Below are 71,558 nucleotides of genomic sequence, written 5' to 3'. Positions count from 1 at the left end.
GAAGTCAAGAAACACCTGGAGAAACGGGCAAAGTTGGCCTTGGAATACAGAATGAAGCAGGGCACAGGCTAATAGAGTTTTGCCAAGAGAACACACTGGTCACAGCAAACACTCTCTTCCAACAACACAAGAGAAAACTCTACACGTGGACATCACTAGATGGCCAACACCGAAATCAAATAGATTATATTCTTTACAGCCAAAGATGGAGAAGTCTATACAGTCAGCAAAAACAAGACCGGGAGCTGACTGTGGCTCAGATTATGAGCCCCTTATTACCAATTTCAGACTTCAATTGAAGAAAGTGGGGAAAGCCACTAGACCATTCAGGTATGACTGAAATTAAATCGCTAATGATCATACAGTAGAAGTGATAAATAGATTCAAGGGACTATATTCAATGGAGAGAGTGCCTGATGAACTCTGGATGGAGTTTTGAGTCATTGTACATAAGAAGACCATTCCCAAGAAAAAGAAATGCAAAAATCACTCACGTAGAGCCAGACATCCTGGAATGTGAAGTCAAGTGGGCCTTAGAAAGCATCACTACGAACAAAGCTAGTGGAGGTGATGGAATTCCAGTTGAGCTATTTCAAATCCTGAAAGATGATGCTGTGAAAGTGCTGCATTCAATATGCCAGCAAATTTGGAAAACTCAGCAGTGGCCACAGGACTGGAAAAGGTCAGTTTTCATTCCAATCCCAAAGAAAGGCAATGCCAAAGGATGCTCAAACTACCACACAATTGCACTCATCTCACATGCTAGTAAAGTAATGCTCAAAATTCTCCAAGCCAGGCTTAAGCAATGCGTGAACCATGAACTTCCTGATGTTCAAGCTCGTTTTAGAAAAGGCAGAGGAACCAGAGATCAAATTGCCAACATCCCCTGGATCATGGAAAAAGCAAGAGTTCCAGAAAAACATCTATTTCTGCTTTATTGACTATGCCAAAGCCTTTGACTGTGTGGATCACAATAAACTGTGGAAAATTCCGAAAGAGGTGGGAATACCAGACCACCTGACCTGCCTCTTGAGAAAGCTGTATGCAGGTCAGGAAGCAACAGTTAGAACTGGGCACGGAACAACAGACTGGTGCCAAATAGGAAAAGGAGTATGTCAAGGCTGTATATTGTCACCTTGCTTATTTAACTTATATGCAGAGTACATCATGAGAAACGCTGGGCTGGAAGAAGCACAAGCTGGAATCAAGATTGCCGGGAGAAATATCAATCACCTCAGATATGCAGATGACACCACCCTTATGGCAGAAAGGGAAGAGGAACTAAAAAGCCTCTTGATGAAAGTGAAAGTGAAAAAGTTGGCTTAAAGCTCAACATTCAGAAAACGAAGATCATGGCATCTGGTCCCATCACTTCATGGGAAATAGATGGGGAAACAGTGGAAACAGTGTCAGACTTTATTTTTGGGGGCCCCAAAATCACTGCAGATGGTGGTTGCAGCTATGAAATTAAAAGACGCTTACTCCTTGGAAGGAAAGTAATGACCAACCTAGATAGCATCTTCAAAAGCAGAGACATTACTTTGCCAACAAAGGTCCGTCTAGTCAAGGCTATGGTTTTTCCAGTGGCCATGTATGGATGTGAGAGTTGGACTGTGAAGAAGGCTGAGCACTGAAGAATTGATGCTTTTGAACTGTGGTGTTGGAGAAGACTCTTGAGAGTCCCTTGGACTGCAAGGATATCCAACCAGTCCATTCTAAAGGAGATCAGTCCTGGGTGTTCTTTGGAGGGAATGGTGCTAAAGCTGAAACTCCAGTACTTTGGCCACCTCATGTGAAGAGTTGACTCATTGGAAAAGACTCTGATGCTGGGAGGGATTGGGGGGAGGAGGAGAAGGGGACGACAGAGGATGAGATGGCTGGATGGCATCACTGACTCGATGGACATGAGTCTGATCGAACTCCGGGAGTTGGTGATGGACAGGGAGGCCTGGTGAGCTGCAGTTCATGGGGTCGCAAAGAGTTGGACATGACTGAGCGACTGAACTGAACTAATTTGCCTTGATTCATGGATCTAATATTCCAAGTTCCTATGCAATATTGTTCTTTACAGCATCAGGCCTTGCTTCCATCCCCAGTCACATCCACAACTGGGTGTTTTTTTTTTTTTTTTGCCCTGGCTCCTTCTCTTCATTCCTTCTGGAGTTATTTCTCCATTGAACTCCAGTAACATATTGGGCACCTACCCACCTGGGGATTTCATCTTTCAGTGTCCTATCTTTTTGTCTTTTCATACTGTTCTTTACAACCCCATGGACTATACAATCCATGTAATTCTCCAGGCCAGAATACTGGAGTAGATAGCCTTTCCCCCTTCTCCAGGGGAGAACCTGATCATATATGTAGAAAATACAATGTAGCTCACAGAACTACTAAAACTATAAGAAAATTTGGTGAGGTAGCAGGATACACTAAACACTGATGGGAGTTAAATCCTCCCCCAAAGACTTAACTAATTGTCCCCAAGCTTTTCTACATTGATCTGAACAAAGATCAGTAGGCCATAAAGTTACAGTTCTAGTGTTTCTGAGTTGTTTGATCTTCTGCAAGCTAAGTTTTTTACTTTGGGAGGAATCAGACCTACTGGTAAATGGTGGTGGGCAAACTAGAATTTTGCTGGGAGGGCACACTTTTGAGTACCAACCACCTACTCTAGACCAATAGACTTTAAAAAAAATCAATAGAAAAGTGAATTTTAACTCAGTTATTCTACCCTTTGCAATCTATCTTGAGGACATAACCAGTCAGGCAGAGGCTTATACAGAAGAATTGCACTTAATCATTAATACGGAAAAATGGAAACATTAAATGTTTAACACTTACATTATAGAACTTCTTTTATGCATCCAAGTACTTGATTTTGAAGAAATTTTAGAAAAAGCTTATATGTTAAATAAAAATAGTTCATGAAAAGTTAATCCTGACCTTGCAAAAATTAATTATATATATATATATACACACACACACACACACATATATGCCACTATAAAACTGAGAAAATGTTCCAAAATACTGACAGCAGTTAATGATGAATGACAAGATATAATACATTTTAATTATCTTCCATTTTGTCAATTGTTTTCAATTACACTGTACTACTAGACTATCTGAAGCCCAGAACATTCCCTTGAAACCAAGGACAAAGGCAGCAAACTGTGGAAGTGCAGTATTTGAAAATATATTCAGACACAGAATGAAAAGGCAGAGGAAACAGAGATCAAATTGCCAACATCCCCTGGATCATGGAAAAAGCAAGAGTTCCAGAAAAACATCTATTTCTGCTTTATTGACTATGCCAAAGCCTTTGACTGTGTGGATCACAATAAACTGTGGAAAATTCTGAAAGAGATGGGAATACCAGACCACCTGATCTGCCTCTTGAGAAATTTGTATGCAGGTCAGGAAGCAACAGTTAGAACTGGACATGGAACAACAGACTGGTTCCAAATAGGAAAAGGAGCACGTCAAGGCTGTATATTGTCACCCTGTTTATTTAACTTATATGCAGAGTACATCATGAGAAACGCTGGACTGGAAGAAACACAAGCTGGAATCAAGATTGCTGGGAGAAATATCAATCACCTCAGATATGCAGATGACACCACCCTTATGGCAGAAAGTGAAGAGGAACTCAAAAGCCTCCTGACGAAAGTGAAAGAGGAGAGTGAAAAAGTTGGCTTAAAGCTCAACATTCAGAAAACGAAGATCATGGCAACCGGTCCCATCACTTCATGGGAAATAGATGGGGAAACAGTGGAAACAGTGTCAGACTTTATTTTTTGGGGCTCCAAAATCACTGCAGATGGTGACTGCAACCATGAAATTAAAAGACGCTTACTCCTTGGAAAGAAAGTTATGACCAACCTAGATAGCATATTGAAAAGCAGAGACATTACTTTGCCAATAAAGGTTTGTCTAGTTAAGGCTATGGTTTTTCCTGTGGTCATGTGTGGATGTGAGAGTTGGACTGTGAAGAAAGCTGAGCACCCAAGAATTGATGCTTTTGAACTGTGGTGTTAGAGAAGACTCTTGAGAGTCCCTTGGACTGCAAGGAGATCCAACCAGTCCATTCTGAAGATCAGCCCTGGAATTTCTTTGGAAGTAATGATGCTAAAGCTGAAACTCCAGTACTTTGGCCACCTCATGTGAAGAGTTGACTCATTGGAAAAGACTCTGATCCTGGGAGGGATTGGGGGCAAGAGGAGAAGGGGACGACATAGGATGAGATGGCTGGATGGCATCACCAACTCGATGGATATGAGTTTGGGTGAATTCCGGGAGTTGGTGATGGACAGGGAGGCCTGGCGTGCTGCGATTCATGGGGTCACAAAGAATCGGACACAACTGAGCGACCGATCTGATCTGATCTGATAAGAAATATTGAAACACCTTCCTCCTCCAGCCAGAGGAAAACAGCAGGGCCAAGAGTGCCCAAAGGCCAGTATAAGCAAACAGTTAGGCCCCCATAATAAATCAGCAATCAGTGTAGGAATCAGTGCCCTGGGGAAGGATTCATTGCCTAGGTTAATCTTAGGTGCTCTTTCTTAGCCTAGGCTTAGGGATAAACAGGGGCACACAGTACCCTGTAATTGGTTGGTCCCAAGCAACAGGAAAAGCTGCTTGAGACAGGAGATGATGGAAACTTGGAGCTGGCCAGCATCTTCATCAGTCAAGCCGGCAGAAAGGTACATGCACATGGGTGTGCACTGGGACTCGGCCCTGGAGTCCTGAGACTAGGGATGCAGAGTGGGCTGTGCCTGCCTGCCTGCGGAGGGAAGCAGGGACTGCTGTTGGGCCCACTGGGGATGGCATGAGGCAGGGCCCCCTGGGGGTCCGGGCACACAGACTGCAGGGACTCCAGGCTGTGGGCATGCCCCGGGATCCTCAAAAACACCGGAGGAACTGGCTAGACTCAAGGGCTGAGGGAAGGGCCATGTGCCTCTAGACACTGCCCAATCTCTTGCCCTCTGCTTGCACAATGCTCATGGGCTTTACCTCTCCAGGAACAGACTTGTGGCTCTCCAGAGGGCTGGAGGTGCCAGGAGCCCTCAACTGGGAGGTGACCCTGTTTCTGCTGGCCTGCTGGGTGCTGGTCTGCTTCTTGGTCTAGACAGTCAACAGGCAAGGTATAGCCAGGAGTGACGACGGGGCTGGGGCAGCACTGTCTGGGCGTGGGGGACATCTGCCAGGGACCACTGGTGCCACAGGAGGTGACTGCATCAGGGGTGTACTTCAGTCTGGCCTCGGAGTCCTTCTGCCTGGCTGGAGAGTCCTCTTGGCCCTTCAAATCCAAGGCCAGCAGCCTTCCCCAACCCCTAGTGGAAGGGGAGAGGCTCCAGCAGTGGCTGACCCTTCCCTGTGGGTGGGGCATCCCTGTCCCACCGTCCCACCCTCCAAGTTTCTGTCGATTCTGGCTCCCAGTCAGTTTTAGGATGTGCGAAGACATGGTCTATTGCCTGTGTCTGTCCCCTGCTCTGCAGCCAAGAGGACCCCAGCAGGGAGCCTGGACACATCTCTCCCTCAGGGGCCCACTGTCAGGTTGTGGGGGACATTTGTAAGGATAGTAGTGCTGTAGAAGGGGGCTCACTAGACTACGATGGAGTAGAGGGCAAGAGGCCAAGACACATGACCCACTAGCGTCCTCCCTCTGCCTACTCCACATCTGTACCTGTGCCCTTCATCCATAGTGATAGCTAACACTTGCTACAGTCCATGTATGTGCTTTCCATGTGTTCATCCATCAAGTCAGTTTTCAGACAGTGTTGCCATGTTGGTATGCAACTCTCTTCCACACAAATCACACACACCCACTCATTCACCAACACCAGCGGCTCAAAGTCTTGTGCATTTTGGCTTCTCCATTTCTCAAAACTGTTGACTACAGTGCTCCATCAAGCGTGGGACTTAAGTTGTGTCTGAATTCTGAGATCTGCAAAGGAAAATGATAATGCCAATGACAAATAATATGTGTGAAAAGACAGTGACAGAAGCATGAAGGAAAGACAGTGTATGATAGAATGAGTTTCTCAGAGAGTTTACCACTGTGACAGGTGAATGGTTTTGAGTGAGTGTGACAGAGGGAATGTGTGTTTGGGACAGGAATTTCAAAGGACAGAGTATGACGGGAAGAGATTAAGATGCAGATGATAGTATAGAGGTAGGGATCCCCCAAGATAATAGGTGATAACTTAATGTGTACAGTGAATGGTGAATGGCCAGTAAATGGCCAGATTTGTGGTCTCCAAAGGAGAATATTTAATTCTGGAACCAAGAGACACAATTTAATTCCCAGACAAAGAAACACAGTTTCAGTCACTCAGAGCTTTGTGTAGTAGAAATTTTATTAAAGTGATAATGATAGAAAAAGATTCTAACATAGATATTAGAATGGGACAGAAATAGTATCTGTGGTTCAGGTGGTCCAATTTGAAAAGCCACACACTTCGTTTCAGGCTTTCAAAGGACAGGTGGCACTAGTGGTAAAGAATCTGCCTGCCAGTGCAAGAGACGCAACAGACACAGGTTCAATCCCTGGGTGGGGAAGATCCCTGGGAGAAGGAAATGGGAACACACACCAGTATTCTCTAGTTTAAGCAGAGCATTATATACTTTTCTGCTAGCTTCTGAGAACAGATGAAAGAATGTCTTAAGGCTATGAAAATTTTGCCCAGACCATTTCCCATAATATACATCATGGGATGACATTTGCAGGATATTAACCAGAAGAAATGGGTTAACCCAGAGCTCAAGGCCATGGAAGTTTTACCCAGACCTTCTCCCATAACATAGGTTCTGAGCTCAAAAAAGTATATCCTTCCTTGAGCAAGGGATTCTGCTGCCTACCACGCCTCTGTATCTAAGGAAAAAGAATGTGAAAACCAAAGAATGTTCTTATTCACCTCCTCCTTAAAGAACCTTGGTCTCCCTAGCAACCTAAGTTAACTCTCTCACAGATACCATGACAGCATGAGTGCGTGGCACACAGAGTGTCAGAATCTAGAAGAGATCGGGTGTGAGAAAGAATAAATGTGATGGAAAAAGCATTATATAGTGACACAGGAATATTACAGAAAGGGTGCATGTGACACATAGTCTGACTCAGTATGAGAAAGCAAATCTGAGAGATAATATGTATGGAAGAAAATGAGTCTGTCACACATGTCAGAGTGTGACAGAGAATGAAGCTGATCATGGGAGGCAGCAGCCTGGGAAGGTGTATCAATCCTCAATCCTCAGGGCTCATATTTCCCTGAGGGCAGCCATCCCCAGGTCTCAGGCAGCCTGGAGGAAGTCAGCAACTTGACTTGGCTCAAAAGCCAAACCCATATTCTTCCCAATCAGTTTTATCACTAATAAAGCTGATATTTAGGTTGAAACACATGTCAAGTGGGATGTGTCAAAGGCTGCAGATGCTAAGCTGTACCGCTTTGAAAGGAGTGGAAAAGGACTTGCAGCAGGCATGAATGGATTGTGTCAGTGAACTCCTTGTAGAGGAAATGATTCAGGCTGCCCAGTTTATAAAGCCACAGACTTTCTTTCAGGCTTTTGAAAGACAGGTGGTGCTAGGGGTAAAGAATCTGCCTACCAACACAAGAGACACAACAGACACAAGTTCAATCCCTGGGTGGGCAAGATCCCCTGGAGAAGGAAATGGGAAGCCACTCCAGTATTCTTGTCTGGAAAACCCCATGGACGGAGGAGCCAGGTGGGCTCCAGTCCATGGGCCGCAAAGGGTCAGACATGATTGAGCCCATACACGCATATACACATATACTTTTAATCCAGGAGAAAGCAGAGGTTAGAGAAGTGGTTACAGTTCAGGACAGAGCAAGATAAAACATGAGGAGGACTTCCCTGGGGGTTCAGTGGATGGGAATCCATCTGCCAATGCAAGGGACATGGTTCGATGCCTGGTCTGGGAAGATCCAACATGCCACAGAGCAACTGAGCCCATGCCCCATAAATACTGAGCCTGTGCTCTAGAGCCCATGTTCTGCAGTAAGAGAAGACACCATGATGAGAAGCCTGTGCTCAGTAACTAAAGTGTAGATGCCACTGGCCACAACTAGAGAAAGCCCGTGTGCATCAACAAACACTAAGCACAGACAAAAATACATAAATAAACTCAACATGATGAGAGGAGAGCAGGCCAGCTTCTCCATGTTAAGGGCAGTGCAGCACTGGGTTAGGGATCCTATACAAAAGCTAAGTGGGAAGTAAAGCCTCACAGTTGCTTAGAGATGACTAAATGAGCTCACTGTCCCAGGATCCCCTGTGGGTGCTACAAAAGGGGAGCCATGAGCACACATTGTTAATGGTTTTAGTTGTAGATTTAGCAGATATTAATAGGTTTTTGCCATCGTCCCTGGAGAATACCATGTCAGGGCAGGACCAGAGTCACATGGGTACGTACAGTAGGTGTGGACACTCTGGTCAGACGTATGAAAGGAAAGCCCAACGAATATACTGAGCAAAGGTCTAGCTTGTTGACTTCTGCTGTCGTCCATACACAAGTGGAAACTCATAAACTGAGCAGACTTACCTGAGGGTCAGACATTAGGGCAGAAGGACAGTCAGTGGGATGTCTAGGTGGCTCTGACTCCCGCCTCCACAGGCGATATGATGAGGATACCCTCATACACCCCCACTGAGGGGACTGGTCACAGTTTCCCAGGAGCAGAAATGCTGGAGTTCACGGATACGCAGGCTTTACTGAATTCAGTTGTACCAGGCTGCTTCCTGGCATGCTGCACCCATCTGAACTCCTACCATATCCTGCCACCTTTGGGGATTTTATCTCCTATAACTAGGCTATTTGTATCCTTTCCACATTTCCACAGCTAAGAATTGTAGTTATCTTGTTGATGATCAGCAGATTATTAAAAATATTGGTATATTCTTGACATTAATCTGTTATGGGCTTGAAACAATATTTAGGAAGTACTTCCCCACTCCTATCTTACAAAGATATTTTACTACATTTTGTATAGTAGTTCTGTTTATTTGGTAACTCAAGGAACATTTTTTGCTGGACACAGTTCCAGTCCTCCATGGAGGTTCCAGTCCAACCGGGAGAGACTGTCAAGAAACGAAAAAACAAGTACACTAGGTAGCCTATGGAAAGGTGGTGAGATCCCTGGCTGGAAGTTTAGCAGAAGAGGGAGCGCTTGGAGGAGTGGTTTTCCATTTTCAACTGCATGGTCGGGGTCGGCTTCATTGTGAAGCAGAGACGGAGTGAAGACTTGAGGGAGGTTTGGGAGTGTGAGGAGACCAGTGTGGCCAGAGCAGAGTGGGTGAAGAGGAGAGCAGCAGGACAGGGCCCAAGAGCTGACAGGGACTGGATGTGGAGGCCTCAGGGGACATGCTGAGGGCTTGTGCTCAGAGTGAAGTGGGAGGTGGTGGAGGGTGGCTGTGGGTTGGATTGTGTCCCCCAGAAAAAGATGTTGACATCCCAACCCCTGGAACCTGTGGATGTGACTTGATTTGGAATTAGGGTTTTGCAGATGTGATTAGTTAAGATGAGGTCGCACTGTTTACGGTAGCTGTAATCCAATGACTGGTACGTTTATAAGAAAGCCATGTGAACACACACAGAGGCCATATGAAGACAGTGGAAATGGAGCAGTCTGGCCTCGTCCACCTTTGTGCCCTGTGTCCCTGAGGTCCGGCTGCTGATACTCTGGACCCAGAACGTAAAGGTGGTCCAGATCATGGCCTGCCAACCAGGGTCTTTTTCTCTAATTGAAAATGGCCCAAAGCAGTCTGGCCTCGTCCACCTTTGTGCCCTGTGTCCCTGAGGTCTGGTTGCTGATACTCTGGACCCAGAAAGTAAAGGTGGTCCAGATCATGGCCTGCCAACCAGGGTCCTTTTCTCTAATTGAAAATGGCCCAAAGCTTCCTCCAGTTCCTTCAGACAAGATGTAGAGAATGAACAGATAATTCAGCCAGGTGATTGATCAGTAACAACCAAAAATTATAAACATTTCCTAACAGTCTGTGTAGGGATCATTGCGATTCATGGTATAGTGTGACTTGTAGAATCAGACACTGCTGTGTGATTTCTAGCCAGGCTGTTTATTAGCCTTGTAGAAGCTGGGAAACCATTGACTTCTGGCCATCAGTGTCCTCCTGTGAAGTACAAATAACCCTTGGCTCCAGGGGTGTCTACAGGAAATGGATGAGAGGACATGGTCATGTGCTTGGCATGGGGCCTGGCACAGGGGCCTGGTGGATGGCAGATGTTAGTGTTACTGTCATCATTCCTGTCAGTCACAGACACTGCAGCCTCTAATGAAACTGATGCTACATGTTTCCGTGTAAGCAGTGAGATGCCTCTGCCACTGCTAGTTCTTGAGAGAGGACAAAACCTTGCTCCCTCCTTTTATCCAGTCTTAACGCACTGTGGCATAGCATCAGGCAACTTGAACGAAGCCAGTGTGCTGAAGCTTGTTTGCCAGCAAGAGGTGAAGAGCGTTGGTGGTGGTAGCAGATGCCAGCACTGCGTCTCTGCTTTCCCCTCCCTGGTGGTCAGGGAGGTGGCTGAGTCCTCACCTGCTGGGACTCCGTGTTTGGAGAACCCAGAAGTGATGTCACATGGAAGCATCTATTTCAGGTAGAAGGTGATGTGAGAGGAGCGTCCCTGGCCTTCATGCGTGGTGAGGACTGGGTTGAGTAACCTTGAATTTGCATAGAATTTGGCTTCGGCTTACATATGAGCCACCAGCACTGGGTGGAGTTTTGGCCCGGGGCTCACTGCCCTCCTTGAAGCTTGTCGGGTAGAAGGTTTAAAAGAAAGAGTGACTGGGTGGCCTCAAGTCAGCAGAAACCTTCCTTCAGAACTCTTTTGTGTTCATCACTCAAAAAATAAGGCACCTTTGCTGGAGGGCAGCCCCACAGAATCTTAAACTTTAAAAGTCTTTCAATCCAGCTGTCTGGCTTCTGAAAACTTAGATTGTGGGACTGCTTATACACAGTGTGCACAGAGAAATACACAGAAAAGTTCGTTGTGGTTTTATCTGTCATGGAAGAGAATCTGGAGATTGACACATTCTAGGCCATCCACCTGTGTCATTAGAAGAAAGTGGTGGATCCACATGTGTTGTCATAGAAAGATGTCAGGGATTGAGTAAAACACAAGTTACTGAGGTGTATGTGTGGTGTTACCCCATATGTGTTAAAAAATACTACGCTGATGTGTAGAAAAAAATCTGCTTGAGTTTCTCTCCGGAGGATGAGATGGTGACACATTCTGTGTTGTATGTGTTTATTTTTACCTTGAGCATGTATTTTTTTTTTTCATAAACCAAAAGAAGGTTAAAAGAAAGTCTCCTGTTTCAAAGTGGTCAGCCCAAGGAGCTGTGAACCCTTGGTCAGGAGTGAGAATTGGGGCCCCTTCTACCTACTGTTGTAGCTGCCCTCATGGCAGATCCTCCATCACTTTGTTGTCCACCTGTTTGCTGTTCACAGTGAGCTTTCAGTCTTTGCAAGCAGAAGGCTGTGAAGGAAGGCAGAGGACTGGCCGTCCTGTTAGGGGTCAGTGAGCAGACCTCACATGTTGTCCAGTTTCTCGTTCTCTTGGCCAGCCTAGGAGTCTGCTGAGGGGAGGTATTTTTATCCGCCAGAGGAGGTCGGAATGTGGAGGGACCCTGAGGCCATGGCCTGTCTGATCCTCACGTCTGTCCTGCCTTTGTCCAGTTCCAGTGTTATGGCCTCTCAGCCACCGGAGTTGCTGCCACAGCCAGGTTTGCAGAAATCTGCCTCCAGTTTGCAGAAGCCGAGACAGTCGATCAGTCAGAAGGTAGGTGCTGGGGACACCATCACTGAGAAGGGTAGCTCTGCGTGACCTGGCCATTCCAGAGGCCAACCTGAAGAGTGACTTTCAAGAAAGACCCCAGATTCAGGATAGAATGTAGATGTCTAGTTCGACTCCTGTTGGCTTAGCTCAAGGTGAGTAACCTGGGCAGCTGCATGCTAGATCAGGGCCCTCAGTGTCTCCCTGGAAACAACAGCCATAAGGAGACAGCCAGTGCTAGGCCACAGGAGGTTCAACAGTCTGGTGAGTTTGGAAAACAAAACAAAGCAGGCGTTTTCACTGGGTTTTCTTACTGTCAGACTTTCTCTCTGTGTCTTCAGTATGCTGATGTGTCCTGTGTCTCCAGGGGAAAGACATTGTGGACTGCAGTCCCCAACTTTACTTGTCCTTGGAAATGTCTTTTAGTAGACTATCTCTGGGGACTAGTGTTTCTCAGAACAAGCTTTGTGGACTAATGAGCTCTAATCCTTCATTTGTCGATGCATTTCAGACACCTCTCTAAACAGAAAGGCATGATTTAATCAATAGCTCGTAGTGTACTTGGTCTGTCAGCATCTGTGGGTTACAGAGGCCAGCAGGTGATAGCTAGAAGTCTGGACAGATACTGGGCACTCGCTGGCTCTCTAGAAAAGAACCACTCTGTGGGGAACATTCATGACTTTGCCAGAGGGACACCCTCCTCCAGCCAACACTGAACTGTGTTTTTAAATCAAAGGAAAAGAAGAAGAAAAAAATCCACATGTGTGTGAGACTCCATGTTCACCAGCTTAAGTCCACTGGGGCCTGTGGATTAGTGGGTAGCGTGGAGTTTGTGTCTCTTGCCCAGGTTTGAAACTGAGTGCGGTTAAGGGGCCTTGGTTGTTTATGCAGCCCTGGCTCTACGCCAGAGCTGGCTCTGCGAGTGTGTTAGAGATGAGCTCGCTGTGTCCCCATCACGCATGGCCTGGCCTTCTGGGGAGAACGGGTGCTGTGGGACTGTCAGGTGTCGGGTCAGGCCTTGTCCTGGAGTCAACCTATGGCCCCTGTGTCTGTCGCTTCCTGGTTTTCCTGTCCTGCAGAGATGGTGAGGGGAAGAGACCACCAGTGTTTTCCGGGTTTGAAACCTCATCTCAGAGGCAGTACAACTCTGGGCATAGTAATCAAGCCTTCGTCAGCTGGTCCCGTAGGCCTTCTCTTCCAGTTTAGTGCCCTTGGTGGGTGAGGGCCAGGAGTCCTGTGATTGAAGACCCCAAGGGGTGGGTGTGGGATAACAGTGACCCAGGGCCTCTGCCTCCTGGTTTGGGGGCCCAACCCCCACCCCCAGCTGTTCAGCCCAACCAGGGCCTGTGGGCATTCCAGGCTACTCAGGGAAAGTCTGTGATAAATGGGTTGTTGCTCCTGGTCAGCTCTGACTTGGAGGCTGGAGAGACTGCCGCCTGCCCTGAGTGTGTGTGGAGGTGGCAACTGGGGGAGGATGGGAGGAGGGAATTATTTGATCTGGGATCCTGTCCAGTGAGTGATGAGACATCTCGCTGCATCAACTCGGTTTTGTGTATCTTTACCTTCAGTTGTTAAGTCATGTTGCTGGAAGAGGCAGTGTCGAGACCAGCTCGACAAGCAGGGTTTCCGAAAGCATGATATGGCGAGAGAATGAGAAATGGGACACAAGAATTTAGAGAAAAGTGAAGATCAGGGACCAACATCGCTCCAAGGTGAAGGTGCCAAAACTGAATCCAAGCCAGCTTTATTATACTTTCAGCTGTGAAAGAAATAATAAGTGGGGAGTTAAACTATAACTAATGTGGCCTTCAAGGCCCAAGAACAAAATGATCATTAACCATTGAGTAATTAGGAAACAGTAATCAGTATCCATGCATGATACTGGATGCTTGGGGCTGGTGCACTGGGATGACCCAGAGGGATGGTATGGGGAGGGAGGAGGGAGGGGGATTCAGGATGGGGAACACGTGTACACCTGTGGTGGATTCATGTTGATGTATAGCAAAACCAATACAATATTGTAAAGTAATTAACCTCCAATTAAAATAAATAAATTTATATTAAAAAATAACAAATCAGTAACTAAGACTAATATTCTTATATATAGATTTTCCACCACATAACGTAAAACATGTGACTCTGAGATGCCAGTTGAGAAACAGTCTGGGGTCAGTTTTCTGACCCCAGGATCATATCTTGTTTTCAAGATTATGAACTGTTCCCTCTGGACTTGTTCCAAGAGTCTCATGCCTTATAGCATCCAGTTTGTCAATAATTAGAAATTTCTTTCCCGGCCCTTGCTGGGGCTTGCTTTTCTTTTATTCTTCCTGTCTCCTACATCTCCCCCTTTTTGATTTTGCACGTGATGAGAAATGGTGAGAAATGCCAGTTGCTGTTGTTGGCTTCTTTGTCACTTGATTGTTCTCCAGACTACACAGAAACACAAATACATAATTAATGGCACTCCCATAACCAGAGCAATTCGGTATCCAAATGTCTTGATCTGTTTTAAGGGATTAAAAGAAGAAAGATTATCAGCAACACTATCAAGAAAATATGATCCAGAAATTACATCAAGATATTTATTAAAAGCTTTTAATACATCTTGTTGTAGATCTTGAATATCTACAGAAATATTACCTTGGTTCAATAGGTGTTGTTTAACTTTATCCCAATTGAATTGTGTCTTATTGTATTTGAAAGGCGTTACACAAAAGGAAGTATAGTTCCAATCACATCTTAGTCTCACCTGTTTTTGTAAACTGACTAATTGATCTCCTAAAAAAATAACTGATTGTTGAAGGTCGGCCACTTGGGAGGCCAACTTTCCATCAATTTTTTGTTGAGTGGTCCAAAGGACATCAGCATCTTTATGTCATTTTTGTACAAAATGAACTGTTTGTACAGATTTATGAAGAGCCATTCCAGCTATGGCTGCCGTAGTGGTAATAGCAATAATGTCTAAGATGGCAGCAATTAGTAATCCCAGAAAATGTTTAACATGTTTAAGATTTTTCAATATTTCTTCAGTAACATATAACGTAGGGCTTTCTTGCCAAGGTTGTTGTAAATCAACCAGAACCCATATGCCAGTTCTGGTTTTAAGAATGTAAATACTCTGCCAACTTTCATCAAAAGGAATGGTATTATTTAAACATGTATGAAATGAACAGTTAATACATGTTACTAATCCCAAATCAGAATCATATTTTGCTGGTCTGATCATAAAAACAAAAGGAATTCTTACACAAGTCTGAATAGTGTGGGTAGAGTTTTTTGTAAAATTAAAGGTAGCTTTTGGGTTATTTAAAATATATGCAGTATATTGTCCCTTCCAAGCAATTAGTTCTTTTAATGCCATGGGTATTTTCCATAATTCATCATGAATAGGATAATGATCTAGACGAGGCACAGGGGGAGCTAATCCTACCCTGTGCCATATGAGGGGTTGACTACCATAAGTACTAATTGTCTTTTCATTATATACCCATGGGGAAGACTTTTTAGATTCTATACATTTAGGGGTTCCTCAGGAAATGGCAACCCACTCCAGTGTTCTTGCCTGGAGAATCCCAGGGACAGGGAAGCCTGGTGGGCTGCCATCTCTGGGGTCGCACAGAGTCAGACACTACTGAAGCGACTTAGCAGCAGCAGCAGCAGCAGCAGGGTCCCAAATTGATAATGGAGCCTTCTGCAACATTTAATAATAAGTGACCTTTTGATCCTTTACATAATTTCCATCTTAACCAATTTTCAATACCATGGCTAATTTCAGGAACACAATCAGGAAGGTCAAGTGGATTCATCATGCTGGAAGTTTCTTCTTTTTCTAAAAAAGTAAGGGCAGTTAACAGAAAGAGGGACATCTTATCCTCATTTGATTCTTTGACAACTGACAGCCACTTTTGATATCCTGTTTTAAGACATATACTTCCAAAACCAATACAAATAGGAGTGGCATCAGAGCCAATAGTATAATTTATTAACTGACTATCTTCTTCTTCCTTTACAATCTATTTTAATGTGTCCTAATTTTCCACATTGGTGACATTTCATATCTGTCTTTTTATTAGCCTTAGACAATGCTTGAGCCAGAAGTTGCATTTTATATGGTTCTGACTCAATATCCCGGCAAACTTTTACGATATTCTTCTAGAGGGGCACCATGTCCTTTGAGAGGCTGAATCGCCTTTTTACATTCTGAGTTAGCATTGTCATAAGCAAGAACTTGTATCAGCATATCTCTCAAACCAGGTTGTGAGACTGTTTTATTTAAATTTTGATGTATCCTGGCAATAAAATCTACATAAGGTCCCCCATTTGATTATTTAATTTGGGTAAATGAAATTGAGGCTTGTCTGGGTGGATTTAGTCTCTCCCAGGCTTTTAAACATATCATTCTCACTTGAGTGAGTAATTGATCATCAAATTGTAACTGAGCTTGAATGCCAAAATGTGCCCCACTACCCATTAATTGATCCAGTGTTATATCAACTGGTGGGTTGGCTGTCGCATTTCGGTGAGCTTGTTGATTTGCCTCATCTTGCCACCAGGTCCTAAATTGTAAAAATTATGAGGTGGATAGGCAAGTTCTGGCTATCATTTCCCAATCATAAGAAATTAATTGTTCAGCTTGTGAAAGTCCCTGAATTAGTCCCATGGTATAAGGAGAATCAGTTCCATATTGGGTACATGCCTGTTTTATCTCCTTTATGGTTTTAAATGCTATGGCATTATAATCATAATGTATTCTTCCTTGTGGAAATTGAGGATCTGGTGGGATTTGAGTTACAGCCACAGGGAGAACTAAAGCATCTTCATCCCCCTGCAACTGTGCCATACGAACTCCCTTTTGTAAAGGTGTCATTTTAATAGGCACAGTTATCTGTGGTTTAAAAGCAAATCCACCATCCCAAGGGGTTTCAGGATTGAAAGGAAGGGGCTTGACCAAAGGTGCAGTTGGTCGAGAGAGAAAGATCTGTTCTTGACTTCTATCATTCTTTTAGCTCTTATTTTTCAATTTTATTGATAGTTTCTCTTCCTCATCACCTATGTTATTATATAAATTCATTTCCTCCATTTGTTCTTGTATTTGTTCTACAGAATCCCCTGAATCCGAGGTTTTGGATTGCAGTGGTCCTAAAGCTGTGCTAATAAGATTCCCTACTGACCATACAGACAAAGGAATCTTTTCGCTGCATTGGGCGCAGGCAATGCATAACTTCTTGCCATTCCTCATGCCTCAAAGTCCCTTTATCTGGATCTAGCCAGTAGCAATATTTTTCAATGGCAGAAAACAATTCTTTAAAAGGAGAGTGAGAAATCTCAACCTCCGAACTTTTTTTTTTTTAATTTTATTTTATTTTTAAACTTTACAATATTGTATTGGTTCTGCCATATATTGAACTGAATCTGCCACAGGCATACATGTGTTCCCCATCCTGAACCCTCCTCCCTCTTCCCTCCCCATACCATCACTCTGGGTCGTCCCAGTGCACCAGCCCCAAGCATCCAGTATCGTGCATTGAACCTGGACTGGCGACTCATTTCATATATGATATTATAACACCATACACAAAAATAAACTCAAAATGGATTAAAGATCTAAACGTAAGACCAGAAACTATAAAACTCAACCTCCGAACTTTTTAACAAAGTTTTTAACACTTGCATATAGTCACTATGCTTAGAAGGATTTTGCCCCGTTGTTAGCCTGATTGACAAATCCTCAGGGGTGTACTTACCAAGTACTTTCCTTGTCCACCGAGCTGGCCTGATTTCCCTGCATTCTCTGCCGCTAGGAGCTAGCCTCAGAGGCTGGATTCACTTTCGGATCCCCGTTGGGGTTGACAAGCAGGATTTCCAAAAGCACGATATGGCGAGAGAATGAGAAACGAGACACAAGAATTCAGAGAAAGGCGAAGGATTAGGGGACCAACACAGCTCCAAGGTGAAGGTGCCAAAACTGAATCCAAGCCAGCTTTATTATACTTTTAGCCATGAATGAAAGAATAAGTGGGGAGTTAAACTATAACAAAATAATCATTAACCATTGAGTAATTAGGAAACAGTAATCAATAACAAATCAGTAACTAAGACTAATATTCTTATCTATAGCTTTTCCACCAGATGCGTAAAACATGTGACTCTGAGACGCCAGTTGAGAAACAGTTTGGGGTCAGTTTTTCAACCCCAGGATCATATCTTGTTTTCAAGATTATGAACTGTTCCCTCTGGACTTGTTCCAAGACTCGTGCCTTATAGCATCCGGTTTGTCAATAATTAGAAATTTCTTTTGTGGTCCTTGCCGGGGCCTGCTTTTCTTTTATTCTTCCTGTCTCCTACAAGGCAGCTGAGCTCAGTGGTTGGGGACCTGAAGGGGCTTTGGATCCAGATAGAGTGGGGACAATTCCTGGTGCTCCCTCCCTAGCTAGGTGTCTAACCCAGGTGACCCCCGTGTGCCTGCCACCTAGCCTGCATGTAGGGAGCTTTCAGCAAAGGTGTGCTGAGCTGGCGAGCCCAGATGAGGCGGCAGCGGAAGGCTGGGCTTGCAGAGTAGGGCCTTGGGGGATGACAGTAGCTGTGGGAAGTGATGCCAGGCTGGCCAGTGACACAGCAGGTATGTCAGCTTTCCCACACATGTGTTCTCTTAGCAGTGGCACAGTTTTTAAAGCATGCACTAGAGTTGGGGTTTGGTCTTGTCCCTGGATCAAGATAGAGGAGTTCTGTGGGGGTGCTTGTTCCAGGGTGTGACCCTGGCTTGGCTGCTTGCCCTCTGGCCTGCTCCACATCTGTCACATGGTCAGTGCTTCCTGAGCCTGGGCTGCTTCCTGAGTGGAAGGATATGTGGCAAGCATGTGTGGTTGGGTCCTGCCTGGCTGGTGGTAGTGGGTACAGCAATGTAGCCTCAGAGCACCTTGCTCCAACATGGTCAGGGCGTGGACAGCAGCTCTGTTCTCATTCCCTTCCTTCTTTTAGGATACAAATTCAGCTCCAGGTGGACCAAAGTCATGGGCACAGCCAGATGGAAAGCCAGCAGGCCATGAAGGTGGGAAGTGTGCCTGTGGCATTGAGGTAGGTCGTAGGAGGGATGGGTACTTTTTCTGGACTGTCTCGGTTCAGTCCAGGCAGTCTTCAGCCTGAAGTTCTGCTCGCTGAGTGAGTCATTGCCTTTGCCCGGCATGAAGGCACTGATTTTGTGGACCACGTCAGCTCTCTGGTCTCGTTGAACATTATCACTAAAGACAGTCCCCAGGTGTGTGGAGGAGACCCCAGCACTGGCCCTGCACACCCTGGTTGACTGAGCTTCTAATGGAACAAGTTCTCGCTCAATGAACATCCACCTCCTCCCTTGTGGGGCAAGGTGTCATGTGCAGGGCACTGGCTTGTGGCCTGGATTTGTAAATCAACAGCCCTGGTAGCTGAGCTGCTTGCTTTTGGATGGTGGCACCAGAACAGGCAGAGGTTATGTGGGGTTTGTTGCCATGGTACCCTGCTTGCCACAGGGAGACACTCAGATAACTGCTGTGGTTCAGCCCAGGGATGACTGAGGGCATGTGGGAGGAGGAAGTGTCCAGAGCTGTAGGTCAATGCTGAGCAGCAAGCTGAGGTGGCTCCAAGGCAGGCCGGGGTACAGTGGCTGTGTGGTGTGGCCAGGGTGGGGTGGGGCCAGGGCACCCGGCTGCCTTGGGTCTGTGGGCCCAAGGTCAGCAGGTGTTTTTGTGAGGAACCAAACATCCAGATTTCTCTCTGAATTCTCCTGGTTTTCCAGTGTTTGGGGCATATTTCTAGCACAATGCGTAGACGGCACCAGGCAGTGCCCCGAGCTGGAAGGAGAGAGATGGAGGTGTGAGTGGCTAGACCACAGTTGCCCTTTCTTCCATGACCAGCATGGGCCACCATCTTTACCCTCAGCCCTGTCCTGGCATTGCTTCTGTCTTCTGCATCTCCCTGCTGGCCAAGGCCTTGCCAGACCTCACATGTCATGGTTGAGAGTAGACACCAGCTCCACATGCCAGCTGCCCTGCACACCTGGCTGCTCTGATGCCCTGACCATGGGCCCTTCTGAGTCGGGTTGCCTTGCAGATGAAGGCTCGCCTCTTCCTCCATCTCCAGTGGGGATGTCAGTCAGTCGGTGTGGTGGGGGACATGCAGCTCCAGCCTGGAGGGTGAGGTGGAGGGAACCAGACAAGCAGAGACGGGTGGGTGGGGAGACTGTGACAAGGCCTTTCAGACCTAAACAAGGTCCTTCCAGAAGCTTTATGGAGACTGTTCACTGGGCTGTTCACAGTGGTTCTTTGCCCTCTGTAACCTCTGTTTCTGTGAGGTGAAATTTTCTTAAGGAAATTCAATGTATTTGTTTTTAATTAACAGGAAAGACAGAGGTTATTTAAATTAAAGTTGGCACAGCCCTTATGGAGGGCATCCTGGCACTGCCTGTCAATACCAGCCTGATACCCTCTGACCTGGCAGTTCCACTGTGGGCCAGTTACCCTGAAAGTGAAAACTGTTACAGCTGTGTGACACAAGATGACTCACTGCCATGTTGTAATGGCAAAAGATTGGAAGCAGCCACTTGAAATGTCCAGCAAACAATGGTACTGTAATGAAATGTTTGGCTAGAAGGAGAAAATGCAGTTTTTTACTGATCTGGCAAGCTCTGCAGGACATATTCTTAAGCGAAAAAAGTGTAGAATAGTACATAGAGTATTTTACCATTTGTTCAATAAATTGGGACTAATGAAAATACATTTCTAGAAAATGTATGTGCGTTCAAAAAAAAAATCTCTGGGGAGGCACATAAGAGGAAGGAAGTGAGGGACGAAATAGAAAGGTACATATTTTGTGAGGACATTTGATGCAGATTTGGGCTTTCCTGGTAACTCAGACAGTAAAAAATTCTGCCTGGAATGCAGGAGACCCCAGGCTGAATCCCTGGGTTGAGAAGATCCCCTAGAGAAGGAAATGGCAACCCACTCCAGTATTCTTCCCTGGAAAATCCCATGGACGGAGGAGCCTGGTGGGCTGTAGCCCATGGGGTACACAGAGTCCCACATGACTGAACAACCAACACTTTCACTTTTCCTTGATTTGGAAAGATGGGGCACCTGGGTGGGAGGAGTGCTTCTGTTGATTCTTCTTTCTACCTTTGAGACTTTTGATTTACTTATGGAAATAAAACTTGGTTTAGAAAATAATTCTAAACACAGTAAAATATCCTGTCAACATGTGGTAGCTTGTCTGGGAGGCAGAAGAACCCAGTAGCCCAAGAGGAAATAACAGATGTGTGCTGAATACGACCCCTCCTGATGGGGGTTACAGCCTGCCCCCCCTATATTGTCCTCAAATTTGCATAGTATCCATCCTACATTTAGATCTTTATCTTCTTTGAAGTTTACTTTTGTGTATGGTTTGAGGGATATTCTAATTTCACTCTCATTTTCATTGTTGATGCACGTCCATGCTCTCCTCCATGGTGGCTCTCACCTATTTTAATTTCCAGCAACGGAGGTGGAGGGTTTCCTTTTCTTCATGGCATGTGGTGGATTTAACATTCGTAGAGTGCTTGACAGTCACCATTCTGATTGGCGGTGTGAGGTGAGACTGAACGTGCTTCCCTAATATTTAGCAGTGTTGACATCTTTTCATGTGATTTTTTTTTAATGTGTGAGTTAAAGGTACCTGTTAAAATTGGCTTTGTGGTGGTCTACTCAGTTATGAATTCTTTTTTGATGACCCCTCAGGAGACTCCAGGAGATCAATTGTTGTTTATTAGAAACCCTTGAACCTTGTGAATATTGAATGCCCATCAACATGGCTTTCTGTTGATGGGCGGGCCTATGGCTCTCCCTGTTGTTTGACCTGAGACCAAATTATGGTGGAGGTAATGAAGACAATGGCGACCTCCTTCAAAAGATCCCATACACGCACTGCTGCACTCAGTGCCCCTGACCCTTCAGCAGGCCACCCCCAACCCACACCTCTGTCAGAGGCTCCTGGACACTCACAGGCAAGCCTGGGTCAGTCTCTTTTGGGGACACTGCTCCTTTCTCCTATCTCCTGGTGCACACAAGGTTCTGTTTGTGCCCTCCAAGAGTCTGTTTCCCCAGTCCTGTGGCAGTTCTGTAATCAAATCCCACTGGCCTCCAAAGTCAAATTCCCTGGGGTTCTCACTCCTTTGCCAGATCCCCAGGTTGGGAAATCTGCTGTGGGTCCTAGAACTTTCTTAACAGCGCAAGAATTTTTTTTGGTGTAATGGTTCTGCAGTTTGTGGGTCATCTGCTCGGCATCTCTATGTTGGGTTAATGGTGACCTCCTCCAAGGGTCTTATGCCACACCCAGGACTGCTGCACCTAGAGCCCCTGCCACTGCAGCAGGCCACTGCTGACCTGCACCTCCACAGGAGATGCTCAAACACTCAGAGGCAAGTCTGGTCAGTCTCTGTAGGGTCTTGTGATTACACAAGGTTTTGTTTGAGCACCCTTGAGTTTCTCTGGCAGGTATAGGATTTGATTCTAAACACTATTTCGCCTTTCCTACCATCTTGCTGGAGCTTCTCCTTTGCACTTGGAAATGGGGTAGCTTTTTTTGGTGGGATCCAATATTCTCCTGTCAATGATTGTTCAGTAGTGAGTTATATTTTGGAGTTCTCATAGGAGAAGTTGAGCACATGTCCTTCTATTCTGGCATTTTGTCACTTTGGATTAAAGATTTACTAAGCATGCCCCCCCCCCTATCAGAACAAGACCCTGTTTTCCCCACAGTCAGTCTCTCCCATGAGGAAGCTTCCATAAGCCTCTTATCGTTATCAGTCAGAGGGATAGTGGTACTGTGGTCTGTGAGCTGACCTTGTTGGATGGACGTGGGGTGGTCTGTGTGCTGACTTGGCATGGATGGAGTTGGAGTGGTCTGTGTGCTGACCTGGCATGGTTTGAGTTGGGGTGTTCTTAGTGGTGACCTGGCATGGATGGAGTTTCAGTGGTCTGTGTACTGACCTGGCATGGATGGACGTTGAGTGGTCTGTGTGAAGATCTGGTATGAATGGAGGTCAGGTGTTGGTGTGCTGACCTGGCATGGATGGAGCTGGTGTGGTCTTAGTGGTGACCTGAGTGGAGTTGGACCAATGCCTTGTGAAGGTTTCCTGGTTGGGAGGATTTTTATTTATGTTCTGGTGGGTGGAGCTAGATCTTGTCTTTCTGAAGGGCAGTGGCTGGGTCCAGTAGTGTGGTTTGGGGTGTCTATGGGTTCAGTATGACTTTGGGCAGCCTGTTTACTGATGTGCAAGTTTGTGCCCCTATTTGGCTGAAGGATAGGTGAAGGGTTTTTGGCACTACAGCTTGCTGGCTTTCAGGTGTGGCTTAGTCTTAGCGTTGAGATGGAGGCCTTTGGGAGGGCACTTGCCTATTAATGTTCTGTGGGACCGGCAGTTTTCTAGTGATTGGAAGACCTAGAGTCATTAGCCTTCAGCCATTTCCTTCTCCAGGGGATCTTCCCCACCAAGTGATTGAAGTCAGGTCCCTTGCATTGCAGGCAGATTCTTTACTGTCTGAGCCCCCAGGGAAGCCCCTAGAGAATGCCTAACACCGATTAAATATTCAACAAATACATGTTAAGAATGAAGAGTATAGTCATGAATAGCAGGGATTGATTATCATGACGATTATTGTTCTTATTTCACAAGTCTTTGCTGTCAGATTATAGCAGGAATGCGCATGGTAGGATGTAAGAACACAGTACACTTTCCAACTGTGTGTTCATCTGAAAGTTTCTACGGTTGATGACAGGTCCTCAATTACCTACTAAAGACAGTGACAGGATTTTGCATTGGTTTTTATTCTCTCTCTTTCTTTAACCTTCCTTCACTTTCTCATCTACTCGTTGTTGTTGAGTAGTGGCTAGGTCATGTCAGCCTCTTTGTGAACCTATGGACTGTGGCCCACCAGTCTCCTCTATCCATGAGATTTCCAAACCTCTCCTCCAAAAAAAAGCCAGGTTTGGGGAAAGAGCACATGGGCAGAGACCTCTGAGGACAGAGGGATGGAAAGGCCCACCAGGATGGGATGAGGGTCAGAAAGCTTCAGGTTTATGCGAGATCTGGGCAGGAACCACAGCTCCCAGGCCTGGCCATGGACACTGCCCAGCACCCCTTCTTCCTGCCATCTGTCTGCCCTGCCCCACATTTTCCAGGAGTGCTGGGGTCTAGACTGTGGTACTTGCTGAGCTCTAGACACAGCTATCTGCTAGCTGGTGTGTGGGAGGGGTGGAGTGCTCTTTAAGGCTGCTTGAAAGTGAAAGTGAAGTTTCTCAGTCATGTCTGACTCTTTGCGACCCCATGGACTGTAGCCCACCAGGCTCCTCCATCCATGGGATTCTCCAGGCAAGAATACTGGAGTGGGTTGCCAAGACTGGTTACAACTCTGGAAAGCGGGACTGAAAGGTGGGGGTTAATCTGGCTCCAAGAAGCTGAGGGACCTATATTGGTCCCAGGGCCAGAGGCCAGACCAGAACTGCTAAAGAAGGAGCCCAGAGGATTTCTTGAAAAACCTCTGAAACTGATTACTAGGAAGCAACACTGAAAAGACTACAAACAGAAACCTGATATAAACTGAAGTGTGAAACAAATGTAAGGAATTGTCACTGGTGTTTCATAGAAAGCTGGATTAAATGTGTTCCATAATCAGCACATTTATCATAGAACTTTCAGTTATATTTCCAACACACAGCATCACAACTTCATGGAAGGTATTTTTCATTTTCACAAAAATGAGGGGTGACAATTTGCTGGGAAGGAGGCTTGAGCTGGAATGCTCAGCACCAAGGCACATGGTGGCTTAGTAGTATTTGTTCCCAAGTCCCTGGACGCCTGGATACCACTGGGGAGGCTGGTCCAAGCTGGAACAAAGCAGAAAGTAAACATTTAAAAAGGGTTCGATGCTGGGCACCATGCCAGGCTCTCTCGAACCCACCCCAGTCAAGCAGTGGGACCTAAGCCTGGTTAGGCTCCAGGGATTGGGTAGCAGCCCCAGTCAGGGAGTCTGGGGGGAATAAAACAAGCACTGGTTTTCTTTCCTTCTCTTTAATACCATGCCTCTGCTATGTTGCAGTATAGTCAATTTGCAGTGCTGTGACTATTGTCAGCATACAGCCGCCTGATTCAGGTATGATGAATCTATGGGAGATCTATACCCTTTGTTAGATTTTTTTCCCCTAGAAGTAAAGCAGATGGCTGAGTATCAGGTCCTCTGGATTATGTATATGAGATTCAGATTTTGTGTATACAGTGAAAGATTATTTGTGTGGATGCTCTCCTAGAGTTACACATGTAGGTTACAGATACAGATTTCTGTGTTTATGTAGAAGGAAGGAAGAAAGGGTCCCTGGAAGTTCACCGTGGGCATCCTGGAGGTTCAACAGAATGGAGGCCTCAGGACCTTGTCCTGGAGCTCAAGATGTAGGCGTGGGCCACCGCCCTTTCGAAGGAGGAGGTACAGTTCAGCGAGGTGCTGGCGGCCTCCAACCTGGACCTCTCAGTCCTGACACTCATGTCCTGCAAGCTGAAGGTAGGCCTTGAGGGCTGCAGGTAGGGCTCCGTCCCTGCAGTGCAGACCCTCATTCAGCCTCCGGGAGGGGCCGTCGTGGTTTCCTGGCCAGAGCACCCAGGCCAGTGTGCTCCGTGGTCTCCTGGCTCCAGTGTCTTCAAGGTCTCTCCAGCCCCTTCCTGGCCTTCCAGCCATCCTAGCCCAAGTCCACTCCCTGTTGCAGCTTGGCCTCTTAGCCAAGGCCACAGCTGCCATCTGCCTGGACACTAAGATGAGCTGGAAGAAGCCACAACAGGAGAGGAAGGTCTGTGGTGGCCTGTGTGGTGGGTGCTGGGAAGGCTTCCCTGGGAGGCACTTCTGGGTGCAGGCTGAGTGTCTGTTCCCTGGTGTTTCCGTGGTGGTGTGTGGCATTCCCCTGGGCTGGGCTGTCCCTGTCATTGGGCGCTGCCGGGACGGGACAGACGAGGCCTTGGTGCCCAGGGGCCAGAAGGCCAGACAACACCTGGCAGACACCCTGCCTGGAGCCGAGCCTCGTCTCTCTGCCCTCTGACCTGGGAGATGTCACAGAAAGAGTGGGCGATGTGGACAGGGGACTCTGTGTGGTCAGGCCTGGCTCTGGGGTCCTGGCCAATGGGGTGACCTGAGGCAGCCAGCCCCAAGGCTAGGTCCCCCTGGGGTCTGGGGATGGATACACACCGGGACCTCGCTCAGAAGCCTTCCCACGGCAGTGCCTCCTATGTGGATGTCCCTGCGGTGGAGTCAGGCCACACTTCCCCGACACCTTCCTCTCCTCAGTCATTCTGGAATCGAAGACCAGCACCATAAAGAATCTGCAGTACAAGCTGGCCCACGTCTTCAAGGTGCTGGGAGACCCCACCTCTCCCTCACCCAGGAGCTCCCTGGTCTTGAAGTCAGGGTGCTGACACAGTCTGAGGCCGTCTGTGTCTGCCCAGGGTCACTGGGCCTGCATGTGGCCTGGAGTGTTTGCTGCTACTGCCCAGTGCACATCCTGCCTGGTGTCCTGGGTGACCCTTGTTCTGGCAGCATGCTGCTAGCCTGTCCTCTGGGGCCGTTGTCAGAGGCATGGGGATCTCTCTGGTCTCTTAGGTGAACATCCACGTCCTCCAAGCAGGGGCAGGTGGGACTCTGGCCCTTCTCAACCACTCACAGAGACTTCCTGTGCAGTGCTCTGACCTTGGTATTGTCTGTCCTTTACCAAGCATCCCCAGCACTCCAGCCAAGCCCATAGCTCTGTCAGAGCTTGGTCTGTGGGGACACAGATGCAGTGTGGCCTGCATACAGCAGACACCACCACACAAGTGTGACTCAAACAAGAGCCCTGGGTCTTGGAGCCCCAGGTTAAGGCAGTGCTGTCATGGGCCCTCTCTGGTGACCAAATCCCTCGGGCTTCCCTGCCCATCAGGCCCTCCCTGGTGCTCTGAGAACCCCCATATGTCCTGGCACAAAATTAGGGCCGTGAACTGGGCGCATGTGCCTCTCGGGAGAACTTCCATAACTCACATCTGATTGTTGGGAGGGCTGAACCCCAGAGAAGGAGTGGGGCTGGGGCCCAGCCCCTGAGTTCTCCTGGAGCCCGGCCCTCACTCCTCCTTTCCTCTCAGCTCCAAGCACTTGACTGTGTTGGGGACAAGGGGTCCCTCTGAGCTTTCTTCCTGAGTCAGACCAGGCTTTCAGCATGTAACGTGCTCTGCTCTTGAAAGGCTTACCACCACATTGTGAAACGTGCCCTTTCAAAAACAGTGGGGGGACAGAGATCCTGCCTGCATGGGTCCTGCCAGCACTGTTACCCAGATCTCAGCTTTTCTCGGAAGGGGGAATGGAATAGATGATGACAGACATGGCAGAGATGGTGGTCCCCAGGAAGGCAGGGATGGTGAACCTGAGTAACAAATGCCCAAGGGGACCAGGAACTCTGAGTGCACCCCCTCTTCAACCTCCCCAGCCATAAATCAGGGACATTACCTGAGGTCCCACACATGAAGTGGTTGGGTAGCCCCCTGTGAAGTCCTTAGACTTGAACCAAGCTTCTTCTGGACAGTAGGGACGCCACTGGCTACCATCCAGCTAAGCTGGGTAGTGTCTGTCACCTACTCACCTGGACCCACACTCCTGAGGGTGGAGACTCACTGACTTCGATCCATTTGGCTTCAAAGGGTGGCTCTTTCCATGGGGTCTTTCTTTGATGGGTATTGTCTTGAGGACGCCAATCACCAAGGTGTGTCCTGCTTACTTTAATTATCCCCTGGTGAGTCATGTGCTCTAAAAAGCTTTATATGCCTGTTTATACCACTAACCGCTGGGCAAACACTCTCCTTAAGACAGGGACATTAAGAAGATGGGTGACTGCAGCCTTGTGGTCACTCTTACCTGTCACAGACCTCTCAGAGGCTGTCCATTGGGTGAATGCAGAATAATGGTTGCTTTGGTGTGTCATAGACCTCTCAGAGGCCATGTTCAGGGTGAATGCAGGCTCATTTATTTCATTGACTCTTAGTCCATTTAACATGCACTAGGAAGCCCTGGTTAAAAATACATCTCCAGCCAGACTCCTCACACCCTCACTTCCATGCATCTTCAGCCAGCCCACTCTCCCCTCATGTCTGGCAATGAACTGACCTCTGAGGGGACTCCCCACTGCTGTCTCTTCCCAAAAATGAACCGAATCATCATCTTGGCACAAAGAATATACTGCTTGCAGCTGAAAGCCACATGGTTGTTCTGTGTCATCCAGGAAGACCCCTGGGGCCTGCACATGGACACAGGTGCTGAGGCTTTGGTGTTCTGTCCAGCCTCCTTCCTCTCCCTCTGTGTTTCCTCCCAGGACCACTGGCATCGCCTCTCTTCCCGGCCCAGGGGCTGCAATACTGGCTGCTCCCCTGCGTGAAATCCTTTCCCAGAGGTGTTATCTCTGCAGAGATTCTGCTACACCATCCTGCTCCACACCCCACCCCCTGCTCACTCTAATCTGAGGCACTTTTCCTGCACCAGTTTTGCTTAGAGCACCAGCCCCTGTCTAGTATGAATCCAGTGCTGCCCCAAGGCAGTGGTTCTGTCTGTTTCAGTGCATGGGGCCCTAACTGGCACAGAATATGAACTCACATGACAACAACCTGAAACAGTAACTGAATGCAAATCACTGTACACATGTCACTTAGAAATGTGGAGTAAATGAGGGAGAAACAGGTAAAGGTGAGAGTGCTGGTAGGTGCTAGAAAACTTGCTTTTAGCTTCTAAGACTTTCAGCAGAAGGTGATGGTACAGGTTTTTTGCATGAAGTATTGAAAATTAGAACTAACATTTTAATATAAATATTTTTCATAACAGTCATGAAATGAATCAAATTTTGAGGAATTTTAATTGTGACTTGACTGACTTTACACCAGATTGTACTATGGTTCAGAATCGGACCTGGGAAGCTCCCCAGAATGGGGTGGGGTGCTGGAAGAGGGGTGACCCTCTACTCCCCCGGCTGCAAACATGCTCTTCCCCCTGCTTTCACACTTGATGCCAAGTTTCTCGCCATACTCGTCCCCATACCAGACCAGCAGCTCACAGCCAGGCCTGACCACCTGGCAGGTTCTGTAGAAGATCTGCCCATGATACTGGAAGGCCACCAGGTTCTGCTCCTCATAGTGTCGGGCACAGTTCACATACCTGGGGTTGAGGCCAAGAAAGGGAAAGAAACCACAGGTGATGAGTCCCCTCTACTGTCAGACCATGCCCAGCTCCTTGCCTTCAGGCTGAGGCCACCATGGCTCCCACTGCCCCTCATGGGGACTGTCTGTTCACACCTTTGACCATGGCATGTGAATTCCTATTTCCAGATCCTATTTCTCATCCTCTTCCTAGCTGGAATGCTTTCCTCTCCTTACCTAATTAGCCATTGTACAGAGCCCAGTTCCAGACTTGTTTCCACCTGGACTGTCCGTAAGACTGGTAACCTCCAGCTCCTCTAAACTCTGAATTAAGTTCTCTTTCATTTCACAGGACTTGGTGCTCTTAGGCTAGCATGCATCCCTCAGCACTCACCCCAACCTGCCTTTTCTCCCGAGGCTTTTCTCCAATCTCCCCATGTGTATCCAGGGTCCTATTCACTTGCCCACCCCCTCCCATGGAAACTTGTAGAGTGCTCTGACATAGCTTGAGACACACCACAGTAATAGTTTATTCACTTTCTCTCTGCATTGATGAAAGGAGAGGCCCTCAGAGAGGGGGCATGCTCATGGCCATTCTGCCCCACATTCCTCCCCAGGCCTCAGGGCCCACTTCTCACTGGAACCGAGCCTAGGGAGGTTGTTGCCCACGTGGACTCAAGGTTTCCCATTTTAGGTTATCCTGGCACTGTGCAGTTATTCAAAAATAGAAAAATTAAGGTTACTATTTGTAAAATCAACTGGCTCATGTCTGTCTTCAGCATCTTCTCCAAAAGGACATGGGTTGTGTGATCTGCTTCAGTAATGAAGTTCACTGTCTAAACTGGGGCATAAGGTGCTTGGTAAGTGTCAATTAAGTGAATTAAAGTGTCCTTGGTGAATCTAGACTCCTCAAGTTGTTTTCAAGTACCTCAGTTTTGTTGAGCATATAGACTTATATTTTGAGGGCACATGCTATATTTTTCTTCTTTTCTTTCTAACATATTTTGAAATGAAAGAGCATGATATGGAGGGAAAAGAGGAAAGAAGATGTAAAAGCTATTGAGGGAGACGGGTTGAGAAGGAAAGGGGTGTGGGCTTCAGGGAGGAGTGGAGTCTACAAACTGCAGACTCATTGCACTCACCTCATCCAGTTGGCCAAAGACGTGTCCTTTCCATCCACATACTCGTAGCTGTTTCTCCCTTTGGTGATCTGAATGTCAGAAAAGAGATACAAGCTTTCATCTTTATTTATTTTTTTGGTGGAAGTAATAGAATAAATTATTCCCTCTGCTGTCATTCTGCTCTTCAGCCTGCATGGATTCAGCTTCCAGTCAGACCACATGGTAAGCTCCTTAATCATAATTTTAAGTCTGAGTCTATTGGCACATTGAAGGCAAGGGCTCCACAAGGAAGGAGTCACTTCTGTATGCCTGTACTGCTGTCTCTCACCTCTCCTCTGATCTTTAGCTAGAAGTCCTGTGTGCCTGTACCACTGTCTCCCACATTCCTCTGATCTTTATATAGAAGTCCTGTGTTCATGTAGTCCAGTAGTCATGTATGGATGTGAGTTGGACTATACAGAAAGATGAGTACTGAAGAATCCATGCTTTTGAACTGTGGTGTTGGAGAAGACTCTTGAGAATCCCTTGGACTGCAAGGAGATCCAACCAGTCCATCCTAAAGGTGATCAGTCCTGGGTGTTCATTGGAAAGACTGATGTTGAAGCTGAAACTCCAATACTTTGGCCACCTAATGCGAAGAGCTGACTCATTTGAAAAGACCCTGATGCTGGGAAAGATTGAGGGCAGGAGGAGAAGGGGACTACAGAGGATGAGATTGTTGGATTACATCACTGACTCAACAGACATGGGTTTGGGTAGATTTTGGCAGTTGGTGATGGACAGGGAGGGCTGGTGTGCTGCGGATCATGGGGTCGCAGAGTCAGACACGACTAGCGGTTGAACTGAACTGAATCTGTGTTCATGCCCAGTGCACACAGTACACAGGGCTGACTGTGTCATTGCCGACCATGTCATCACCATCTGCATCCTTTAATGTAGATATGAAGTACCCCTCCCAACACACACAAGGGATTAGTGGCCAGAGGACATAGAAAGAGGGTTATTTCTCACCAGCCAGGAGTATCCACTGTTGATGGCCTCTTTATCATCTGTGATTTGGCCCTCGTAGGGGCCAAAGTGCAGGCCCAGAGGCAGATGAGACGCCTCGTTCCACACTCCAAGCCCAGCCTCAGGGATGCCTGACAGTTTGATACTTAACCCAGGGGGCAAAGTGAGGACTGAGCGGTTGGCATGCCCCTTTTCCACTGCAGAGTCCTTTACAAAGGTTGGGGGCCCGTGGGCATCACAGCTGTCAATGAAGAAGTTCTGACACTCCTGACAATCTGGAGGTGAGAGCAACAGGGATGAGGGGAGGTATAGTGATGTTGGTGGTCGTAAAGACCTTCGGAAAGAACTGGGGAACTCATGGCATTTGGCCTTGATCCTGTACCCCAAGACATAGAGGAAGGAGATGATAGGAGAACCAAATGGTGAAGTGAAGTTATTGGATCAAGGCCTCATAACCCCTTCATGAATGGGCCAGCGGGGTCACTCACAGAGGTAGTCATCATCCTGGGGCTCGCTGACCTCTTGGTACACATGGCCCTTTCTTTCTCGCAGACTGTACCTCTTCATGTCAGTCTCCTTTCTTCTGAGTTCTAAGATGGAGAACAGAAGCTAAGCAAGGATGGTGGGGTCTGGAGAGTTAGTCACTGTTTTATCAGAAAAAACAGTGATCTGTGAGATCTCATACTTGTCAGCTATACACTTTGTCAAAACTTTTTCTTTCCATTTATTTTTCAAACTTTTACTTTTGTATTTTATTGTTTTCATGTTACATTATTTATTTATTGGCCACGCTGCATGGCCTGTGGGATCTTAGTTCCATGACTAGGAATGGAACCCACACTTCCTGAAGTGGAAGCATGGAGTCTTAACCACTTAACCACTAGAAAGTCCCTTCTCTATACTTTGTTTGTTCTGCCTTTATCTAGTAGTTCAGGATACTGAGATTCCACAGATGCCCAGTTCAGTGTTATCTTCCTGCACTTCCTGTTAGTAGGTTTTACTTCCCAACCTTCTTACTTAGGAAATGGTTCACTGACACATCTATTCAGAAAATAAATGTTAAGGGCACATGACACATAAGGCATTGAGCAGAGGTCTGGGCATAAACACTAATAAAGCATGGTCCCTATTATCACAGCTGGATTTATTGAACCACTTGTATGTGTCAGCAGTATTGCATTTAATGTAATGCTTTCAAACACTGTATGAGTTATGTATCCTTATCTTCACTTTACAGATGAACAATCAGGACCTCAGAAAATGTATAAGATTTTCCTCAGGTCCCAGTGCTAACTTCATGTCTCAGATCAGTCCACCTTAAACCCATGTCTACCCAAAGTCCACACCACACACCTACGCCATACTTTTTACCTTTTCTACAGGAATTAGAGGAACCAATTAGAGCAACTCTCCAAGTTTTCTCTTACCGACTTTTTGTCTGGAGTGCTGTTCAAGGGTCCTTGTTTCTCGGGGAGGGTTCGCTGGTTTCTGAGCCCACTTGGAGCCACTTGTATTCAGCAATTTTGCTGCTCCTTGCAATTTCTTCAAACTGGACACCTTACTTAATGGTCCCCTGGACTTTCCCTTAGATGTGAGTAAAAGAGAATATGTATTTCTTTAGTTCTTTAGGACTGTATGAAGTGTTTTCACATGCATGACTTTAGTTAATACTTTTAAAATTATTGGAAATACCTGATGGAGGGGAAGTCTGAACACTGGAATGTAAAACAAGGACCTAAGTGGGCAATGAATCAAAACTATAATTCATATCTTAAGGTTATTCCCCTTCAATATTCTGCATAAAGGTAAGAGCAAGGCAGGGAGAATAGTTGGAGGTCAGGGAAAGAAGAGGGTAAGGGCTCATAAGGAAATCCGTGGTTTTTCTATTAATTAGTGGATGTTTGATGGTTGAGGAAGGATGAAAAATTACAGAGGGGACAAAACACATCTGGAAAGTATGGTGACAAAGCAGTGAGATTGAGAAGAGAAAAACGACTGGCAGAAGGACATTTAGACAATAAAGAAAATGAGCTGAACGTTGCAGGTTGCTATGTCCTACAATGTTCGAATTAAAGTAGCTGGACTCATCAATTCTGCTTGAAGAAGGCTGTACGACTAGCTGGTTCTCCTCAATTTCCTGATGCATAAATAGGTATACATTCTAATTCTCAATGTTACAGTGGACATGAAATTTAATAATATTCAACAAATCGTTGTGTGAGCTATTTAATACAGTATGAATGTCAGCATACACCCTTGCCATCAATATATTCCCTCAACTGCCTTTATAATTGAAGTCTAGCTCACAAATACTATCTTCAGCATTCCTTGAATTCTTATTCCTAGATGAAAACTTAAATGTGGAGTCACTCATTCACAAAACATTCAGGAGGCCCTCAGGGGCTTTGAGCTGAGCCTGGACTTCTGAGAATTAAGGGGTATGGGCTAGGCTCTCAAAGCTGACAACACAGGGGCAGGCTAAACAAATGATTCCATACAGGATAGTTGCCTAATCAGAGCTCAGAGGAAGGGCTTGTTACTTCCTCCTACAAGAATAAGCATTTGAAATCATGTGCAGATGATGAGTTTCTACTCAAAAGCAAGTAACCTATGTGAAGTCCTTCAGTTACCTTTTTTTTTTTTTTTTTTTGGCCACTGACTTAGCAGTTCATTTATCACTGTTATTTTTTTTTCTTTACAATATTGTATTGGTTTTGACATACATTGACATGAATCTGCCACGGGTGTAGATATGGTCCCAAACCTGAACACCCCCCTCCCACCTCCCTCCCCATCACATCTCTCTGGGTCATACCAGTGCACCAGTCCCGGCACCCTGTCTCATGCATCAAACCTGGATTGATGATTCGTTTCACATATGATAATATACATGTTTCAATGCCATTCTCCCACCCTCGCCCTCTCCCACAGAGTCCAAAAGACTGTTCTATACATCTGTGTCTCTTTTGCTGTCTTGCATACAGGGTTATTGTTAACATCTTTCTAAATTCCATATATATGTGTTATTATACTGTATTGGTGTTTTTCGTTCTGGCTTACTTCACTCTGTATAATAGGCTCCACTTTCATCCACCTCATTAGAACTTATTCAAATGTATTCTTTTTAATGGCTGAGTAATACTCCATTGTGTATATGTACCGCGGCTTTCTTGTCCATTCATCTGGTGATGGACATCTAGGTTGCTTCCATGTCCTGGCTATAATAAACAGTGCTGCAATGAACATTGGGGTACATGTGTCTCTTTCAATTCTGGTTTCCTCGGTGTGTATGCCCAGCGGTGGGATAGCTGGGTCATATGGCAGTTCTGTTTCTAGTTTTTTAAGGAATCTCCACACTGTTCTCCATAGGGGCTGTACTAGTTTGCATTCCCACCAACAGTGTAAGAGGGTTCCCTTTTCTCCACACCCTATCCAGCATTTATTGCTTGTAGACTTTTGGATAGCAGCCAATCTGACTGGCAATAATGGTACCACAAGGTGGTCTTAATTTGCATTTCTCTGATAATGAGTGATGTTGAGCATCTTTTCATGTGTTTGTTAGCCATCTGTATGTCTTCTTTGGAGAAATTTTTATTTTGTTCTTTGCCCATTTTTTGATTGGGTCATTTATTTTTCTGGAATTGAGCTGCAGGAGTTGCTTGCATATTTGGGAGATTAATTCTTTGTCAGTTGCTTCATTTGCTATTATTTTCTCCCATCCTGAAGGTTGTCTTTTCACTTTGCTTATAGTTTCCTTTGTTGAGCAGAGTTTTCAATTTTAACTAGGTCCCATTTGTTTATTTTTGCTTTTATTTCCAATATTCTGGGAGGTGGGTCACAGAGGATCCTGCTGTGATGTATGTCGGAGAGTATTTTGCCTATGTTCTCCTCTAGGAGTTTTATAGTTTCTGGTCTTACATTTAGATCTTTAATCCATTTTGAGTTTATTTTTGTGTATGGTGTTAGAAAGTGTTCTAGTTTCATTCTTTTACAAGTGGTTGACCAGTTTTCCCAGCACCACTTGTTAAAGAGATTGTCTTTAATCCATTGTATATTCTTGCCTCCTTTGTCAAAGATAAGGTGTCCATAGGTGCGTGTATTTATCTCTGGGCTTTCTATTTTGTTCCATTGATCAATATTTCTGTCTTTGTGCCAGTACTTCCTCAAGACTCAAGACTTCCTCCAGGGAGCATCTGTACAGCCCTCTGTCCGTCAGAAACTCAGCCATATACCAGAACCCCAAGGACGGCCCTTCTAGCTCCTTCTCCCATCTGATGGCTCCTCCTCTGGCCTCCAGTTCCCGGCAAAAAAAAAAAAAAAAAAAGATGACTGTGGTTTTGTAGTAGAGCCTGAAGTCAGGCAGGTTGATTCCTCCAGTTCCCTTTCTCAATTTTGCTTTGGCTGTTCGAGGTTCTTTGTATTTCCATACAAATTGTGAAATTATTTGTTCTAGCTCTGTGAAAAATACCGTTGGTAGCTTGATAGGGATTGCATTGAACCTATAGATTGCTTTGGGTAGTATACTCATTTTCACTATACTGATCCGTCCAATCCATTAACAAGGTATATTTCTCCATCTACTTGTGTACTCTTTGACTCATTTCACTAGTGTTTTATAGTTTTCTATATATAGGTCTTTAGTTTCTTTAGGTAGATATATTCCTAAGTATTTTATTCTTTTCGTTGCAATGGTGAATGGAATTGTTTCCTTACTTTCTGTTTCTATTTTCTCATTGCTAGTGTAAACAAAGGTAAGGGACTTCTGTGTGTTGATTTTATATCCTGCAACTTTACTATAGTCATTGATTAGCTCTATTAATTTTCTGGTGGAGTCTTTAGGGTTTCCTATGTAGAGGATCATGTCATCTGCAAACAGTCAGAGTTTTACTTCTTCTTTTCCAATCTGGATTCCTTTTATTTCCTTTTCTGCTTTGATTGTTGTGGCCAAAACTTCCAAAACTCTTTTGAGTAGTAGTGGTGAAAGTGGGCACCCTTGTCTTGTTCCTGACTTTAGGGGAAATGCTTTCAATTTTTCACCATTGAGGATAATGTTTGCTGTGGGTTTGTCATATAAAGCTTTTATTATGTTGAGGTATGTTCCTTCTCTTCCTGATTTCTGGAGGGTTTTTTTTTTTTAATCATAAATGGATGTTGAATTTTGTCAAAGGCTTTCTCTGCATCTATTGAGATAAACATATGGTTTTTATTTGTCAGTTTGTTAATGTGATATATTACCTTGATTGATTTGTGGGTATTGAAGAATCCTTGCATCCCTGGGATAAAGCCCACTTGGTCATGATGTATGATATTTTTAATGTGTTGTTGGATTCTGTTTGGTAGAATTTTGTTAAGGACTTTTCCATCTATGTTCATCAGTGATATTGGCTTGTAGTTTTCTTTTTTTGTGGCATCTCTGTCTAGTTTGGGTATTAGGGTGGTGGTGAGCTCATAGAGTGAGTTTGAAAGTTTACCATTCTCTGCAATTTTCTGGAAGAGTTTGAGTAGGATAGGTGTTAGCTCTTCTCTAAATATTTTGGTAGAATTCAGCTGTGAAGCCATCTGGTCCTGGGCTTTTGTTTGCTGGAAGATTTCTGATTACTGTTTCAATTTCCATGCTTGTGATGGGTATGTTAAGATTTTCTATTTCTTCCTGGTTCAGTTTTGGGAAGTTCTACTTTTCTAAGCATTTGTCCATTTCTTCCAAGTTGTCCATTTTATTGGCATATAGTTGCCAATAAATATTAGTCTCCTATGATCCTTTGTATTTCTGTGTTGTCTGTTGTGATCTCTCCATTTTCATTTCTAATTTTATGGATTTGATTTTTCTCCCTTTGTTTCTTGATGAGTCTGGCTAACGGTTTGTCAATTTTATTTATCTTCTCAAAGAACCAGCTTTTGGCTTTGTTGATTTTTGCTATGGTCTCTTTTGTTTCTTTTGCATTTATTTCTGCCCTAATTTTTAAGATTTCTTTCCTTCTACTAACCCTGGGGTTCTTCATTTCTTCCTTTTCTAGTTGCTTTAGGTGCAGAGTTAGGTTGTTTATTTGACTTTTTTCTTGTTTCTTGAGGTATGCCCATATTGCTATGAACCTTCCCCTTAGCACTGCTTTTACAGTGTCCCACAGGTTTTGGGTTGTTATGTTTTCACTTTAATTCATTTCTATGCATGTTTTGATTTCTTCTGTGATTTGCTGGTTATTCAGCAGCGTGTTGTTTAGCCTCCATATGTTGGAATTTTTTAATCGTTTTTCTCCTGTAATTGAGATCTAATCTTACTGCGCTGTGGTAAGAAAAGATGGTTGGAATGATTTCAGGCTTTTTAAATTTACTAAGGCTAGATTTATGGCCCAGGATGTGATCCATCTTCGAGAAGATTCCATGTACACTTAAGAAAAAGGTGAAATTCATTGTTTGGGAGTGAAATGTCCTATAGATATCAATTAGGTCTAACTGGTCCATTGTCTCATTTAAAGTTTGTGTTTCCTTGCTAATTTCCTGTTTAGTTGATCTATCCATAGGTGTGAGTGGGGTATTAAAAGTCTCCCACTATTATTGTGTTATTGTTAATTCCCCCTTTTATACTTGTTAGCATTTGTCTTACATATTGCAGTGCTCCTATGTTGGGTGCATATATATTTATAATTGTTATATCTTCTTCTTGGATTGATCCTTTGATCATTATGTAGTGTCCTTCTTTGTGTCTCTTCACAGCCTTTGTTTTAAAGTCTGTTTTATCTGATATGAGTATTGCTACTCCTGTTTCTTTTGATCTCTATTTGCCTGGGATATATTATTCCAGCCCTTCACTTTCAGCCTATATGTGTCCCTTGTTTCGAGGTGGGTCTCTCGCTGACAACATATATAGGGGTATTGTTTCTGTATCCATTCAGCCAGTCTTTGTCTTTTGGTTGGGGCATTCAACCCATTTACATTGAAGGTAATTATTGATAAGTATGATCCCATTGCCATTTACTTTATTGTTTTGGGTTTGAGTTTATACACCCTTTTTGTGTTTCCTGTTTGGAGAAGATCCTTTAGCATTTGTTGAAGAGCTGGTTTGGTGGTGCTGAATTCTCTCAGCTTTTGCTTGTCTGTAAAGCTTTTGATTTGTCCTTCATATTTGAATGACATCCTTGCTGGGTACAGTAATCTGGGCAGTAGGTTATTTTCTTTCATCACTTTAAGTATGTCCTGCCATTCCCTCCTGGCCTGAAGAGTTTCTGTTGAAAGATCAGCTGTTATCCTTATGGGAATCCCCTTGTGTGTTATTTGTTGTTTTTCCGTTGCTGCTTTTAATATTTGTTCTTTGTGTTTGATCTTTGTTAATTTGATTAATATGTGTCTTGGAGTGTTTTGCCTTGGGTTTATCCTGTTTGGGACTCTCTGGGTTTCTTGGACTCGGGTGACTATTTCCTTCCCCATTTTAGGGAAGTTTTCAACTATTATCTCCTCAAATATTTTCTCATAGTCTTTCTTTTTATCTTCTTCTTCTGGAACTTCTGTGATTCGAATGTTGGGGTGTTTAACATTATCCCAGAGGTCTCTGAGGTTGTCCTCATTTCTTTTAATTGGTTTTTCTTTTTTCCTCTCTGATTAACTTATTTCTACCATTCTATCTTCTACCTCACTTATCCTATCTTCTGCCTCCGTTATTCTACTGTTGGTTCTCTCCAGAGTGTTTTTGGTCTCACTTATTGCATTATACATTATATACTGACTCTTTTTTATTTCTCCTAGGTCCTTGTTAAACCTTTCTTGCATCTTCTCAAATCTTTCCTCCAGGCTATTTATCTGCAACTCCATTTTATTTTCAAGATTTTGGATCATTTTCACTATCATTATTTGGAATTCTTTATCAGGTAGATTCCCTATATCTTCCTCTTTTGCTTGGTTTGGTGGGCATTTATCCTGTTCCTTTACCTGCTTGGCATTTCTATGCCTTTTCATCCTGTTTGTATTGTTGTGTTTGGGCTGGCCTTTCCCTATTCTGGCAGTTTGTGGTTCCTCTTTATTGTGGTGGTTCCTTGCTGTTGGTGGGGTTGAATGGTAGGCTTGTCAATGTTTCCTGGCTAGGGAAGCTTTTGTCGGTATTCTGGTGGGTGGAGCTGGATTTCTTCTCTCTGGAGTGCAATGAAGTGTCCAGTAATGAGTTTTGAGCTGTCAGTGGGTTTGTTGTGACTTTGGACAGCCTGTATATTGAAGTTGAGGGCTATGCTCCTGTGTTGCTGGAGAATTTGCATGGTATGTCTTGCTCTGGAACTTCTTAGCCCTTGGGTGGTGCTTGGTTTCAGTGTTGGTATGGAGGCATTTGAGGAGCTCCTATCAATTAATGTTCCCCGAAGTCAGGAGTTCTCTGGTGTTCTTAGGATTTGGACTTAAGCCTCCTGTCTCTGGTTTTCAGTCTTATTCTTACAGTAGCCTCAATTCTCCATCTATACTACACTGATGATAAAACATCTAGGTTAAAGACGAAAAGTTTCTCCACAGTGCAAAACACTGAGAGAGGTACACAGGGTTACATGGAGAAGAGAAGAGGGAAGAGGGAGATACAGGTGAACAGGAGGAGAAGGGGGGGAATCAAAAGGGGAGAGAGTGAGCTAGCCAGTAATCTCCTTATGTGCTCTCCACAGTCTGGATCCCTCAGAGATGTTCACAGTGTTACAAAGAGAAGAGAAGATGGAGGAAGTATACAGAGGTAGCCAGCAGGATAAAAGGGGGAATCAAAAGGAGAGAGACAGATCTAGCCAGTAATCAGTTTCCAAAGTGTTCTTCACAGCTCAGAATACACAAAGAGATTCACAGAGTTGGGTAGAGAAGAGAAAGGGGAGGGAGGAATTAGAGGCAACCTGGTGGAGAAAAAGGAGAGTCCAAAGAGGGAGAGAGCATTCAAGCCAGTAATCTTGCTCCCAAGTAAAAACAGGTACTGAAGATTGTGTTCTTTAGTTACAAAATTGATAACAAGTACCAAAAAGCAAAGATTAAAAATCTAGTGTAGAGGTTAGATTCTCAAAAAAAAAAAAAAAATATATATATATATATACACCTGAAGTTTGCTTTTAAAATAGTTTTTTTTTTTTTTGCAAAGTAATAGTAGGTTATAAAAATGAAAATTAAAGGAGTAATAGAGGTCTTAAATATTAAAAAAAATTTAAAAATGGATAGTAGTAAAAATATATCTAGGACTTTCTCCACTGTTGTTGTGGACAGTGTGTGGTCAGTTCATTTTCAGATAGTTCCTTGATCTGGCTTGTACTTCACAAGATCTATAGGACCCTTCCTATGTTCAGTTCAGTTCAGTCGCTCAGTCGTGTCTGACTCTTTGCGACCCCATGAATTGCAGCATGCCAGACCTCCCTGTCCATCACCAACTCCCGGAGTTCACTCAGACTTATGTCCATTGAGTCGGTGATGCCATCCAGCCATCTCGACCTCTGTCGTCCCCATTCTCCTCCTGCCCCCAATCCCTCCCAGCATCAGAGGGATTTTTCAATAAGTCAACTTTTCCAATAAGTCAACTCTTCTCACGAGGTGGCCAAAGTACTGGAGTTTCAACTTTAGCATCATTCCTTCCAAAGAACACCCAGGACTGATCTCCTTTAGAATGGACTTGTTGGATCTCCTTGCAGTCTAAGGGACTCTCAAGAGTCTTCTCCAACACCACAGTTCAAAAGCATCAGTTCTTTGGTGCTCAGCTTTCTTCACAGTCCAACTCTCACATCCATACATGACTACTGGAAAAACCATAGCCTTGACTAGATGGACCTTTGTTCGCAAAGCAATGTCTCTGCTTTTGAAGATGTTATCTAGGTTGGTCATAACTTTCCTTCCAAGGAGTAAGTGTCTTTTAATTTCATGGCTGCAATCACCATCTGCAGTGATTTTGGAGCCCCCAAAAATAAAGTCTGACACTGTTTCCACTGTTTCCCCATCTATTTGCCATGAAGTGATGGGACCAGATGCCATGATTTTAGTTTTCTGAATGCTGAGCTTTAAGCCAACTTTTTCACTCTCCTCTTTCACTTTCATCAAGAGGCTTTTAGTTCCTCTTCACTTTCTGCCATAAGGGTGGTGCTATCTGCATATCTGAGGTTATTGACATTTCTCCTGGCAATCTTGATTCCAGCTTGTGCTTCTTCCAGCCCAGCGTTTTTCATGATATACTCTGCATATAAGTTAAACAAGCAGGGTGACAATATACAGCCTTGATGTACTTCTTTTCCTATTTGGAACGAGTCTGTTGTTTCATGTCCAGTTCTAACTGTTGCTTCCTGACCTGTATATAGGTTTCTCAAGAGGCAGGTCAGGTGGTCTGGTATTCCCATCTCTTGTAGTTGGTGCTAACTACAGGGTTTTAATCTATTGCACCTGTTACTTCCAAGGAGGTTCCCTATGTTTCAGCTTCTTCTGTTTGCTGGTCTCTTCAGTGTCTAATTTCCGCCCTGACACAAGGGGGTGGTGGTGATCACTTTTTTAGGCTCATTTGTTCAGTCATGCTGTGGGGATGGAGGAACACTGCCAACAAATATCACTGGAGTGTGCTTGCAGTGGCTCGGCCACACTGGGTTTGCCCATGCTCATGGCGTGTGTGCTTTCCCTGTATACACTGCTTAGGCTCTGGGTTGCTTTGCTGGGAACTGTCTGAGGCAGGCCCTAAGTTGTATGCACTTCTCAGGTCTAAACCACTCAGGTTCAGGTTCTTGGGTACTCCACAGAGGCACAGACTTGATTGGGCCTGTGTTTTGTGCTCTTCCCAGGTCTGGGCAGCTCAGGTGAGCAGGTGCTTGGTAGGCACGGTTGCCCCCAGGTGGGGGCTGCAACTTATTGCCTCCCCCATCCCAGCTGCTTGGTTTTCTGGGTGTACAACGGGCATGCCTTCCAGGTGTGCTGTGCATCTCTTCTGGGGCGCTGATCTCTGCCTGCAACCCTCCCGGCAGATGTTGACCGACCAGAATCCCAAGAAGTCTTGGTTAGCAACAAAGCCTGCTTGCAGTTTGGTAGAGGATGCCTCTCTGGGGCCGCTATTGACCTTTTCTGGCTCTGGCTGCCCTCGCCTGCCTGTCTCCAAGGGGGGATGGGCTGGTCCGCAGCTGGCTACCTCTGCTCAGTCCTTTGTTCTGTGAGCGGGCCTGGTTGTGTCTTAGGTTAGGGCTTTTCGTGGGATAGCTATCCCACAGTCTGGGTTGCTATCTCAGGTTAGTTCCCTCAGATTGCCTTTGGGGCATTCAGGCCTGGTCCTTACCCTAAGCAATGCAGCCTATACCTCCCTGTCCGGCCCCCGTTTGGTAGTGGCGGGTGCAAGTGTCTGCACTGCTTCTCGGCTGAGAGTTGTCGTTAGGCACATAATCTGTGGGTTTTAATTATTTATTTATTTTTCCTCCTTATGTTGCCCTCTGAGGTTCCAAGGCTTGCCACTGACTCGCCAGTGAGAGTGTTTCCTGGTGTTTGGAAACTTCTCTCTTTTTTAAGACTCCCTTCCCAGGATGGATCTCTGTCCCTACCTCTTTTGTCTTTTTATCTTTTATATTTTTTCCTACCTCCTTTTGAAGACAATGGGCTGCCTTTCTGGGTGCCTGCATTCAGAAGTTGTTTTGTGGAATTTACTCAGCATTCAAATGTTCTTTCGATGTATTTGTGGGGGAGAAAGTGGTCTCCCTGTCCTATTCCTCCACCATCTTAGGATTGCATCCTACAGTTATTTTCTTACTTATTGTTTTTGAGTCTTAAACCTGAGGTTTGTCATGGCTGCGAGTTGCTTCCTCTTATTAGAGTGGGAGGCTCTGAGGTAGGGATCATGTCGCTTTCTTCATCTTGGACTGTCCATTCTACAAACTGCTCAACATATCCTTAAGCTTCTTCATCTTGGACCATACACTCTACAAACTGTCCAACATGTCCTTAAGCGTCTTCATTTTGGACCATCCACTCTACAAACTGCCCAACATGTCCTAAGGCTTCCCTTAGTCAGATGTCTTAGCATATCCCTCACTCAGTTCGGTTCAGTCGCTCAGTTGTGTCCGACTCTTTGCGACCCCATGAACCGCAGCACGCCAGGTCTCCCTGTCCATCACCAACTCCCAGAGTCCACCCTCACTAGCACAGCACAAAAGAACTGAGTTTTAAAACATCTCTCAGGTGAATGATATAAAGATGTATGAATTAGATGTATGAATAAACTTTATTGACCTATGAATGTTTTAACCAGTTTGTAAGGGGTTTAGAGAAGGTGCTTTGGATTAGATTGCGTTACCATTGATACGTAATCAAACATTTTTTTAAACCTCAGTTCCTTGATCTATAATGATGATAGCTATATACCTACTTATAGGTACTGTAGGATTATTTTAAGGTTTAAGTAAGTTTATTCACATAAAAGGCTTAAAGTCTATAATATTGTGAAAATAATGTAACAAATAGAACAGCCTACTATTGTTGCTGTTCTTACTAACTATAAAGATGGTGATGATATCAGGCATTGTGCTAAAGTTTCAGGACAGGAAGGCAGCAGTCTCCAGGATCTCTGTTTTTTCCTATTCTCACCTGTGACTGGATCCATGAAGAGGATTTTTTTGTCAATAGGATTTAGGAAATACTCACCTTTTGGTGTTTTCTGTGCTCCATTCTGAAGGCCTTCCTAGAAGGTTTACCTAGAAAATGATGAGAAACAGTGTTTTGGTCGGTAAATATTTCCAATCTCTGGGCATTCTAATTAAGGACAAAGAATTCTGAGCCAGAGAGTGACAAGAACAAGGAATAGCAAAGGAGGAATGGAAACTGATTTCTGTATCATCAACTCCTATGCTTCCACTGGGATCATTACATAATTTTCTTAAAATTAAAAAAAGAAACTTCATTTGTGCTTCATCTGAGGTCCATAAAGTATATAATAAATTTACTAGCCTTTCATGACAAAAATATTCAACAAAGTAGAAATAGACAGAAGTGACTGCAATATAATAAAGGTCAATGTGAAAAGTCTGTCTCTAACATCATAGTCACCAGTGAAAAGCTGAAAACTTCTAAGATCAAGGGAAAAAGGCAAGGATGCCCATTCTCAACATTTCTATTCAATATAATATTAGAAGTCCTCGACAGGGCATTAGATTAGAAAAGGAAACCAAAAACTTCCATTTGGAAAGAAAGAAGTAAAATTATGTCTGTTCACAGACGACATGATTTTAAAAAATCTTTAAAATTCTACACACACAAAAAAACCTGCACAGAAAGTTGCACAGTACAGAATCAACATTCAAATACCTTTCCATGCATGAACAATCAACATTCCAGAAAGGGAAATTAAAAAAAATCCTATTTATATTTTTAAAGCTGTAGTCAAGAGCTAATTTGAATTAAAAAAAATTTTTATTTATTTATTTGTGCCAGGTCTTTGTTGTGGCATGTAGGATCTTGTTCCCTGCTATGGGACTGACCCCAAGTTCTCTGCATTGGGAGTGTAGAGTCTTAGCAAGTGGACCCCCAGAGAAGTCCCGATAATCTTATTTATAATAGTATCAAAAAGAATGAAATAATTGGGAGTAAACTTAAGGAGATGAAAGAATTATACATTGAAAATTACAAAGTATTGCTGAAAGGAATCTGACACAACTAAATAGAAAGGCATCTCACATTTATGGATTTGGAGACTTAATATTATTAAACTGTTCATACTACCCAAAGCAATTTAAAGATTCAGTGTCCTATTAAAATCCCAATGGAATTTTTTTCAGATATAGAAAGTCCATCCTACAGTTAATACGGAATCTCAGAGGACCCCAAATAGACAAAATAATCTTAGAAAGAACAGAAAAACTGGAGGTCTCTGATTTCAGAACATATTACAAAGGTACAGGAACCAAAAAGCGTAGTTTCAGCATAAAGTGCGTGCTTAGTCACTCAATTGTGTTGACTCTTTCCGACCTTTTGGACTGTAGCCCACAAGGCTCCTCTGTCTAGGGGATTTCTCAGGCAAGAATACTGGAGGGGATTGCCATTTCCTTCTCCAGGGGATCTTCTTAACTCATGGATTGAACCTGCATCTCCTGTGTCTCCTGCATTGAAGCAGATTCTTCACCTGCTGAGCCACTGAGGAAGCCCACTGGCATAAAGACAGAGGTACCAATCAATGGAACAGAATAGACAGCCACAAGTAAACGCTTGGATACATGGTCTAATGATCTTTATCAAGGGTGTCAAGACAACAGGGAAAGTTTAATCCCTGTAACAAATGGCCCTGGAGAAACAAAATATCCATATGCAAAATAATGAAGATCTTACATCACAAAGAAAAATCAACTCAGAATGGATTAAAGATCTAAATATAAGACTTGATAAGACTCTTAGAAGAAAACAAGGGTGAAGCTTCATGACATGAATCAGGAATGATTTCTTAGATATGATACCAAGTGCGCAAGTATTAGTAAAAGGTAAAAATAGACAAATGAGATTATGTTAATCTTAAAACCTCTGTGCAACAAAGGACACAAAGTGAAATGGATGAATAGAGTGAAACAAAGGAACAGAGTGAAAGACAAACTACAGGATGGTAGAAAATATTGTAAAATACGTATCTAATAAGGGGTTCATAAGTATACACCAATATGAAGGCTACTTATAAGCCAGGAAGAGAACCTGATTGACCATGATGGCACCCTGATATCACACTTCCATGCTCCAGCATTGGAAGAAAACAAACTTCTGTGGTTTAAGCCATGCAGTCTGTTTCATTATGGCAGCCTGAGCTGATGAACATGGTGGGAGAAGGCATTGAATAGACATTTCTCCAAAGAACATCCACAAATGCCAATAAACATATGAAAAGATGCTCAATATTACTAATCAATAGGGAAATACAAATTAAACCACAATGGAAATTATCTCATACCTTCTGTGATGGCCAATATGAATAAGAGGACAATAGCAAGTTTGGTAAGTATATGGAGAAATTAGAACACTTATACACTATTGTTGGAAATGTAAAATGTTGCAACCTTTACAGAAAACAGCATGGAGTTTCCTCAGAAAATTAGAACTGCTGTATGATCTAGTAATCCAACTACAGAGTATATTTCCATAAAAAATTGAAAGCGAGATCTTGAATAAATCTTGTGCACATCTATGGTCATTGCAGCATTATTCCCAGTTGGCAAGATGTGGAAGCAATCTAAATGTTCATTGGTGGATAAACAGATAAAGATTATATATATCATATATATTATATACCCATGCACACAATGGGATGTTTTGAAGCCTTAAAAAAGTATTTTATCATATGTGACCTCAGGGATAAGCCTTGATGATATTATGCTAAGTGAAATGAACCAATTAAAAAAAAGGCAAATATTGCATGATTCCACTTCTGTGAGGTACGTAAATTAATCAAATCCATGGAAACAGAAAATACAATTGTGGTTGCCAAGGACTATGAGGAGAAAGAATTGGAGAATTGTTGCTCAGTATGTGTAAAGCTTCAGTCATGCAAGATGAAAAAGTTCTACAGATTTGCTGTAGAGCAATGTGTACATAGTCAGCAATAGTGTACCATACACTCAGAAATTAAGAAGGTAAATAAAGATGTGTAGAGGTATGGTGAGAGAAGGCAATGGCACCCCACTCCAGTACTTTTGCCTGAAAAATCCCAAGGATGGAGGAGCGTGGTAGGCTGCAGTTCATATGGTTGCTAAGATTCGGACGTGACTGAGCGACTTCACTTTCACTTTTCATTTTCATGCATTGGAGAAGGAAATGGCAACCCACTCCAGTGTTTTTGCCTGGAGAATCCTAGGGACCTGGGAGCCTGGGGGGCTGCCGTCTATGGGGTTGCACAGAGTCAGACATGACTGAAGCAACTTAGCGGCAGCAGCAGAGGTATGGTGAACCATGGGGTATGTATTCCCTATGAAGAATCTCTCTTCATGTCAAAACCTTTGGTTTTCATTTCTCTTACACTAGTTTTCATAACCTAAGGGAACAGATGGTCTTCCCTGGTGGCAGAGTGGATGAGAATCTGCCTGCCGATGCAGAGGACACAGGTTTAGTCACTGGTCCAGGAAGATTTCATTTTCTGCAGGGCAACTAAGCCTGTGTGTCACAAACGACTGAGCCTGCATGTGCTCTGCCACGAGAAGTCAGTCACTGCAACCAGAGAAAGCCCCTGCACAGCAGCAAAGACCCAGTGCACCCAAAATTAAATAAATAATTTTTAAAAATCTGGGAGAACAGAAATCCATTGATGGAGAATCCTAGAATTATCAAAATTGTTTTCTCCAGTCTAGGCAGATTACCTCTTGTAAACTCTCTGAGCAGCAGAAGAGGAAGTGAGCTGCTCACTTTTATTTTATAGTGAGTGTACTTAATTTTTTATTTACCTGAGGCTGTTTCTGGTCAGTGAAATGTGGGAAAGATAAGGGAGAATATACAGTTATCTCAAACCCTTTCCCAGATTCAAAACAAAGAATTTGTTTCACCTTAGGGTAAGAAGAAGAAGGAAATGGCAACCCACTCCAGTGTTCTTGCCTGGAGAATCCCAGGGACAGAGGAGCCTGGTGGGCTTCAGTCTATGGGGTCGCACAGAGTCGGACACGACTGACGCGACTTAGCAGTAGCAGCAGGGTAAGAAGATCATGTGGTGTTAGTTTTTTACACACAAATAATGTATCTTGACATAATATGTTAATCATTTGCTCTTCTAAGAGATTTACTCCAATAACCGAATTATTATGAGATTACTATTAGAAATCTCTTTGATGAATTTATAGCCTAAGGTATCTTTAATTGCCTTTCATTAAGAATGTTTAGCAAAAATAATTCTTTTTAAAAAGAATCATAAATTTTAAAGAAAAAGCTTTTGAGAATTACACTGGAAAACCTATACATTCATCTTCATTCAGGCTTATGTCAATATTCAGCCACAACCACTTCAGAATGCTGAAAATTATGTTTTCTTTGCTAATGGCTGAGATGCAGTTGAGACCTTAGCCCAGGCTGGTTTTGGGAAGACTCCTCTACATTCTCCTGGCCCCTCACCTTGATGCTGTGGTGTCCATTCTTCATCAGAATCCTCAGTATCATCTCCCTGGGGTTTGATGACCTGCCTGCGGTGATGCATGAAAGCTGGTTGAGTGGCTCTTAAACCTGGAAAGAAGCAAAATATATGTTCTAAGAAGGAAGCACAAAGCACAAAAGCAATGGAAAGTATCACAAAGTCAGGGAAATCAGTAGGATGGGCTGGGAGAATGTAGAACAAGGCAAGAGGTGAGCTCTGCACTGCCAGGGTCAATCCCACTTTGGTAAAACAATAAAAATTTCCTCCAGGTTAGTCTCCACACAAAAGGGAACTGTGAGCAGATGAAGCCACCTGAGAGACAGCCAAGGAAACACTGAGGCTGAAGACCTGTTTCATGTTTCCCAGGCTCACAGGCACCCAGCAGTTCCTGTTACCTATAGCGATCAGCACTTCATAGTTCCTTTTCACATTCCTATATCCAGTTTTTTCCCATTCTCCCATCTCTGCCCATTCTTCCTTGGAGAAGTATATGGAAATGTCTTTGAAAGCATCTTTGGCCTAAGGAAAATAATAGATTTCATCAGGGTCTTACTAATATAAGTCAGACCTTAGAGCTGACGTCTCCTCCACCTTTTGTGCAGGGACTAGCCTGAAGCTACTGGATGGTCTCTGTGAGACAGGAACAAAGACTTTCCTTCCCGCCTGTGTGCTACTTAACTGAAAAAACATTGAGCATTTTCCTAACTCTCGCTGGACACAGAGCAGTTGATGATGCTAGTGTCCTGTTTTGTTCTGCTTCACACCACTGTCTCAGACAGGACAAGGCATTCCCATCCTGTGTACACTCACAGAGAAGTTCACTCAGCTGCCCAGTCAAGCAGTCTGTTGTCCTTTAGGGACCGGGGCTGTGTCCTTCCTATAGAGCTGGCTTAGAGCCCAGCTTTGCCAACTCTGCCTCTCACCGTGAGCTTCCACTCTGTTCTCCCAGCGTCTCCCTTGGTTCTCTCCTCTGGAGACCTGTTTTGGCTCATGGCCATGGGAATGCCTCAATGCCAAGGTGCCTATGGAAGGAGAAGATGCTGAGATAGCCCAGACCACTGTCCAGAGCCTGGTCTGTCTTTCTTGGGTGGAGTGTCTAGGGCAGGAAGGTGTAGGGAAAGTCAGAGTGAGGGTGTTGGTGGGGTGGACAGATCCTGTCCAGCTATGACAGGCCACCCTAATGTGAACTAGATATGGTTTCTTTGGTTCCCCTACAATTCAGCCCCTCTGAGGAAAGGCACTGGGAGGGATGTGTCTGTGGGTGACATAGGGAATCTTGAGGAGACCTGGAAGCCCCTAACTGCTGGCCTGGGGTCAGGCTGAAATCAGGGCTCTGTTCCAGTGCAGGAGAGAGAATATTTCTCCAAGAAGGGTTTTGAGGATCTCCCCCTGGGGACTGAAAAATCTGGGCCAACATGGGTTCTATGTATAAGGGAAAAGTTGTTCAGCTTGAGGAGGAGATCTGGGACACAGGGGCTGAAGGAACTGGGATCCTCAGACAGAGGGGACTGGGGATCTTTTAGCTGATGTCAAATGCACAGGGTGAGAGAACTTGGGATCTTTGAGGCTGAGAAAATTGGAGGTTTCTTATTAAGGGGCTTTAAGTCTTTGACAGGCAGGACAGTGGGGGTCTTGAGGACGAAGAGTTTTAAGAGCTCCCAGGCTGAGGTATTCAGGCTCTCTGAGATTAAGGAAATTTGGTCTCTCTGTGGGTGCTATTTTCAGGGTGCCTCAAGCTGACAGGTGGAGAAGGCAATAGCACCCCATTCCAGTACTCTTGCCTGGAAAATCCCATGGACGGAGGAGCTTGGTAGGCTCCAGTCCATGGGGTCGCTAAAGTTGGACACGACTGAGCGACTGCACTTTCACTTTTCACTTGCATGCATTGGAGAAGGAAATGGCAACCCACTCCAGTATTCTTGCCTGGAGAATCCCAGGGACAGAGGAGCCTGGTGGGCTGCCGTCTATGGGGTTGCACAGAGTCAGATACGACTGAAGCAACTTAGCAGCAGCAGCAGCAGGCTGAAGGGAACTGGGGTTACTCTAGGTATTTGAGAGTTGCAGCACTAGGGTATTCAGTGTTTCTGCCAGTGAAGGGACTTGGAGTCCCTGAAGCTGATGAATTGCAAGCTCTCAGGTTAGGACCCAGGTTCCTCAAAGCTGATGGGATTTGGGGCCTCTCACCCTGGAATTAGAAGCCGTCACTCTGAGGGTTTACGAAGGTTGCACAGCGTGCGTTCCGTTCAGTCTCCTCGCTGTTCTGCGGCACTTCCGACCCCGGCCCGTATCGCGATAACAGCTTAGCGGTTAATCCTCCCGCGCTGAGGCAAAATGAAGGGGGCGCAGCCGTCTTGTACGGTTCCAGGCACAAGCGACCAATCAGTGCCGCAAGTGAGGCAGTCCAGCCAATAGGCACTGGGAGGGTGCAGAGAGCGAAGGAGGCCCCACCCAAACACTGGGGAAATGGCTTCTCGGGGGCGTGTCAGTCAAGAAGCCTCCAGTGCGCAGGCACATCTTGGCCGATTTCTTTCCTTGTTTTCAGGCATGACCTCTTAGGCCTGGATCTTCCAGTGGGCGTGTTGTCTTCAGGCTGGATGTTTCCTTCCAGTGCCCTCAACTGTAATCACGACTCCACCAGACTGTAGTCATGCTCCCGAATTTTCTCCTAGGCCTATGTAATACCTGGTCAAATCTAGTTTGGGGAAGCACTCTATGTGGTGCTGCAGCTGCTAAGTCGCTTCAGTCGTGTCCAACTCTGTGCGACCCCGTAGACGGCAGCCCACCAGGCTCCTCCATCCCTGGGATTTTCCAGGCAGGAACACTGTAGCGGGTTGCCATTTCCTTCTCCAATGCATGAAAGTGAAAAGTGAAAGTGAAGTCGCTCAGTCGTGTCCGACTCTTAGCGACCCCATGGACCACAGCCCACCAGGCTCCCCCGTCCATGGGATTTTCCAGGCAAGAGTACTGGAGTGGGTCGCCATTGCCTTCTCCCTCTATGTGGTGCTGCTGCTGCTGCTAAGTCGCTTCAGTCGTGTCCGACTCTGTGCGACCCCATAGACGGCAGCCCACCAGGCTCCTCTGTCCCTGGGATTCTCCAGGCAAGAATACTGGAGGGGGTTGCCATTTCCTTCTCCAATGCATGAAAGTGAAAAGTGAAAATGAAGTCGCTCAGTCGTGTCCAATTCTTAGCGACTCCATGGACTGCAGCCTACCAGGCTCCTCCGTCCATGGAATTTTCCAGGCAAGAGTACTGGAGTGGTGCCATTGCTTCTATGTGGTGAGTACTGCATTATTCAGGGGAAAACTGTGTAATTAACTAAATTCTGATGAGACACAAGATAAACAACATATGGTCAAACATTTAAATGCAACACATGGAATAAGAAAGTTAGAAAAACTTGGAGGATTTTTAATCTCAAAGTAGAAGTAGCATTTATGAGTAGTCTGTATATTTAATGTAGGTATCAAAAGCCTTCAAAAATCAGGTATAAATAAAAACTCAAAGCCTTGCAAGTGTTTTCTGTAAAACGAGGCATTGAAGTGGAGGACAATGGATCCACAGAGATGAGTTTGCTTGACCCCTACTGGCATCTCAAGATAAAATAAGGACACTGTTTCTGGCCCTTACCTAGATTGCTCACAGAACAAAAAGGTGATTTCCATGTATTGGAAGCAAGAGGACTGACTGTAGAATTAGTATCAAGTGGTGGTTGGGAGTCTGGATGGAGAAATGTTACCAGAAAAGTGAATTCATCTCATGGTGGTGTTGAGCCAGAAGATACAACCCAGCCAAAGCTCATGGGAAGGAAAAGTGTATTACTTGCAGGACTATGGAGAACACCATGCAGCTTTCTGGAGCACTGTCTGTCTAAAGCGCAAAGGTGGGGAAGCTTTAATCTATGGGAACAGGCATGTTGAGGCTTCCATGGTGGCTCAGACCGTAAACAATCTGCCCACAGCAGAAGACCCAGGTTCAATCCCTAGGTGGGGAAGATCCCCACAGGAGGGCATGGCAAAGCACTCCAGTATTCTTGCCTGGAGAGTCCCATGGACAGAGGAGCCTGGTGGTCCATGGTGTTGCAAAGAGTCAGACACGAGTGAGTGACTAACAGTTTACCTTTACAGGCATGTTTATTAAGGGTCTTGGGCTGTGCGAGACTCCAAGCTTCAGTTGATTGAAGTCCTGAGAGTCAGAACCAGTCACCATCAGCATCCCTTATGTTCCAGCTGGTCTGGTGTAGATATAGATATCTATTCTTCTTAATATTCTTTTCCCTTATCAGTTCAGTTCTGTCGCTCAGTCGTGTGTGACTTTTTGTGATCCCAAGGACCGCAGTACGCCAGGCTCCCGATCCATCACTAACTACCAGAGCTTGCTCAACTTGTGTCCATAGAGATGGTAATCCAATCCAATCCATCATCTTATGTCATCCCCTTCTCCTCCCACCTTCAATCTCTCCCAGCATCGGGGTCTTTGCCAATGAGTCAGTTCTTTGCATCAGGTGGCCAAAGTATTGGAGCTTCAGCTTCAGTATCAGTCCTTCTAATGAATCTTCAGGACTGATTTCCTTTAGGATGGACTGGTTGGATCTCCTTGCAGTCCAAGGGACTCTCAAGAGTCTTCTCCAACACCAAAGTTCAAAGGGATCAATTCTTGGGCACTCAGCTTTCTTTGTAGTCCAACTCTCACTTCCATACATGACTACTGGAAAAACCATAGCTTTGACTAGATGGAACTTTGTCGGCAAGGTAATGTCTCTGCTTTTGAATATGCTCTCTAGGTTGCTTAGAGCTTTTCTTCCAAGGAGCAAGCGTCTTTGAATGTTATGGCTGCAGTCACATTTCCAGGGATTTTGGAGCCCAAGAAAATAAAGTCTCTCACTGTTTCCATTGTTTCCCTATTTGCCATGAAGTGATGGAAACAAATGCCGTAATCTTTGTTTTCTGAATGTTGAGTTTTAAGTCAGCCTTTTGACTCTCCTCTTTCACTTTAGTCAAGAGGCTCTTTCATTCTGCTTCACTTTCTGTCATAAGGATGGTGTCATCTGCATATCTGAGTTTATTGATATTTCTCTTGGCAATCTTGATTCCAGCTTGTGCTTCATGCAGTCCAGCATTTTGCATGATGTACTCCACACCTAATTAAACATGGTGACAATATACAACCTTGACATATGCTTTTCCTAATTTAGAACCAGTCCGTTGTTCCATGTCTGGTTCTAACTGTTGCTTCTTGACCTTCATACAGATTTTGCAGGAGGCAGGTAAGGTGGTCTGGTATTCCCATCTTTTGGGAATTTTCCAACAGTTTGTTGTGATCCACACAGTCAAAGGCTTTGGCCTAGTCAATAAATCAGAAGTAGATGTTTTTCTGGACTCTCTTACTTTTTCTATGATCCAGTGGATGTTGGAAATGTGATCTAAGGTCCTTTCCCTTTGCTAAATCCAGCTTGAACATCTAGAAGTTCTTGGTTCACGTATGTTGAAACCTCACTTGGAGAATTTTGAGCATTAGTTTGCTAACATGTTAGATGAGGACAATTGTGCAATAGTTTGAACATTCTTTGGCAGTTCCTTTCTTTGGGAATGAAATGAAAACTGACCTTTTCCAGTCCTGTGGCCACTGCTGAGGTTTCAAAATTTGCTGGCATATTAAGGGCAGCACTTAACAGCATTATTTTTTAGGACTTGAAATAGCTCAGTTGGACTTCCATCACCTCCACTAGCTTTGTTCATAGTGATGCTTCCTAAGGACCATTTGATATCGCTTTCCTGAATGTCTGGCTCTAGATGACTAATAACACCATCGTGGTTCTCTGGGTCATTAAGATCTCTTTTGTATAGTTCTTCTGTGTAATCCTGCCACCTCTTCTTAATATCTACTGCTTCAGAAATGGCCCATAGCATTTATTTCCTTTTCTGTGCCCATCTTTGCATGAAATGTTCCCTTGGTATCTCTAATTTTCTTAAATAGATCTCTATTCTTTCCCGTTCTGTTGTTTTCCTCTTTCTTTTTACATTGTTCACCTAAGACGTTTTCTTATATCTCCTTGCTATTGTATGAAACTCTACATTCAGATGGGTGTGTCTTTTTCCTTTTCTCCTTTGCCTTTAGCTTCTCTTCTTTTCTCAACTATTTGTGAGGCCTCCTCAGACAACACCTTTGCCTTTCTGCATTTCATTTTGGTGGATGATTTTGACCATGGCCTCCTGTACAATGTTAGGAACCTCCGTCCATAGTTCTTCAGACACTCTGTTGACCAGATCTAATCCCTTGAATATATTTGTCCCTTCCACTGTATAATCATAAGGGATTTGATTTAGGTCATACCTGAATGGCCTAGGGGGTTTTCCCTACTTTCATCAATTGAAGTCTGAATTTTGCAATAAGGATGTCATGATATGAGCCACAGTCAGCTCCCGGTCTTGTTTTTGCTGACTCTACAGAGCTTCTCCATCTTTGACTGCAAAGAACATAATCAGTCTGATTTTGATATTGACCATCTTGTGATGTCCACGTGTAGGGTCTTCTCTTGGGTTGTTGGAAGATGGAGTTTGCTATGACCAGTGCGTTTTCTTTGCACAACTCTTTTAACCTTTGCTCTGCTTAATCTTCAGAGAAGGCAGTGACACCCCACTCCAGTACTCTTGCCTGGAAAATCCCATGGACGGAGGAGCCTGGTAGGCTGAAGTCCATGGGGTCGCTAAGAGTCAGGCACGACTGAGTGACTTCACTTTCACTTTTCACTTTCATGCATTGGAGAAGGAAATGGCAACCCACTCCAGTGTTCTTGCCTGGAGAATCCCAGGGACAGAGGAGCCTGGTGGGCTGCCATCTATGGGGTCGCACAGAGTCAGACATGACTGAAGTGACTTAGCAGCAGCAGCAGCTTAATTTTGTACTCCAAGGTGAAATGTGCCTGTTACTCCAGGTATCTCTTGGCTTCCTACTTAAAAAAATAATTTATTTATTTTAATTACAGGATGATGACTTTACAATATTGTGGTGGTTTTTCCCATACATTGACATGAGTCAGCCACTGGTGTACATGTGTCCCCCTGTCCCAAACCACCCTCCCACTTCCCTCCCCATCCCATCCCTCTGGGTTGTCCCAGTACACCAGCTTTGAGTGCCCTGTTTCATGCATCGAACTTGGACTGGTTGTCTATTTCATATATGATAATATACATGTTTCAATGCTATTCTGTCCTATCATCCCACCCTCCCCTGCTCCCACAGAGTCCAAAAGTCTGTTCTTTATATCTGTGTCTCTTTTGCTCTTGTGTTTAGGGTCGGTGTTACCATCTTTCTAAATTCCATATATATGCGTTAATATTCTGTATTGGTGTTTTTCTTTCTGACTTACTTCACTCTGAATAACAGGCTCCAGTTTCTTCCACCTCATTTGAACTGGCTCAAATGTGTTCTTTTAAATAGCTGAGTGATATTCCATTGTGTATATATACTACAACTTTTGTAACCATTCATCTGTCTATAGACATCTAGGTTGATTTCATACCCTAGCTACTGTAAGGATTGCTGCAATGAACACTGTGGTGTGGGCGTCTCTTTCAATTCTGGTTTCCTTGGTGTGTTTGCCCAGCAGTTGGATTGCTTGGTTCTATGGCAGTTCTATTTCGAGTTTTTTAAGAAGTGTCCATGCTATTCTCCATAATGGCTGTACTAATTTGCATTCCCAGCAACAGTGTAAGAAGGTTCCCTTTTCTCCATACCATCTCCAGCATTTATTGTTTGTAGACTTTCAGATGAGAGCCATTCTGACTGGGGTGAGATGGTCCCTCAAAGTAGTTTTGATTTGCATGTCTCTGATAGTGAGTGATGTTGAGCATCTTTTCATGTGTTTATTAGCCATCTGTATGTCTTCTTTGGAGAAATGTCTGTTTAGTTCTTTGGCCCATTTTTTGATTGGGTCATTTATTTTTCGGGTATTGAGCTGCATGTGCTGTTTGTATGTTTTGGAGATTGATTCTTTGTCAGTTGTTTCGGTTGCTATTATTTTCTCCCATTCTGAAGGCTGTCTTTTCACCTTGCTCATAGTTTCCTTCGTTGTGCAAAAACATTTACATTTAATTAGGTCCTGTGTGTTTATTTTTGCTTTTATTTCCATTACTCTGAGAAGTGGGCAATAGAGGATCTTGCTGTGATTTATGTCAGAGAGTATTCTGCCTATGTTTTCTTCTGGGAGTTTTACAGTTTCTGGTCTTACATGTAGATCTTTAATCCATTTTGAGTTTACTTTTGTGTGTGGTCTTAGAAAGTGTTCTGATTTCATTCTTTTACAGGCAGTTGACCAGTTTTCTCAGCACCACTTGTTAAAGAGATTGTCTTTTCTCCATTGTATATTTTTGCCTACTTTGTCACAGGTAAGGTGTCCATAGGTGCAGGGATTCTTCTCTGAGCTCTCTATTTTGTTTTGTTGATCTATATTTCTATCCTTGTGCCAGTGCCATACTGTCTTGATGACTGTAGCTTTGTAGTATAGTCTGGTTGACTTCCTACTTTTGCATTGCAGTCCCCTATAATGAAAAGCACATCTTTTTTTGGTATTAGTTTTAGAAGGTCTTGTAGGTCCTCATAGAACCATTCAACTTCAGCTTCTTTGGAATTAGTGGTTGGGGCATAGACTTGGATTACTGTGGTGTCAAATGGTTTGCCTTGGAGACGAACAGAAATCATTCTGTCCTTCTTGAGATTGCACGCAAGTACTGCATTTTTTACTCTTGTTGACTATGAGGGCTACTGCATGTCTTCTAAGGGATTCTTGCCCACAGTAGTAGATGCAATGATCATCTGAGTTAAATTTGCCCATTCCAGTCCATTTTAGTTCACTGATTCTTAAAATGTCAGTGTTCACTCTTGCCATTTCCTATTTGACCACATCCAATTTACCACGATCATAGAACTAACATTATAGGTTGCTATGGAATATTGTTCTTTTTGGCATCAGATTTTACTTCCATCACCAGTCACATCCACAACTGGGCACTGTTTTCACTTTTGCTCTGTCTCTTCATTCTTTCCCGAGTTATTTCTCCACTCTTCTCCAGTAGCATATTGGGCACCTACAGACCTGGGGAGTTCATCTCTCAGTGTCACATCTTTTTGCCTTTTCATACCATTAATGGGGTTCTCAAGGCAAGAATACTGAAGTGGTTTCCATTCCCTTCTCCAGTGGACCACATTTTGTCAGAACACTCCACCATGACCCGTTCATCTTCGGTGGCCATACACCGCATGGCTCATAGTTTCATTGAGTTAGATAAGGCTGTAGTCCATGGGATCAGTTTGGTTAGTTTTCTATGACTGTGATTTTCATTCTGTCTGCCCCCTTATGAATAAGGATCAGAGAGTTATGGAAGCTTCCTGATGGGAGACAATGACTGTAGGGGAAACTGAGCCTTGATCTGATTGGTGGGGCCATCCTCAGTAATCTTTAATCCAATTTTCTATAGATGCAGGAGACTGTGTTCCCTCCCTATTGTTTGGCCTGAGGCCAAAATGTTGACCCACGCTTCCACCAGACACTCCTGGATTCTCACAGCAGATTCTAACTCAGTCTCATGTGGGGACACTCCTCCTTTCTCCTGGCTCCTGCTGCACACAAGGTTTTTTTGTGCCCTCCAAGAGTCTGTTTCCCCAGTCCTGTGCAAGTTCTGTAATCTAATCCTTCTGGCTTCCAAAGTTTAATTCTGTGGAGGTTCTCAGTCCCTTTGCTAGATCCCCAGTTTGGGAAATCTGTTGTGGGTCCTAGAACTTTCTTAACAGTGTGAGAATTTCTTTGATATAATTGTTCTGCAGTTTGTGTGTTGTCTGCTCGGCAGCTCTGTGGTCGAGCTAATGGCAACATCCTCCAAGAGAGCTTATGCCACATGCTAAGTGCCCCAGGTCTGCTGCAGCCAGAGCCCCTTTCCATGTGGCAGGTCACTGCAGACCCGTGCTTCCGCAGAAGACACTCAAACATTCAAAGGAAGGTCTGGTAAGTCTCTGTGGTGCCTCAACATTATCCTGTTGATGGTTGTTTAGCAGTGAGTTGCAATTTTGGAGTTCTCGCAGGAGAAGATGAGTACACATCCTTTTACCCTGACATCTTTCCCCTTATAGGTTATTACAAAGTGTTCTGTGTAGATGCCTGTGCTATACAGTAGGTCATTGTTGAGTATTTATTTTACTTTCATTTTTAAAGTGTTGATTTATCTTGTTTATTTCATTTATCTATTTTTGGCTGCACTGTCGTTGTTGCTGTGCCCAGGTTTTCTCTATTTTCAGAGAGTGGGGGCTACTCTTACTTGTGGTGTGAGGGCTTCTCATTGTGGTGTCTTCTCTCTTTGTGGAGCACAGGCTCCAGAGTATGCAGGCTTCTGTAGTTGCAACACATGGGCTCAGCAGTTGTGGCTCCGAGGCTTCGAGCACAGGCTCAGAACCCCTCACACTGCACAAAAGAGAAGCCCACAGTCTCCTCAACTAGAGGAAAGTCTGTGCAGCAACAAAGACCCAGTACAGGCAAAAATAGACAATAAATAAATAAACAGAATTATGAAATAACAACAGCAATAAAACTCCACAAAAAGCAGAGCTGGTATCAGGTAGCCCAGTAACTAGGTCTGTTTGTCTCTGGTTCATTGCACTGCTGCTTTCTTTCTGAAATGCAAAAAGAAGGAAACCTACAAGGGGCAGTCTACAAGGGTTGGAAATCTACAAGGGTTGGAAAACTACAAGGGTGGTAAAGGCAAGCACCAGGGTGTAAGTAGCATGAGGTCAAAGGAGAATAGGTGCAGGGTGTAGGTCAAGTAGAGTTAGGGGGCACAAAAGCAAACTTAGTTAAAGAGTACAGATTAGGAGCAGTAAGGAAAATCTAGGAGAGATTAAGCCTGCTCACTGTTATCTTTATCTTCTTTGCTCTCAGCAAAGAAAAGAAAATCATTTCTCTTTTTTCTTTTTCACTGCAGCCCTGGGCTTGTGGCCCCCTCCCTCCCATCTCTGCCTCCGCCTTTAAGAGGCTTCCCCTCTGTGTCCTCTTTCGTCTCTTCAAAGGACTCTGTCAGTTGGATTGAAGATCATCCTAACCCTACATGAGCTTATATGGATATCCTTAACTACATCTACAAAGAACCTTTGCCCAGATATGGCCTTGTTCTGGGAGGATGCATCTTTGTTTGGCCATCATTCACCCCATTCTCTCTGTATAAAATAACCCTCATTTTAGGAGATCATCACAGGCCCATATAGACGGGCATAGACAGCAGCCACACAGGTGGAGTCTGGAGAGAATGAGTTACTTGCAGTCCCCTGGAACGTATGAAGGCCTGGCTTCATCAGGTGAGGTGAATCACAGGGAGTAGAGGGGCATGGTCTTGTTCAGACTTCAAAAAGACCACTTTGCAGTGGGATGTGAGATGCACTGTGGGGGCAGGGAGCTTCGTCAGGGCCTGATGGAGGGGTTAGGCTTGGGCCAGGGCCTTGGCTATAGAGCGGACGTAGTGTGGGAGTTGGCCATGCACCCTGGAGGAGGAGCTGACAGTCACTGGGGCACAAGGAACTGGGAACCTGGGAGGCCTCCGTGTTCCTGAACCTGAAGAGGAAATGTTAAAATTTTACATCACCTCCTGCTCCTACTGCCTCTGTAACTCAGCTTGCTCCTTGCAAAGTCTGGATCACCTAGGTCACACAGTCTCAGAAAGTGGAGATTTACAATACTCGGAGCTGGAGCTTGTCTCCCTCACCCTTGTCCTGCCCCCTGCATACCTGCTTAATCATGCCTGTCCATGATAATGCACAGCCTGTGTCCCTGACACTCCCCTCACCTCTAGGGGAACTCCCCGCTCTGCTGGAGCACTTCCAGTGGCTGTGGGTGGCCACTGACAGGACTCTGGTCTCCTCAGGACCCACTGGGACTTCAGCTTAGGGACAGTGTGAAGTTCAGCTCAGGCTGACAGGAGATGGGTCACCACAGGACCCATGTGATTTCAGCTTTGGGACATTGTGGGGTTCAGTTCAGGCTGATGGAATATTGTCTCCTCAGGACCCACTGGGGCTTCAGCTTTGGGACATTGTGGGCTTCAGTTCAGGGAGATGGGAGTCTAGTCTTCTAAAGACCTGCTGGTGCTTCAGCTTTGGGACTTTGTGGTGTTCAGTTCAGGGAGATAGGCAGCCTGGTCTCCTCAGGACCTGCTTGGGTTTTGGCTTTTAAACATTGTGGGGTTCACTTCAGGCTGATAAGTCTCCTCAGGACTCATTTGTGTTTCAGCTTTGGGACTTTGTGGGGTTCAGTTCAGGCTGATGGGGTTCTAGCCACTGAGGACCTATTGGGGCTTTGGCTTTGGGACACTGTGGGGTTCAATTCAATCTGACGGGAGCCTGGTCTCCTCAGGACCCACTGGTGTTTCAGTCTTGATACATTTTGAGGTTCAATCCATGGTGATGGGAGTCTGGCCACTCAGGACCCATTATGGCTTTGGCTTTGGGACATTGTAGGGTTAGCTCAGGCTGATGGGAGTCTGGTCTCCTCAGGACCTGTTGGATTTTCAGCTTTGGGACTTTGTGGGGTTCAGTTCAAGCTTACAGAAGTCTGGTCTTTTCAGGACCCACTGGGATTTCCACTTTGGGACATTGTGGGGTTCAGTTCAGGGAGATGGGAGTCTGGTCACTGAGGACCCACTGGGGCTTTGACTTAGAAACATTGTGGTGTTCAGTTCAAGCTGATAGGAGCCTGGTCTTCTCAGGACCCACTGGGGTTTCAGCTTTGATACATTTTGGGGTTCAATCAAGGGTGATGGGAGTCTGGTCTCCTCAGGACCTGCTGGTGCTTCAGATTTAGGACTTTCTGGGGTTCAGTTCAGGCTGACAGAAGGCTTGTCTTTTCAGGACCCACTGGGGTTTCAGCTTTGGGACTTTGTGGGGTTCAGTTCAGCGAGATAGGAATCTGGCCATGGAGGACCCACTGGAGCTTTAGTGTTGTACATTGTGGGGTTCAGTTCAAGCTGATGGGAGTCCGGTCTTCTCATGATCCAGTGGGATTTCAGCTTTGATACATTTTGGAGTTCAGTCCAGGATGATGGGAGTCTGGCCCCTCAGGACCCATTATAGCTTTGGGACATTGTGGGCTTCAGTTCAGGCTGACAGGAGCTTGGGTTCCTCAGGACCTTCTGGGGCTTCATCTTTGGTACATTGTGGGGTTCCATCGAGTCTGAGAGGAGTCTGATTTCCTCAGGACCTGCAGGGAGGTACCGCTAAAGGAAAAGGTGAGGAAAATTGGGAAGAAACTTTCTGTGTGTGGCTGTTGCTGAGTGTCTGTCTTCAGAGGACCCAGGACTGTTAGGGCTTGATGTGGAAAGCTGTGTTTTTTCAGTCAGTTTTTGCCTGTGATATATAATGATTTCCAGTGTTGTTCCTTGGTGTGTGGTATCCATTTTCCCCAGCATAGTTTATTGAGGGGACTGCCCTTTCCTTGGTGTATGTTCTTGACTCCTTTCTTGTGAAGTAACTAACCACATGCCCTGCCTGTAGATTTATTTCTGAGCTCTCTGATCTCTGTGCCTGTCTCTGAGCCAGTTCCACACATCCTGTGGTGCCTTTAGGTGCGTAATGTGGATTGAAGTCAAGGAGGGAGATAACACCAACCTGTTCTCCTTTCTCAGGATCACTTGGGCTTTTCTGAGTCTTTTGTGACCACACACATGTTAAGATTGCTTTTGTTTATCTGAAAAATGTCACTGAAATGTTGATAGTGATCACATAAATGTGTACATTGCTTTGGTTAGAAGAGACATCTTAACGAAATTTTTACCCATTATCTTGGGATATATCTTTGTGTTGTTTAGTTGCATTGATCAGTGTCTTGCAGTTTTTAGCTTGTAGGTCTTTGAAGTCCTTGGTTGACTTCCTAGCTTTTCTGGGAGATGAAATTTTAAGTGGGATTATTTTCTTGATTTTATGAATTAAGTCTTTCAGAATAGATCTCCTTAATTTTACAAAGTCCACAATAATTTTATTTTATGGACTGACAGGCTGTGTGTTAAAACTCAAAAGCTCGTGATACACAGGACAAACCCAAGGCCATGTAGATTTTCTGTTTCAGTTTGGTCGCTCAGCTCCCAGAGCTTGCTCAAACTCATGTCCATCCAGTCAGTGATGCCATCCAATCATTTCATCCTCTGTCGTCCCCTTCTCCTCCCTCCTTCAGTCTTTGCCAGCATCAGAGTTTTTTCGAGTCTGTTCGTCACATCAGGTGACCAGAGTATTGGAGTTTCAGCTTCAGCATTGATCATTCCAAAGAATCTTCAGGACTGATTTCCTTTAGGATGGATTGGTGGGATCTCCTTGCAGTCCAAAGGACTCTCAAATGTCTTCTCCAACAACACAGTTCAAAAGCATCAATTGGCCTAAGGCTTTGGCATAGTCAATAAAGCAGAAGTAGATGTTTTTCTGAAACTCGTTTGTCTTTTTGATGATCCAACAGAGATGCTGGCAATTTTGCCTTTCATTCCTCTGCCTTTTCTAAATCCAGCTTGAACATATGGACGTTCATGGCTCATGTACTGTTGAAGCCTGGCTTAGAGAATTTTGAGCATTACTTTGCTAGCATGTGAGATAAGTACAATTATGTGGTAGTTTAAACATTCTTTGGCATTGCCCTTCTTTGGGATTGGAATGAAAACTGACAACCTTTTCTAGTCCTGTGCCGCAGCTGAGTTTTCCAAATTTGCTGGCATACAGAGTGCAGCACCTTAACAGCATCGTCTTTTAGGATTTGAAATAGCTCAACTGGAATTGCATCACCTCCACTAGCTTTGTTTGTAGTGATGCTTCCACAGGCCCCCTTGGCTTCACATTCCAGGATGTCTGGCTCTAGGTGAGTGATAATACCATCATGATTATCTGGGTCATGAAGATCTTTTTTGGTATAGTTCTCCTGTGTATTGTTGCCAACTCTTCTTATTATCTCCTGCTTCTTTTAGTTCTCTACCATTTCTGTCCTTTATTGTGCCCATCTTTGCATGAAATGTTCCCTTGGTATCTTTTATTTTCTTGAAGAGATCTCTGGTCTTTCCCATTCTATTGTTTTCCTCTATTTCTTTGCACTGATCCCTGAGGAAGGCTTTCTTATCTCTCCTTGCTATTCTTTGGAACTCTGCATTCAAATGGGTATTTTCTCCTTTCTCCTTTGCCTTTAACTTCTCTGCTTTCCTCAGCTATTTGTAAGACCTCCTCAGACAACCATTTTACCTTTTTGCATTTCTTCTTCTTGTGGGTGGTCTTGATCACTGCCTCCTGTACAATGTCACAAATCTCCATTCATAGTTCTTCAGACACTCTGTCTATCAGATATAATCCCTTGAATCTATTTCTCACTTCCACTGGATAATCATAAGGGATTTGATGTAGGTCATACCTGAATGGTCTAGTGATTTTCTGTACTTTCTTCAATTTAAGTCTGAATTTTGCAATAAGGAGTTCATGATCTGGGCTCCAGTCAGCTCCCATTCTTGTTTTCCCTGACTGTATAGAGCTTCTCCATCTTTGGCTGCAAAGAATAAAATCAGTATGATTTTGGTATTGACCATCTGGTCATGTCCTTGTGTAGAGTCTTCTCTTCTGTTGTTGGAAGAGGGTGTTTGCTATGATCAGTGTGTTCTCTTGTCAAAACTCTGTTACCCTTTGTCCTGATTCATTTGGTGCTCCAAGGCCACATTTGCCTGGAGTAACACTCCAGGTATCTCTTGACTTTTACGTTGCAAGACTGGTCCAAGAAATGGCCCAAGACTTTGCTTTAAATGCTGTCACCAATTAAGAATGAAAGGATCAAAATGAATCCACCACAGGTATACATGATTCATTTTGATATTTGGCAAAACTAATACAATTATGTAAAGTTTAAAAATAAAATAAAATTTAAAAAAAAAGAATGAAAGGAGAAGGTTAGGGAATGGAAGAAGCCATTTAAGGGAGATTATTAGGTGAAGCACAGTAAATAAGGGTATGGTGGTTTTGCAGAATAACATACAGGTCCATTCCTTAGACAAGCTTTTCTTGATATTTAGTCATCATCCAATTCCTAGCCCAGAGAGGGACACACCCTTACAGATGGAGATATCATTAATAAATGTAAATTTGCTTCATAAAATGGCATTTCTACTTGGTTTTCCAAGATTCTCCTGGTGCTGCTGTTTTCTAAAATTAATCAGTTCAAAATAATCCTTTTGTCAAATGGGCATATTTTAGGTGTCCTGTTTTGTGCTCCCCTTGACATGTCTGTGTCCTAATTTACTTATGAATGCATCTGTGGAAGGACATCCTGATATCTTTAAGTTTTTAACTATTATGCATAGAGCTCTTGTACATTACTTGAGGCGAGATTTTACTTCACAGTTTTGCAAAGCAGTTGTCTAAATACAAGAGGTACACTTCTTGGATCCTAAGATGAGACTATTTATATTTGGAGAAAAGTGCCAAGCTGTCCTCCAAAGTTGACTGTCCATGCATTCCACCAGCATCTTGAATGACTTCTTTTATGCTTGTTTACTCTCTCTTTATCTTCTTTGGCCAGCTGTATATTTCAATCTTTAACAAATTTTAAAGAGGTCGTTTGGTATAATTTGATTCAGATCCTTTTTCAGATATGTGTTTTGCAAATGGCACTAGTGATAAAGAACCTACTTGCAAATGCAGGAGACATAGAAGATGTGGGTTTAACCTCTGGGCTGGGTGGATCCCCTGGAGGAGGGTGTGGCAGTCCACTCCAGTATTCTTGTCTGGGGAATTCCATGGACAGAGGAGCCTGGCAGGCTACAGTCCATAGGGTCACAAAGAGTAGCACATGACTGAAGCAACTGAGCATGCATGCAGTATGTACTTTGTCTTTTGGTTTTATGAATAAGGTCTCCCATAGAGTAGACATTTTTAATTTTATAAAGTCAACATTATTTTTTCTTTTGTTGATACACTTTTTTATTAAAAGCTATTTTTTGTATTATTTTTAATTTTGGCTGCACTGTGTCTTTGTTGTGCACAGGCTTTGTCTAGTTGTAGTGGTGGGGCTACTCCTAGTTACAGTATGTGGTGTTCTCTTGGAAGTGGCCTCTCTTGCTGTGGAGAATGGGATTCTAGGCTCTTGGGCCCAGTAGAAAATATTTTAAAAATATTTTTCCTGATGCGTGAGCATAGGATATTTTTCTTTTCTGTTTTCAATTTCTTTATCGATGTCCTATAGTTTTCTTTTTTTAATATAAAATTGGAGGCTAATTACTTTACAATATTGTATTGGTTTTGCCATACATCAACATGAATCCACCACAGATGTACATATGTTCCCCATCCGCATTCCATATATATGCGTTAGTATACTGTATTGGTGTTTTTCTTTCTGGCTTACTTCACTGTGTATAATAGGCTCCAGTTTCATCCACCTCATTAGAATTGATTCAAATGTATTCTTTTTAATGGCTGAGTAATACTCCATTGTGTATATGTACCACAGCTTTCTTATCCATTTGTCTGCTGATGGACATCTAGGTTGCTTCCATGTCCTGGCTATTATAAACAGTGCTGCGATGAACATTGGGGTACACATGTCTCTTTCAATTCTGGTTTCCTCAGTGTGTATGCTCAGCAGTGGGATTGCTGGGTCGTATGGCAGTTCTATTTCCAGTTTTTTAAGGAATCTCCACACTGTTCTCCATAGTGGCTGTACTAGTTTGCATTCCCACCAACAGTGTAAGAGGGTTCCCTTTTCTCCACACCCTATCCAGCATTTATTGCTTGTAGACTTTTGGATAGCAGCCATTCTGACTGGCATGAAATGGTACCTCACTGTGTTTTGATTTGCATTTCTCTGATAATGAGTGATGTTGAGCATCTTTTCATGTGTTTGTTAGCCATCTGTATGTCTTTGGAGAAATGTCTGTTTAGGTCTTTGGCCCATTTTTTGATTGGGTCGATTATTTTTCTGGAATTGAGTTGCAGGTGTTGCTTTCATATTTTTGAGATTAATTCTTTGTCAGTTGCTTCATTTTCTATTATTTTCTCCCATTCTGAAGGTTGTCTTTTCACCTTGCTTAGAGTTTCCTTTGTTGTGTAGAAGCTTTTAATTTTAATTAGGTCCCATTTGTTTATTTTCAGCTGTGAAGCCGTCTGGACCTGGGCTTTTGTTTGATGGAAGATTTCTGATTACAGTTTCAATTTTTGTGCTTGTGATGGGTTTGTTAAGATTATCTATTTCTTCCTGTTTCAGTTTTGGAAAGTTGTACTTTTATAAGAATTTGTCCATTTCTTCCAAGTTTTCCATTTTATTGGCATATAATTGCTGATAGTAATCTCTTTATTTTTTATTTTTTAAATTTTATTTTATTTTTAAACTTTACAATATTGTATTAGTTTTGCCAAATATTGAAATGGATCCGCCACAGGTATACCTGTGTTCCCCATCCTGAACCCTCCTCCCTCCTCCCTCCCCATACCCTCCCTCTGGGTCGTCCCAGTGCACCAGCCCCAAGCATCCAGTATTGTGTATCGAACCTGGACTGGCAACTCGTTTCATACATGATATTATACATGTTTCAATGCCATTCTCCCAAATCTCCCCACCCTCTCCCTCTCCAACAGAGTCCATAAGACTGTTCTATATATCAGTGTCTCTTTTGCTGTCTCATACACAGGGTTATTGTTACCATCTTTCTAAATTCCATATATATGCATTAGTATACTGTATTGGTGTTTTTCTTTCTGGCTTACTTCACTGTGTATAATAGGCTCCAGTTTCATCCACCTCATTAGAACTGATTCCAATGTATTCTTCTTAATGGCTGAGTAATACTACATTGTGTATATGTACCACAGCTTTGTTATCCATTCATCTGCTGATGGACATCTAGGTTGCTTCCATGTCCTGGCTATTATAAACAGTGCTGCGATGAACACTGGGGTACACGTGTCTCTTTCCCTTCTGGTTTCCTCAGTGTGTATGCCCAGTAGTGGGATTGCTGGATCATAAGGCAGTTCTATTTCCAGTTTTTTAAGGAGTCTCCACACTGTTCTCCATAGTGGCTGTACTAGTTTGCATTCCCACCAACAGTGTAAGAGGGTTCCCTTTTCTTTGTATTTCTCTGTTGTCTGTTGTGATCTCTCCATTTTCATTTCTAATTTTATTGATTTGATTTTTCTCTTTGTTTCTTTTTTATTTTTTAAAATATAAATTTATTTATTTTAATTGGAGGTTAATTACTTTACAATATTGTATTGGTTTTGCCATACGTCAACATGAATCTACCACAGGTATACACGTGTTCCCCATCCTGAACCCCCCTCCCTCCTCTCTCCCTGTACCATCCCTCTGGGTCGTCCCAGTGCACCAGCCCCAAGCATCCAGTATCATGCATTAAACGAATCGCCAGTCTCCCTTTGTTTCTTGATGAGTCTGGCTAATGGTTTGTCAATTTTATTTGTCCTCTCAAAGAACCAGCTTTTGGCTTTGTTGATTTTTGCTATGGTCTCTTTTGTTTCTTTTGCATTAAATAAATGCAAATTTATTATTTGGGGCAATTAAATAAATGCCCTAATTTTTAAGATTTCTTTCCTTCTACTAACCCTGGGGTTCTTGATTTCTTCCTTTTCTAGTTGCTTTAGGTGTAGAGTTAGGTTATTTATTTGACTTTTTTCTTGTTTCTTGAGGTATGCCTGTATTGCTATGAACCTTCACCTTAGCACTGTTTTTACAGTGTCCCAGAGGTTTTGGGTTGTTATGTTTTCATTTTCATTCGTTTCTATGCATATTTTGATTTCTTTTTTGATTTCTTCTGTGATTGTTGGTTATTCAGCAGCGTCTTGTTCAGCCTCCATATGTTGCAATTTTTAATAGTTTTTCCTCCTGTAATTGAGTTCTAATCTTGCTGCATGGTGGTCAGAAAAGATGCTTGGAATGATTTCAATTTTTTTGAATTTACCAAGGCTAGATTTATGGCCCAGGATGTGACATGTCCTGTAGAAGGTTCCGTGTGCACTTGAGAAAAAGGTGAAATTCATTGTTTTGGGGTGAAATGTCTTGTAGATGTAAATTAGGCCTAACTGATCTGTTGTATCTTTTAAAGTTTGTGCTTCCTTGTTAATTTTCTGTTTAGTTGATCCATCCATAGGTGTGAGTGGGGTATTAAAGTCTCCCACTATTATTGTGTTCTTGTTAATTTCCCCTTTCATACTTGTTAGCAATTGTCTTACATATTGCAGTGCTCCTATGTTCGGTGCATATATATTTATAATTGTTAAATCTTCTTCTTGGATTGATCCTTTGATCATTATGTAGTGCCCTTGTTTGTCTCTTTTCACAGCCTTTTGTTTTACAGTCTATTTTATCTGATATGAGTATTGCTACTCCTGCTTTCTTTTGGTCTCTATTTGCATGGAATATCTTTTTCCAGCCCTTCACTTTCTGTCTGTATGTGTCCCTTGCTTTGAGGTGGGTCTCTTGTAGATAACATATATAGGGGTCTTGTTTTTGTATCCATTCAGCCAGTCTTTGTCTTTCAGTTGGGGCATTCAACCCATTTACGTTTAAGGTAATTATTGATAAGTATGATCCCGTTGCCATTTACTTTACTGTTTTGGGTTTGAGTTTATGCACCTTTTTGTGTTTCCTGTCTAGAGAAGATTCTTTAGCATTTGTTGGAGAGCTGGTTTGGTGGTGCTGAGTTCTCTCAGCTTATGCTTGTCTTTACTTGTGTGTCTCTCTCTTGTGTGTGTGTCTCTGTGTGTCTCTCAGTGTGTGTGTCTCTCAGTGTGTGTGTCTCTCAGTGTGTGTGTCCCTCTCAGTTTGCATGTCTCTGTGTGTCTCTTTGTGTGTCTCTCCGTGTACTTTTGTCTCTCTCTCAGTGTGTCTCTCTCTCTGTGTTTCTGTGTCTCTCTCAGTGTGTGGGTGTGTGTCTTACTCTCCTTGTTTAAGTTTCTCTCCCTCAGTGTGTGTGTGTATATCTCACTCTCAGGAGTGTGTGTCTCTTCCTGGATGAGGGTGTCTCAGTGTGTGTGTCCCTCTCAGTTTGCATGTCTCTGTGTGTCTCTGTGTGTGTCTCTCTGTGTACTTTTGTCTCTCTTTCAGTGTGTGTCTCTCTTTCAGTGTTTGTGTGTCTCTCTCAGTGTGTGAGTGTGTGTCTCACTCTCCTTGTTTAAGTTTCTCTCCCTCAGTGTGTGTATGTGTCTAGCTCTCAGGAGTGTGTCTCTTCATGGATGAGGGTGTCTCTCTGAGTGTGTGTGTCCCTCTCAGTTTGCATGTCTTTGTGTGTCTCTGTGTGTGACTCTCAGTGTGTTTTTGTCTCTCTCTCAGTGTGTGTGTCTCTCAGTGTGTGTGTTTCTCTGTATGCTGTGTGTTCGCTCTTTCACAGTGTGTGCCTTTCTCAAGTGAGTCTCTTTCAGTGTGTGTGTGTGTGTCTGTCTCTCTCAGTGTGCATGGCTAACTCTCAGTGTATGTGTGTCCCTTTCAGTGTGTGTGTCTCTGTGTGTGTGTGTCTCTGTGTGACTCTCACAGTGTCTCTGTTTGTGTGTCTCCCAGTGTGTCCCTCTCTCCATGTGTGTGTTTCTGTCTCATTGTGTGTCTGCCTCAGTGTAGTGTGTCTCGTTCGTAGTGTCTGTGTGTTGCTCAATGTGTGTGTCTCTCCCTCTAAGTTGTGTGTGTGTCTCTCTCTCAGTGTTTGTGTGTCTCTCTCAGTGTGTGAGTGTGTGTCTCGCTCTCCTTGTTTAAGTTTCTCTCCCTCAGTGTGTGTGTGTGTGTGTGTTTGTGTGTGTATATATATATATATATCTATCTATCTATATCTATATCTATATCTGTATCTATCTATCTATCTCGCTCTCAGGAGTGTGTATCTCTTCCTGGATGAGGGTGTCTCCCTCAGTGTGTATGTGCCTCTAGTCTGCTGTCTCTGTGTGTCTCTGCATGTGTCTCTCAATATTTGTGTGTCTCAGTGTGTTTGTTTCTCTCTCTCAGTGTGTGTGTCTCTCTCAGTCTGTGTGTCTCTCTCATTGTGAGTGTGTCTGGTTCTTAGAGTGTATGTGTGTGCGTCTCTCTCTGTATGTGTATGTCTCTCAGTGTGTGGGTCTCTCTCAGTCTGTGAATGTTTGTCTCGCTCTCTGTGTTTAAGTTTCTCTCCCTCAGTGTGTGTGTGTGTGTGTGTGTGTGTGTGTCTAGCTCTCAGGAGTGTGTGTCTGGATGAGTGTGTGTCTTGAGTGTGTGTCCTGGATGAGGGTGTCTCTCTCAGTGTGTGTGTCCCTCTCAGTTTGCATGTCTCTGTGTGTCTCTGTCTGTGTCTCTCCATGTACTTTTGTCTCTCTTTCAGTGTGTGTCTCTCTCTCAGTGTTTGTGTGTCTCTCTCAGTGTGTGAGTGTGTGTCTCTCTCTCCTTGTTTAAGTTTCTCTCCCTCAGTGTGTGTATGTGTCTAGCTCTCAGGAGTGTGTCTCTTCATGGATGAGAGTGTCTCTCTCAGTGTGTGTGTCCCTCTCAGTTTGCATGTCTCTGTGTGTCTCAGTGTGTTTTTGTCTCTCTCTCAGTGTGTGTGTTTCTCAGTGTGTGTGTTTCTCTGTATGCTGTGTGTCCAGTCTTTCTCAGTGTGTGTCTTTCAATGTGTGTGTCTTTCTCAGTGTGTGTGTGTATTTGTTTGTCTGTCTCTCTCAATGTGCGTGGGTAACTCTCAGTGTGTGTCTATTCCTTACAGTGTGTGTGTGTCTCTGTGTGACTCTCACAGTGTCACTGTTTGTGTGTCCCCCAGTGTGTCTCTCTCTCCATGTGTGTGTTTCTGTCTCATTGTGTGTCTGCCTCAGTGTAGTGGGTCTCTTTCTCAGTGTCTGTGTGTTGCTCAATGTGTATGTCTCTCCCTCTAAGCTGTGTGTGTGTCTCTCTCTCAGTGTTTGTGTGTCTCTCTCAGTGTGTGTATCCCTCTCAGTTTGCATGTCTCTGTGTGTGTCTCTCAGTGTGATTTTGTCTTTCTCTCAGTGTGTGTGTCACTCAGTGTGTTTTTTTCTCTCTCTCAGTGTGTGTGTCTCTCTCATTGTGAGTGTGTCTGGTTCTTAGAGTGTATGTGTGTGCGTCCCTCTCTGTATGTGTATGTCTCTCAGTGTGTGTGTCTCACAGTGTGTGTGTCTCTCAGTGAGTGTGTCCCTCTCAGTTTGCATGCCTCTGTGTGTCTTTGTATGTGTATCTCAGTGTGATTTTGTCTTTCTCTCAGTGTGTGTATCTCTCAGTGTGTTTGTATGTCGTGTGTTCACTCTTTCACAGTGTGTGACTTTCTCATGTGTGTGTCTTTCTCAGTGTGTTTGTGTGTGTTTGTCTGTCTCTCACAGTGTGCGTGGCTAACTCTCAGTGTGTGTGTGTCCTTTTCAGTATGTGTCTCTGT

At 44.2% G+C, this 71,558-nt stretch overlaps 1 protein-coding gene across 1 annotated transcript; it reads right to left on the bottom strand.

Moving 5' to 3' along the window:
- Nucleotides 1–27,162: 27,162 nt before the first annotated feature.
- Nucleotides 27,163–49,168, bottom strand: PRDM7 (PR/SET domain 7). The gene is made up of 10 exons (XM_027535441.1): nt 49,094–49,168; nt 48,566–48,689; nt 48,152–48,259; nt 43,727–43,776; nt 32,560–32,716; nt 31,621–31,722; nt 31,136–31,407; nt 30,146–30,213; nt 28,846–29,022; nt 27,163–27,247 (listed from the first exon to the last, which is right to left on the bottom strand). The coding sequence occupies exons 1-10, from the start codon at nt 49,166–49,168 to the stop codon at nt 27,163–27,165; spliced, it is 1,218 nt and encodes a 405-aa protein (XP_027391242.1).
- Between the last annotated feature and the right edge of the window lie 22,390 nt (nt 49,169–71,558).

The sequence above is a fragment of the Bos indicus x Bos taurus genome, chromosome X (assembly GCF_003369695.1).
Source record: "Bos indicus x Bos taurus breed Angus x Brahman F1 hybrid chromosome X, Bos_hybrid_MaternalHap_v2.0, whole genome shotgun sequence".
Lineage (NCBI taxonomy): Eukaryota > Metazoa > Chordata > Mammalia > Artiodactyla > Bovidae > Bos > Bos indicus x Bos taurus.
This window is presented reverse-complemented; position numbering and strand designations above follow the sequence as displayed.

Coding starts and splice junctions, on each gene's coding strand:
- PRDM7 (XM_027535441.1), bottom strand. CDS start 49,168: ATGGCCATGAGCCAAAACAGGTCTCCAGAGGAGAGAACCAAGGGAGAC. Junction 43,777..48,151: donor ATGGACACCACAGCATCAAG/GTGAGGGGCCAG, acceptor ATCATTTTCTAG/GTAAACCTTCTAGGAAGGCC. Junction 31,723..32,559: donor GCACTCCAGACAAAAAGTCG/GTAAGAGAAAAC, acceptor TCTCCATCTTAG/AACTCAGAAGAAAGGAGACT.